Below are 72089 nucleotides of genomic sequence, written 5' to 3' on the forward strand. Positions count from 1 at the left end.
ACATACCATTCATTGATTACGAAAAAAGCATTTGACTCAGTTAGAACCTCGGCAGTGATGCAGCCATTGCGAATTCAGGGGGTAGACGAGCCATACGTGAAAGTGCTAGAAGATATATATAGTGGCTGCACAGCAACCATAGTTCTGCATAAAGAAAGTAACAAAATTCCCATAAGGAAAGGTGTTAGGCAAGGAGACACAATCTCCCCAGTACTATTCACAGCTTGCTTAGAGGAAGTATTCAGAGACTTAGAATAGGAGTAGTTAGGGATAAGGGTAGATGGAGAATACCTCAGTAATCTGCAATTTGCTGATGACATTGCCTTGCTAAGCAACTCGGGGGATGAACTGCAAATAATGATCAATGACCTAGACAGGAAAAGTAGAAAGGTAGGTTTGAAAATCAATATGCAGAAGACTAAGGTAATGTTCAACCGCCTCGGGAAGGAACAGCAGTTTACATTAGGTAGCGAAGTACTGGAAGTAGTAGGAGAATATGTTTACTTAGGACAGTTAGTAACCGCTGATCCAGACCATGAAAAGGAAATAACAAGAATAATAAGATTGATATGGAGCGCATTTGGCAAGCACTCGCAGATTATGACCAGCAGCTTACCGGTATCGCTCAAGAGGAAAGTATACAACAGTTGCATCTTACCTGTACTGGCCTATGGGGCTGAAACGTGGAGGCTAACCAAGAGGGTTCTACTCAAGTTGAGGGCAACCCAGAGGGCTAGGAACGAAAAATGGTAGGGATAACAATAAGAGATAGGAAGCGTGCAGAGTGCGTCAGAGAAATAACTCAAGTTACCGACATTCTAGTGGAAATTAAGAGGAAGAAATGGGCATGGGCAGGACATGTAGTGCGAAGAGAGGATAACCGATAATCACTTAGGGTAAGAAACTGGATTCTAAGGGAAGGAAAGCGTAGCAGAGGGCGGCAGAAAGTTAGGTGGGCGGATGAGTTTAAGAAGTTCGCAGGGGTCAAGTGGGTGCAGCCAGCACAGAAGCGGGTTAATTGGAGAAATATGGGAGAGGCCTTTGCCCTGCAGTGGGTGTAGTCAGGCGGATGATGACGATGAGGATGATGACCATTACGCCATTGTTCAGCTACTTGAAAGTGTCGTCATAAAAAAGTGTAATGTATCCAACTCATACTAATTTCAATCCGACCGGTTTGGTAACATCGTATTTCATATAGACTGGACAGTGATAAGCAATGAACAGTGTGTTGAAATTGCTTTTAAAAACTTATGTGATAACTAGAAATATTGTTACGTTAGACGGTGCATGCACTGATATGCGCATAAGAAGGAAAAAGAATCTCGGGAGCTTTGGCGATGACGACGACGTTCGAGCAGTGTCGGCTGGTGCCTGCAGGAAAGGCTTGTTGTAAAGCCTTGTCTCCCGTCTCCGCTCTCTGCAACCTCAAGCTGAACTACCCCCGTAACAACTTGGTGGCGGCGCTTCCGATCCCCTTGCCACAGCTCCACATATGTCCGCGCCAGAAACCTGGATTTGCGCAGTGGACTCCATCTTCCTGAGCTCACCCCATCGACTGCCACAGTAAGCACGGCATCCCAGGACGCATCACCCGCTACGCAACCTCTACCTGCCCCCATGGTCTTAACCAAAATCCGCCATACGCCTATTTTTACCGGCGAAGGCAAGACGGATGTTGAAGATTGGCTCGATGAATACAAAAGGTGCAGCAAGAAAAACTGGGAGGATGCTAGCCTAATGCTTGCCGACATCATCTTCTACCTAGAGGGAACGACGAAGACCTGGTTTACCAACCACGAACAGGAGATGCCTACTTGGAAAATCTGCAAACAAAAACTTCAGGACTTGTCCGGCAAGCCGATTGGGCGAGCTCTAGCAGCCAAAAAAAGGCCTGGCTACTCGTGCTCTATCGTCAACCGAATCATACCTCGCCTACATACAGGACGTCCTGGCCCTGTGTCGAAAGTGAACGACCTCCATGACCGACGATGATAAACTGATGATAGAACTTAGAGTATCGCTGATGATGCATTCAACATACTTCTCTGCAGTGACTGCTCTACGGTGGACTCAGTCCTGCAAGTTTGTCACCGTTTCGAACAGGGGAAGCAGCGCCGCATCGTCCGTCGGTTTGAGCGCCTTCCCAACACGGCGACTTTATCCTCAAGGGACAATCTGCCCACTTGGCAGCAGCCTTCAAGTCAGAATAACCTGACTACCATCGTCCGCAGGGAAATCGAGGCCTTGACGCCTGTTACACGTACATCACCTTCTCCAGAGGCAACAATAGCTATGATACAGGCTCTCGTCCGCCAAGAATTCGCGAATGTCGGCCTCATCTCCAATCCTATCATGCCACTCCCTGGAGCACAGCCAAGACCAGTGGTTCTTGCTGCTGCCACAAGCCCGCTCTACGCACCGCGCTACCCTACCTGCAATCCTGCGGAGAGGCGCACATCTGACGATAGGTCTATTTGCTAGTCTGCTGTCGGGCTGGCCATACGTCCCGCTATTGCCGTAGCCGCCCGGCTCACCCCTCTCGCCCCTTATACAGCCCTGTCCGCCATGACTACTATGCACCACGGCGCGTTTCTGTCACCCAAGCACAACTTCATACCGAGAACTTTGAGCATGCCTGTCGTCCTAGCTTTTCGCCATCGCCTCAAGCCCACCGTTCCCGAACATCTACTCCTCGCCGCAACTTGTCCCCAACGTACCAAGGTCCCTACTCGGGAAACAAGGCAACGCAGTGCCCGGCCGTGACGCTGTGTTACAAACCCATCTGTGTTTCGACCATCGCACCACGCCGCAACCTGATCAACTTCCTGTAGATAGAGTCCCTGTGCCCGCTCTCATTGACACAGAGCACATATTTCAATCCATATTTCGTCGTTCCGCCAGCGCCTCAAAAAAGTGCTTACGCCCTCTAACACCTCTACAGTTTGTGTTGCTGATGGCAACACTGCTACCATCATCGGAATGTGCACTGCGCGTGTTAGCATCGCTTGCCACTATGTCCCTGTGGTCTTCGCCGTCCTTACTACTTGTCCTCAAGACATCACTTCAGGCCTAGACTTTTTAACAGCCCATTCCGCTCTCATTGACTGTTCCTCCGGACTTGTGCGCCTAGCCCTGCCCCATTGTGTTCACGACCCTAGTGCTGACCATTCCCAGCCTCGTCTCCGCTCCAGTACATTTACTCGCCTACCTCCCGAGGCGGCAGTATACGTGCCCATGTCACCTTTTCCTTCTCTTCCTGACGGCGACTACGTTGTCAACCCTATCACCGACGTCACTCTACAGCGCAACATCGTCCTACCTCATATCATTATACACGTCGAGAGTTACTTCACCTACATTCCCGTACTCAACTTCAGCATGTCTTCGCAAGTTATCCCGGAGGGTATTTTCCTTGGCGAGCTGTCACCGTTGTCAAGCTTTACTATATCTGCAGTGCTGTCCGACAGTCACGCCGAGGTGCCTGCCCAACCTGTCCCGTCACATAGTCCCGAGGACCCTATCTCAGCCATGGTTGCCTCTGACCTGCGTCCCGAATATGTCAGTGCCCTTGCCGGCCTTTTGCGGTCATACAGCGACATTATTGATTTCGGTCACGAATCCCTGGGCCAAACGTCTGCCGTCACACATCGCAACGATACTGGAGATGCCCGCCCTATTCACCGCCGGCCTTACAAAGTTGCTCTTTCCGAACGCCGGATCGTTCAGGAAGAAGTGGAGAAAATGTTGGCCAGCAACATTATTGAGTCGTCGAGCAGCCCCTGGGCATCTCCGGTAGACAACAGCTGGAGGTTTTGCGTGGACTATCGAAACCTAAACAAGATAACAGAGACGTGTACCCTCTTGCAAGGATCGAAGACGCCCTCGACTGCCTGCATGGTGCCAAATACTTCTCTTCAATAGATCTCCGTTCTGGATAATGGCAGATCTCTGTTGACGAAAGGGATCGTGAAAAGACGGCTTTTGTGACCCCGGATGGCCTCTACCAATGCAAGGTGATGTCTTTCGGCTTATGTAATGCCCCGGTGACCTTCGAGCGCATGATGAATTCCTTACTACGCGGGTTCAAATGGACCACATGTCTGTGCTACCTCGATGATGTCATCGTATTTTCATCAACCTTTGAGGGCGACCTCGATCGTGTTTCGGCTATTCTTGGCGTCTTCCGACGAGCTGGCCTTCAGTTGAACTCCAAGAAGTGTAGCTTTGGTCACCGGGAACTCAAAGTCTTAGGGCATTTGGTCAGCACCCGTGGCATCCAGCCGGACCCCGACAAAATTCGCGCTGCAAGTCGTTTTTCTATACCGAAATCTCGCAGCGACGTGCGTAGCTTTTTCGGACTTTGCTCGTATTTCCAGCGATTTGTACGCCAATTAGCGGAAATCGCCCGTATACGTAGGCAGCTTCTGAAAAAAAAGGTCTCCTTTTCCTGAGGCCACGAACAATCGGCCGCTTTCGCCGCTCTTATTGGCCACCTCACCGCTCCGCCAGTGTTGGTGGCTCACTTTAATTCGTCAGTGCCCACAGAAGTACGCACCAGCGCAAGTGGTCATGGAATTGGCGCCGTTCTCGCACGACGTCAGCTTGGTTCCCCTCGCGTCATCGCCTATGCCCGCCGACTCCTCTCTGCGACCGAACAGAATTATTCCATAACTGAACGTGAGTGCTTAGCCCTAGTTTGAGCCAATACGAAGTTCCGCCCTCACTTGTATGGGCGGCCATTCACAGTAGTCACTGACCACCACGCATTGTGTTGGCTTTCTACACTCAAAAACCCTACTGGCCGCCTTGAACGTCGGGCCTTGATCCTTCAGGAGTACAATTTTTCAGTGGTCTGTAAGTCGGGCCAGTTGCATCGAGACGCCGACTGCCTGTCCCGTAATCCGGTCAACCCGCCAAGCCAACCTGAATGTGACAATGACGCTTGCGTGCTCTCTATTTCTGACTTTTCCAACATTCGCCGCGAGCAACGCCAGGACCCTCAGCTTCACGAAATTATCAATCGCCTCAGCGCCGATCGCCATGACCATTCCCTTCATTTGTTTGTGCTCCACGACGGAACCTTATACCGGCACAATATGCGATCTGACGGCCCCGACCTTCTACTAGTAGTCCCTCCGCACCTACGCACAGCCGTCCTTGAACAGCTTCACGACGTGCCCATAGCGGGTCATCTAGGCGTCTCTCGCACATACGACACTGGGGCGTCGGTTCATTTGGCCAGGCCTATACCGCGCAGTCCGCCGCTACGTGGCTGCTTGTGACCGCTGTCAACGCCTGAAAAAGTCATCAGTTTTACCAGCTGGACTTCTGCACCCAATCTACATCCCCATAGACCCATTTTCTCGAGTGGGTCTGGATCTTTTAGCGCATTTTTCACTGTTCGCATCGCGGAACAAATGGATTGCGGTGGCCACTGATGACACCACAGGCTACGCGGCCACACGAGCAATACCAACCAGTTGTGTAACTAATGTCGCTGCTCTCCCCCTCAACGACGTTATACTCGTCCATGGAGCTCCCCGCCAACTGCTCACCGACCGTGGCCGTTACTTTCTTGCGCGTATAGTCGACGAGATCGTATGGTTGGGCAACGTTCGTCATTATTTCACGACTGCCTACCATCCACAGACGAACGAACTTTCCGAACGCCTTAACCGGACACTGACTGACATGCTGTCATTGTACGTTTCTGATGCCCACTGCGACTGGGACGTAACGCTGCCATTTGTGATATTTGCATACAATTCGACCCGTCACGACACTACCGGCTACTCTCCCTTCTATCTTCTATACGGCCGTGAACTTCTGCTTTCTTTTGACAGCCTGCTTCCTTCTGTCGCCACTCCCAGCTCATAGGCTTGTGACGCCATAGAACGAGCTGATGCTGCCCGCGTTGTTGCTCGCCGCCGACTCGCAGCCTCCCAGCACTCCCAGAAATGTCGCTATGATTTCTGGCATCGCAACACCCAGTACTCTTGCGGGTCTCTCGTGCTGCTTTGGACCCCAGCTCGCCGCGTTGGCCTCTCAGAAAAACGTTTGCCCTGTTACACAGGACCCTACCATATTTTACAAGTGACTCTAGTGACATACGAAATTACGCCCTTGCGTCCCGCGTGCCATACCTCTACACCACGCACCGATACGGTACATATTGCACGTCTAAAGTTGTACTATCCGGCTACACAAATTACACTGCGGCGCGAATAGGGCGAGTAATAGGGCCAATGCCTTGACGACGGTACAAAAACATTGCTTTTTGCGTGGCAGCAGCTCAAGCTAATACTCCTAAGGCATCCTTTTGGCACTGCTTCCGTTTTCGTCTGGCAGGACCCCGCTCCGTCGTCCGTGTACATCCCGCCGGCCTGTGACGCTCACTGGCCGCCCTTCCCTCGCCGGCCCCCGGCGAAAAAAGCCACGAGCCTTGCTTCCGACACGCTTATCTACCTTCGGTTTCGCGCAAATAACATGCCGCCCCCGCTCCAGGCAGCTCGTGCATGCGTACTCGCGCTTCTCGGGCAAACACCAACACAAACAGGAAGAAGCGCTCGCGGTTTGAAACACTAAAAGGGGCTGTGGGGCCCCACAATTCCCTCTCTCAAGACGGGACACATCCCGAGGGATAACACAAAACAAACGCGGGATAAGCACGGAGCCGGTACTGCTGCTATTTGGGCGTACGCTTTGAGGTATCCGCCGAGTTTGGGTAGCTGAAGTCCCTGGTGGGTCAAGTGGTTCTATGTGGCATATAGACGGCCGTGGAAAGCTGGCAGATCAGCCACGTTGACTGGTCCGGTTTTTCGACAACCCTGCGGATGGCAAATACAGTACGAAAGCCGAGACACGCGCTTTGTTATCGTGTAAGGGCCAGTCCATTGTGGAGCGAGAGAAGCAGCAAACCCTTTTACGGCATCACTTGGTGCGTGCGGCGAAGGACTTTGTCGCCGACTGTGAACTCCAAAGGTCGCCTTCGCTTGTTATACTGGTTGCAGTGTTCCAGGCGAGCAAGATCCAAGTTCTCTCTTGCCTCCTTCAGAGCCTCGGCCAAGCGGCTGGATAGATCATGCGCGAATTTAGAATTGCTAAGCCACGGTAAATCCGAGCCCTTCACAGCATGCTCAATAGGGAACCTGAGCTCGCGACAAAGGAGAATGGCCGCTGCCATAAAGCCTGTTAACAGGTTAATCGTGGTTGCTGGGGCGAAGGCCATCTCCTGGATACGAGCGTCACCGTCCTTGTGCCGCTCTGTGAATGCCACCATCATATTCTTGAGATTTCGATTCACTCGTTCTGCAGTCATTGCTTGAGGGTGGTAGGTGGTAGTCTTTTTGTGCTGCCCGCCAAGAGATTTGGAGGTGTCACTGAATATCCTACCGGAGAAATACGCGGCATTATTAGTGATCACCTGAGCTGGGAAGCCAAAACGGTGAATGTTTCTGGTAGCTTTTCCCAAATTATCTTAGAGTCTAGCATACTCAGGGGATACAATTCAACCCATGGCGAGAAATAAGTGATTTCTAACAAGTAACGATTCCCGTCCACTGATTCTGGGTAGTCACCCTTTATGACAGAGGCTACGATTTCCCACGGGTATCGACTCCCCACTGGTTGTATGAGGCCAGGTGGTTTCGCTCCTCTCGGCTTCGCGGTATGGCAGGTATGACAAGTGCGGACGTATGTGAGGACATCCCTTCTCATGCGGGGCCCTGTTGAGACGCGACACAATTTGCCATATGTTTTCTTGCCATCGCTGTGGCCTGCGAGACGTGTATCGCGAAAGTACACTAGAAAATGCTTGCGGAGGCCCTTAGGAACGACCACACGAAATGCGGACTCACCCCTCCCGGTGTCCGCCGCAGGTATATGCCGCAGGAGCAAGCCATCTTCTGCTTCCACGTAGATGCCATAGCTTCCATTAGGCGCCCGGCTCCCAGTAGGTTTGGCGCTGTTCAGGGTTTGCCGTATCAGGTTGCACTGGTCATCTGAAAGCTGAGCGTCGGGCAGCTGTTGATGGGACACCAGTGTACCCCAGGTGTCTGCAGGAGCTGCCACAGCGTGGACCACGGAGTTCGCTCGTCCTCACCAGGAACTGGGGCTCGGGAAAAGGCATCGGCTACTTTGTTGAAAGTGCCTCTTCTGTATTCCACCCTGTAATTGTACTTTTGAAGAGCAAGTGAGCAGCGAGCTAAACGGCCAGCATTGTTTTGCAACCTTGGAAGCCGGATAGAGCCTGGTGGTCGGTCTGAATAGTGAATTCGGCTCCATCAAAATACATGTAAAATTTCTTTAGTGCAAATACAATCGCGACACATTCTTTCTCTGTAACACTATATCTCTTTTCCAGTCCCGTTAGTGTATGACTAGCAAACGCCAATGAGCAAAGGTTTTCTTGATACCCTTGAAGCAATACCGCGCCACTGCCGTACTCACTTGTATTTGTTTGTACTGTGAATGGCCGGTTAAGGTCTGGGAGCCGCAGACGTGCAGTATCTGTGATGGCTGCAGACACTGAATGGAATGATCCCTGCTCTGCTTCTGTCTATGACCACACTTCCGGAGGAGCTGATGCAGGGGTCGCTCTAGGCCAGCGCAGTTCGGGATGAAGTGGCGGTAGAATCTCACCATGCTCATGAAATGCTGGAGACATTTTATGTTGGCTGGTGGTGGGAGCTGCAGAATGATCTGAAATTTCTCTTCATCCGGGCGAACTGCGGCCTTTTCCAAAATGAAACCGAGAAGGTTGATTGCGTTTGTCACCAACTGAATCTTGCCGAGGTTAATGGTGATTCCCGCATTCTGCATTCGTTGAAGGCCATTGTTTAGATGAAGGAGACGCTCTTCTAACTTTCTGAGAACACTACTACGTCATCCATGTAGGCCATAGCGTAGTTAAATTTAGCGTCTCTCAGCATATTATCCATTACACGTTGAAAAGTAGCAGGTGAATTGCACAAATCGAAAGGCAATCGCACAATTTGAGCAGGCTCCGATGGGAAGTGAAAGCCGTTCTCTCAATGTCACAGTGCTCAATCGGGATTTGCAGAAAACCCCTACTGTAGTCAAACTTGTAAAAAACCTAGATGACCCAAGTGAGTAAATGAGTCCACTGACGGGAAAGGGTAAGAGTCTCGCACTGCCACAGCGTTGAGATGTCAATAATCGATACACAACCAGGCTGTGCCATCTTTCTTAGGCGCGAGAACAACAGGGAACGCCCAGGGGCTTTTGAGGGTCTCACAGCACCGGTAGCCACTATTTCGTCGCGGGCACCATCCAGAAGTGCTCTTTTGTGCACACTCAAGGGCCTTGGATCCAATGGCATCGGCTTGGCACCGTCCGTGTCGATCTTGTGACTTAGTACGTTGGCCTTCCCCTGAACCTCCGTGAACATTGCTGCAAAGGGCCTGAGTACTGAAAAGGGCCTGAGGACTTCAGAACAGTGAATATACCGCTTCCTGTGACATTGGACGAATAGCCGTTTGTATTGCCTTATTGTATTGCCTTATCATTCCGCACATTCAAAACTCGTAAAAAGAGCCATCTTCAACATGTGTTTTCAGAACTCCCACAGAAACTCGTGTACGCACAAGCTGAATGAAAGTTTTAATCAACAATCCACAAGGTTGACTAATGCTGGGTACCCTGCCGAGGTCCAGGTATCGGTTGCCGAGAAGCTTCTAAGAAAATTCAATGGTGATCACCAGTCTTCGTTGCTCGATGGAAGAAAACGTTTTGATGTAATGCCATATATGCACAGAATTTCCCATGATCTAAAGAGAATTGGACGAAGGGCAAACACGAGCGTCGTATTTTCGGCTCCGAAAAAACTCGCTTATTTGTTCAAGATTGGCAAAACGAACAGTAATGGAGTACGTGTTTGCACGACTCATCAAAAGCCTTTCGTACGTTACATTGAAGGAGTCATGTATCAGATACCTTTATCATGCGGTGGCCACTACATCGGATAGACAGGACGATGCCTAAATGGGCGATTAATGGAGCACGCACGTAGCGTCAAGAACGGGAAGGGTAGTTCACTTGTGGATCAGATTCTTTCTTGTAAATCGAGAACTTGAAAGCCATTTTTAAACAAGCTGCTGTGCTAGCAAGAAGTTTTAATATGACTACACGTGCAATAATTGAAGCAGAGAGGATAAATGCTTCCAGATAGACATTTGTTAGCACTCCGTCGATTTGTTTATGTGATGGAACTGTCTTTTCTCCGGCGATGATACTGTTAGCACTTGTGATATCTTGTCTTTGGCGTATAAATGTGCTGCATACGTGGAAAAATTATTTTGTTGGAAGTTAGCGCTCGTGTTGTTCGGTCTTACCGTGTTTCTTGTCTGTCTTGCGCTACAATATCGCTATATCAGTAGGTAGATAGTCTTGTTGAATCCAGAACTTGCCGTTTGTAAATATTGCGCTGTAAGATCTAGCTGCTTCACGAGGAACGATTGTTGTAAGGCACGTATTTTGCTTACTGACAATGATTGCCCGAGTCTTTTATTTGGGCACGAAATAGTATAGATACGCCGAACTCTAGTTGCAGTCCTCGCACGGATCGCTGAAGGGGGGGGGGGGATACATCAATGTGTAATCATGCACATCACACCTTTAAATTGTGCCTGCTGCAATTTTCATTCTGTGCCAGGAATAAGGCACAACAGTTTTCTTGTTTCAAGATCGCACTTTTTTTTATTAATCATCACCGATACTGACACCATATCATTCGATGCAGTTGAACCCTGGCTCTGAAATTTCAGAGCGCGGGTTTAGATAAACAGATTTTAGGTATGGCATCTCTCCTCCACGCTCTCACATTGTAAAGCCCCGATAATTTCCGCCCAACATTTATCAGTAGGACAATCGCGGCCACTTAACTATTTGCAGTGCTAGCAGTGTGAGCCCTTTAGATGTATTTTTCACGGAGGATATCGATGTTATTCGCTTGCAATTGCTAGTCGTTCGCTAGTCGTTATAAACAAGCAAGTATCGAAACGTGGCTGCAGATTTTTGTTTCGTTACAGATGCATTCAACGGCATCGTCCTTAAAGATTATAATTCGCGACACAACAGGCACCATTTTAGTTGCCAAAGTTTCTCATCATGAAGCTAGTTGAATCATTACTGTTCTTCAAAAGGGCTGTAGGTAAGTACAGCACGCGTTCAATGCGTTTAATGCGCGAGGTATTCCCAAATCCTACCTAAGGTTAGTATAGCAGGGAGGTCGTTTCATTTTGATGTGATATATTCACCCTCCACTAGCGATTCCTACGCGCAGCGACGTTATCCTCGATAATGCAGCGGCGGCGCGGCTCTTAGCCAAGTTGGCAGACCGCTGAGGGGTCAGGTTGCGCCTTTAACTCCAAGTTGTAACGAACAAAAAATCTGCAATAAAAGCATTATGCACGAAATAGAGAGCTCACAATGCTCCGAAGGCCGCAGCCACGGCACGACGAGCGGCGTGCTCCGTCCTCAGAGATCATCTCCGCGAACACTCGCGCGAGGGTGATCTCGGAGGCCATGGTCCTACTATACGCTTGCTCATTTTGAAACCAGGCGACGCTGGATGTCTGATTTTGAGAGCGTCCCCTGGACAGTGCAGGTAATTTCACGGCCGGTCTCGAGGGAGAGTGTGCTTCTCTTCTCTTATGGCCTCACCAATGGGGTCTGTTTCTACCTCCCGCCGCGCCTCGGTGGGGTCGCCACCGCCCAACTGTTGCGCCTCTGCTACCGCCGTTCACGCGCAAAGAAAACGAGCGCTCGCTCTTCGCTTCGCACGCGTCAGTTGCAATCCGCAAGTCCTGACATTTCACCCCTTATGGTTGTGGGCGATTCCTCTGCCCGAGGGATGCGCACGACAAGTACACAGTGGGCCGTATGACAAACATCTTTATTCTCACAGGGACCGTCGAAGTCGGTGCTAGGTCGTCGTCCGGGGGGCTCCGGGTCGTTTCCGTGGAGAGCGCCAGGAGCGAAGCAGGAACGAGGAGCCAGGGACCAAGAGAGGGCGAGACGGCGGCGCGTGCCTTCTTTTATAGCCCCCTCGCGCGGGACCGGTTATCCCCGAGCGAGCGGGGAGAGGGAAACGGGCACCGCGCAGGGAGCATTGGGAAGTGGCGCGGCCTTCGAATGCGCGGCGCGCACGGGCCTTACGAATACGTGGTGCAGGGCCCCACATCTTCCCCCCCCCTCAGCGTCCAACCCGGGCTACGCCAACAGCCAGGCCATGTCCATGTCCGAGCCCGGGTCGGCGTAAAATAGGGAGGCTTGTCGCCTGGCTCTGGCGGGATGCCCTCTCAGCTGGTTCGTTTGACGGGAGAAGCAGCAGGCATGGCGGGAGTGTTCCGACTGGTCCCTCTCCGGCAGCGGCCACATCCTCGGGGTCACAGCGCAGCTGGGCTCGGCCACGGATACGCCTGGCAGCGGCCCTGAGCTGCTGCTCTACATCGTTGACCCCTTTCCACGTGGCGCCGTGCTGGATGCACATTGCAGCAGGCGTTTTCGCCCCGGGCACACCTGGCTTCCTGAGGTCCGTACTCCAGGCCTGGGCAGCGGGCTCCAATCCAGACTCGTTGAAGACGGCCAGCATGGCCGCGCTGGTCACAATGATGGGCCACAAACCACTACAAACTATGGGGGTACCCCTTGTTTATGTGGCCCCTCCTGGAACCATGCGCTGGGTGCGGTTTCCCGCCCCAGCGAAGGTGGTTCATCTGGCTGCTGCAAAATCTTATCAGAATGCATTCTGAAAGAAGTAAAGACGTTAGACAAATTAGTGCACTACCTTGGCCTTAGGTTATAGCGTCGGTTGCGAACCGGGTTGCTACCTGTACGCCTTACTTTGAGGAAGATCGCTGCATCGCTTTGAGCTTCCCCCGCTTCGCAGTTATCGTCCTTGCGAAGGTGGTAAGCTTTCAAGTCTGCGACGTGCACCGGACCAGCGGTTTCACCGCTCGCCAACAACCGCAGCTGGTAGGTGAGTGGCGTAGTCCGTGCCGTAACTTCGAACGGTCCAACCCACTTGTGCGCTAGCGACGCGGCGAAACCACGCGCTGCGTTACTAAGCGGGTGCGTTCTTTTCAGTACCAAGTCGCCCGTGTTGAAAACGACGTGACGACGACCTTTGTTGTACTGATCCGTTTGCTCCATGCGCGCGACATCGAGGTTTTCACGAGCCGCGCGCTGCGCTGCCTCATGGCGCTCGCGGAGCTTTGCCGCGTACTGCGTAAGCGGAAGGGGCGCGGGCCCCGCCGCGTCAAGTAGGGCGTTCTCTAGCGGAAAAGCGATCTCTTTCCCAAAATTCAAGTAAGCAGGTGTCATACCCACCGACCTGTTCACGGTTGTTCTAGCGGCGAAAGCCAGTTCGGACAGCCGTGCGTCCCAATCTCTGTGCTGCTCGGTCGTCGCGACCAGCATACTCTTAACATTCCGATTCACTCTCTCGGTTATGTTGCTCTGAGCGTGGTAGGGACTCGTTTTCCTGTGGCGGATTTGAAGCGCCCGCCAGGAATCAACAAAGACTTTGCTTGTGAAATACGAGGCATTGTCTGTAATCAGGTCGGAAATTAAACCGAAACGAGTGAATGTCTCCAACAGTTTCTCCCAAATCCGTTCTGACACAAGCTTCCTAAGGGGGAAAACCTCAACCCACTTGGAATAGTGGTCCGTTATTACCAGGATATATTCGTGTCCGCGCGCGGAGCGAGGGAGGGGTCCCATGATATCGCACGCGACCAGTTGCCACGGATAGTTGCTAACTACCGGCTTCATCATGCCAGCGGGTTTCCCCGCCCGAGGCTTGGCTACCTGGCAAACAGGACATGTACGGGCGTAACCCAGCACATCCTTTCTCATACCTGGCCAGGTCGCGACACGGCATAACTTATCGTCTTACTGCCGCTGCCATGGCCTGCCAGCGCTGAGTCATGGAAGTACTGGAGGAATCGTTTCCGCAACTTCCTCGGGACCACGACTCGGAAGGGGGATGCAATCGCCTCTTCCTCATCAAGTTGGGGGATGTAGCGGAGCAGTAAGTCGTCATCGCACAGCAGATACGCGTCGAACTTGCCCTCAGCGTTCCCGGTGCAAGCTGCACTACTCGCAAGCTCTGTCAGCACCCGCTGGCATAGACCGTCTGCTTTCTGGGCCTCAATTAGCTCTTCCCTACTGACCGCTACTCCCCATGACAGATTTCTCTCTGCCTCGCTTCTTGGCAGGCGAGTAGGCGCCGCCACCAGCTGCTGCGCCTTCTCTCTCTCGCAGCACCGCGCGGCAACTCTGTCCGCCTCCTTTCTCTCTTTAACTACGCAGGGCGCGACACTCGCGTCCGCCCTCTCCTCCTCTCCACTAGCGCCGACGCCGCTTTCAGCAAAGCTGGTCTGCGCCTCTTCTGCGCTTCCGCCAGCCTTCAACGGTGCGCGCGATAACGCATCGGCCACCTTATTCATGCTGCGCCGGCGGTACTCAATGGCGTACGCGTAACGTTGCAACGTCAGCGCCCATCTCGCGAGTCTGCCTGCGGGGTTTTTCAGCCTCTTTAACCACGAAAGTGCCTGGTGATCTGTCTGCACGGTGAAAACCGCTCCGTCTAGGTACATGTCGAACTTTGACAATGCGAACATTATCACCAGGCATTCCTTTTCGGTCACGGAGTAATTCCGCTCCGCCGATGTGAGCGTGCGGCTAGCGAACGCGCCTCTGCCCGAGGGATGCGCACGACAAACACACACATAACCCAAAACAAAATAAAATACTGTACAAACACTACTATACTACACACCGTGTCATCTGCGCACACGATAGCCCTAAACTCAAAATGGCGTCGCGCCTAACATACAAAGGACCGGCCCGTCGTGTTGCCGTGCGCTGCCACGTTGGCAGAAAAATCGTCCACATGGGTGCTAATTCAACCCCACGTTGGGCGCCAGTTGTGGGCGATTCCTCTGCCCGAGGGATGCGCATGACAAGTACACAGTGGGCCGTATAACAAACATCTTTATTCTCACAGGGATCGTCGAAGTCGGTGCTAGGTCGTCGTCCGGGGGGCTCCGGGTCGTTTCCGTGGAGAGCGCCAGGAGCGAAGCAGGAACGAGGAGCCAGGGACCAAGAGAGGGCGATACGGCGGCGCGTGCCTTCTTTTATAGCCCCCTCGCGCGGGACCGGTTATCCCCGAGCGAGCGGGGAGAGGGAAACGGGCACCGCGCAGGGATCATTGGGAAGTGGCGCGGCCTTCGAATGCGCGGCGCGCACGGGCCTTACGAATACGTGGTGCAGGGCCCCACATGGTTTATACAATGACGGCTTAATCATCGTCTAAGATTTATCGTGTACGAGGAATACAATTGAGTCAACAATCTGCTCACGCGCGAGCACGCCTTCGTCAGTGCGACCGAGCACGGTCAAATGAAGCTTCGGGTACACTTCAACATTTTTGTCCTCTGAAGTATGTGCAAAAATAAATTTACCAGGCTATGCAGTGTGCTTTTGAAAGCTGTAAGAGGTGTAGCGCGACCTGACGCGAGTGCATGGCAAAATGTATATATATATGAAGGGGAAATGAGGGTGCTCGTTATAATACATGAAGGAAAGAAGCCAACGGTCAACGAGGCCAAGGAAAGCATTAGGGATTGTACTTTGTTGTATTTTCTTTTTATTTTTACTTTGAGAATAATATGAATTAGTAATGTAATCTGTTTAGGGGAAATATAGTTAAACACAAAGTAGAAGGAAAAACAACGTGCCGACGGTGAGAACCGAACCCATGACCTCCAAATATCGCGTGCTTGTGCTCTTCTAACTAAGCTACACCGACCGCTGTCACACCTGCTATTTTCTTGGGTATTAATGTTGTTTGTATACGAACCTTGAGAATGTTCACCAGCGCCATCCTCAACCATAGTGGTGGACGTGTTCTTTTCCTGTGTTTTCGTTTCGAGCAAAAGACGTATCGGCGAAAATTCATGACGCGTCTCAGATTCAGAGTAAGGAACAAAAATTTACGCTTAAAGTAAAATTTCAGGTGTCTAGTGGAATGGGTTGTTCTAGCTTCGTTCAGAACAAATCAGTCGGTTTAAAGACTGAAGAAGTATATGTAGCCTCGCGACTGAGGCACATGTATGACAGACGTAGTTGGCTTAATACATACATAAACATCTACTTTTAATCAAGGTAATGGGCATAAACAGTTATGCATAATGGAAAAGAGTTGCAAACAAAAATAATTGTCCTTCAAAGTTACACATTGTAGCGTGTGCGACAGCAGCCGCTAGGCGGCTGCTCATTGAAAGTCTCGTGCGCGGACTCGAAGAAGTGGCCCCGTGGCGTTCGAGAAGAAGCTGAAGTCGGGTGCTGTCACTCGGTGCTCTGGACCTGCTCTCCTGTGCCTGCTAGGTCAACTCCCTATTAAAAACCAACCTTCTGGTTACGGGCCTAAACGGCTACGTGACACTGGTGGAGGTGAGGCCTTGAACTACATGTCTCGGGACTCTCGCAGCCGCTCATCGAGGCGCAACCGGCTTCCGCTCGTGTCTACACCCGTTCATCGCTGCAGCCATCGCCTCCGGGGTCTGGCTTCGGAATTCGCTCCTCTACCTGAACCGACGCCGGGTGACCAGCATTTCGAGACTTCTGCAATGACCCAGGCAGGTCGGCATCAGTTGCTGCTTCAGCAGACTCGTACGCCCCCCAGTTTCCAAGGCGGTACTGGGGAAGATGTCGACGACTGGATCGACCAGTTCGAGCGAGTGGCGCAATTTATTCAGTGGAGCCAGGCTCAGAAGCTGCGCAATGTATATTTCGCGCTTGAAGACTGTGCTAAAACGTGGTATGAAAATAGGGAGGCCAGTCTTCAAAACTGGGATTCCTTTCGCCAGCAACTGTGGGAAACCATTGCCAGCCACGACCACCGTGATCATGCACGCCACCTCCTAGAAGCTCGTGTGCAACTACCTAACGAATGTGTGGCAATGTTCGCCGAGGATGTGACCCGTCTTTGCCGACGGGCTGATCCCGACATGACGGAATCAGCGAAGTAGCGCCACCTGATGCAGGGCGTAAAAGAACCTCTCTTCGCTGGTCTGGTTCGCAGTCCAACCTCAAACCGCCACGGACTTCATCAATGAAGCTACCCTCATTGAGCGAGCCCTGCAGCAACGATACCGGGCGCGGAGTCTGCCTGTGGTCAGCCCTTCAGCAGTGTGGCCACATCGAACGGGTCCACTGAAGATCACTTTCTGCGTGAGCTGATCCGCGAGGTAGTTCGTGAAGAGCTCCTCAAGTTCAACCTTGGATCGCCTAACCCGACTGCCGCGGTTGTCACCGAAGCCATGCGTGAAGAAATCCGTCAAACATTTTCACCGCCTGAGTCACTGTCGGATCCACGTTCTATGAACTAAGCAGCGGCTCTTCGTCGGCCTGCGGTGCCTCCTGCGCAACAGCTTCGTTTCGAAGCACAGCCGCCGCCCACTCTGCAGCCACCGTTCTATCAACCTTCCTACCAGCCGCCATCCTAACAGAGCCCCGTCATGCAGCAACCGGTTCGGAAGGCAGACGTCTGGAGAACTCCTCGCCAACGGCCGCTGTGCTACCACTGCGGAGAACCCGGCCACTTATACCGTCGTTGTTCATACCGTGAGCTCGGTCTTCGGGGTTTTGCTCGTGATTCCCCGCGTCCCTGGGTCGGCGAACGCTCTCCAGAAATCGAAGAATATCTAGCAACCCGTGCAACCTCTTCGTGCGACAGTACACAGTCTTCTCCCGTGCGCTACTCGGCACACGGCCGCCATGAGTTTAATGATGTGCCGAGGCACCGGTCGCCAAGCCCACACCGGGGCAACTGAAGGCGGCGACCTCAGGGAGGCAGGTTGCTGACGAACGGAATCGATGTCCTGAAGACCCTCCCGTGATGACTCAGCGCGATTCTGTGACTACGATGCCTCCGCCGCCGCATGAATCTAAAGCTCCCAATCAACCTCAAGACGATCACGTTGTTAGCGTTCCGAGAACAGAAACGTCCGTGTTAGCGTGACGTTTCCGTTCTCGTCGACGGACTCCCAGTAACCGCTTTGTTAGACACCGGAGCAGACTTCTCAGTAATACGCAAGAATTTTGCAGATCGGCTTTCCAAGGTGAAAACTGAATGGCTGGGGCCGCACATTCGTACTGCTGGCGGTCACCTTACGACGCCAATCGGACGATGCACTGCCCGAGTAACCATCGCCGATTCAGCCTTTGTAACCAGTTTTGTTATCCTGCCGCACTGCTGCAAGGACCTTATACTCGGCGTGGAGTTTTTACGTGAGCATGGGGCCATTATTAATTACTGTCACGTTTTCGACGCCTGCAACGATGACCGCTGACTCCGAACGACGCAACGCACCTTTACGCATCGTTGACGCGGATGTATCCATGCCGCCACGTTCTTCTGCTCTCGTCACAGTCAGGTGCGACGACCAGTCCTGTGCTGCCGGCGTTGCCGAACAGAACACAGAGCTTCTGTTACATCATGGAGTCTGTGTTGCACGCGGTATAGTTCATCTGAGTAATGGTCTAGCTCACGTGCTGATTAGGAACTTCGGGAACGGACGGCAACGCATCGCTAAAGGCACCATGGTAGCCTATATTTGAAGGTGTCGCAGAAGCAGCCCACGACTGCTTTGCTCTTGAGACCAACACGTCTGCCAGCCAAACGCCCAACTTCGACCCTGATGTGAATCTCGCTCTATCACCGGCAGAGAAGGATAGACTCGTCAGGCTACTCTTTCAGTTTCAAGGCTGCTTCTCATCCGCCTCCGCAGTTAAACAGACGCCATTGACCAAGCACCGCATAATAACCGACGAACGCACCCGACCAGTCCGACAGAACCCCTACCGAGTGTCACCGCGATAACGCGAAGTCATTGCTCAACAGGTAGACGAGAGGTTAAATGACGGTGTCATACAGCCATCGAGGAGTCCCTGGGCTTCGCCTGTTGTCCTCGTTAAGAAGAAAGACGGAAGTTTAAGGTTCTGTGTGGACTACCGTAAGCTCAATCAGGTCACAAAAAAGACGTTACCCGCTGCCACGCATTGATGACTCATTAAACCGGCTGCGCCACGCGCGCTACTTTTCGTCGCTTGATCGTAAGAGCGGTTACTCTATTACCACAGGTTTATTGAAAACGTTTCACGCATTGCCGCTCCGTTGACACGTCTCACCCGGGATGATATCACCTTCACCTGGACGGACGAACAGCAAAAGGCATTCGACGAGTTACGGCACCGCTTGCAGACAACACCTGTGCTTGCCTATTTCGATGCGAATGCCGAGACGCTGGTCCACACAGATGCCAGCAACACAGGTCTAGGCGCTGCACTCATCCAGTGGCAAGACGGTGCCGAGCGAGTTATCGCATACGCCAGCAGGACTTTGTCCCGTGCCGAATCGAACTATTCCACCACCGAAAAAGAATGTCTGGCTATTGTATGGGCGGTGATGAAATTTCGACCGTATCTTTATGGCCGGCACTTTCGTGTTGTGAGTGACCACCATTCTCTGTGCTGGTTAAAGAACTTGCGAGACCCCTCCGGACGCCTTGCACGATGGAGTTTACGGCTACAGGAGTTCGACATGACCATCGTGTATAAATCTGGACGTCAGCACAACGACGCCGACTGCTTGTCCCGTTCACCTGTCGAGGCTGCGCGGGGAGACGAAGAACCAGACTTCCCCCTTATCGCAGCCGTCGACGCGCTCACAATTTCGCAGCAGCAACGTGACGACCCGGCTCTCGCACCACTTCTCGATTTTCTGGAAGCGCGCACTACAGAAGTTCCCCGTCTCTTCGCCAGAACGCATTCATCGTTTTGCATGCGAAACAATGTTTTATACAAGATCAACTTCGCTCCGACGGGAAGAGATTACCTCCTTGTCGTACCAGAATCTCTTCGCGAAGAAATCTTACAGGCATGTCATGACGAGCCCACCGCGGGTCTCCTGGGGTATGTTCGAACTCTGGCCCGAATTAAGAAGAGTTATTACTGGCCAAACGTTGCGGCCGCAGTTCGACATTACGTGAGAACATGCCATGATTGCCAGCGACGGAAAACACCACCTGTGAAACCGGCCGGTTTACTGCAGCCTGCTCAAGTGCAAAGATACCCATTCGAACAAGTTGGCATGGATCTGTTGGGTCCTTTTCCAATTTCTGATTCGGGCAAGAGGTGGAGACTTGTCGCTACAGATTACCTCACGCGTTACGCTGAAACGAAGGCTCTCCAGTGCGGTACAGCAGTCGAGGCAGCGAAAGTTTTCATCGAACGCATCGTCCTGAGGTACGGCGCCCCGACAGGTATAATAACGGTCCGAGGCACTTCTTTCACTGCCAAGCTAATGGAATCTGTCATGCAGCTAAGCGGCACTACCCATCGCAGGTCAACCGCCTACCATCCACAAACTAATGGCTTGACAGAACGTCTGAACAAAACTCGCCGATGTGGATGTTGAGCATCGGTCTTGGGATGACGTCCTGCCGTACGTCACGTCTGCGTACAACACGGCGCAGCAGGAAACAACGCAAATGACGCCGTTCCCCTTATTGTATGGCCACGAAGTTTTGACAATACTCGAAGCCATGTGGCCCCACGACGGCCGTGACCTCAAAGTTGGCGCCGAGGAGTTCCCTCAACGCGCAGAAGCGCGACAGCTGGCGAGGGCACGCATCCGGAACCAGCAAGGTCGAGACGCCCAGCGTTACGATCACCACCACCGTGTAGTGACTTTCGAACCGGGCGACAGAGTGTGGCTCTGAACTCCGATTCGACGTCGGGGACTATCCGAAAAACTTCTGAAGCAGTACTTTGGCCCATACAAAGTGCTCCGTCAGCTGAGCGACGTCACGTACGAAGTGCTTCCGGACGGCTTTTCTTCTACTCGTCGGCAGCAGAAATCCGAGGTTGTCCATGTCATGCGCATGAAGCCGTACTTTTCGCGACAAAATTAGCGCACGGCCTACGGCATGATTCTTGCTTTATTTTTTTCTCTCTGCTTTCGGATTCATCAAGTTGACATTTATTTTTTTTAGAGAGGGGGTAATGTAGCGTGTGCAACAGCAGCCGCTAGGCGGCTCCTCATCGAGAGTCTCGTGCGCGGACTCGAAGAAGTGCCCCGTGGCGTTCGAGAAGAAGCTGAAGTCGGCTGCTGTCACTCGGTGCTCTGGACCTGCTCTCCTGTGCCTGCTAGGTCAACCCCCTATTAAACACCAACCTTCTGGTTACGGGCCTAAACGGCTACGTGACAATATTGTACAACATAATCATCAATTTATCAAACGCGTGACCTGCGCCAAGAAAATTCGTTTCAGTATCTTCCTGGACGGTTTCTGCCTGAGCTGGCCTGTAGTTCCTGTCCGTTACTCTCTTGGCATAATTGACAAGAAGGATTCTGAGAAAGTTTTCATATATAAAAGAAGCGGACCTTATAGGCAACTCAGCAATGGCGAATCTTGAATAGTGCTGATTGAATCAGGATTTGAAGTACTTCGAGAACATCTGTGGGTGATACATGCACGAGAGCTTTTATCTAGTGGACTGCATTATCCGAAACCAAAGTTCGTTGACCTATCGAGCAAGTTAAAAAAAAACCTTGCTCAATAGGGCCCCGAACTTTGGATTCGGATAATGCAGTCCACTAGAATTCTTATCCTCGTAGAAAAGTGTACATGGGGCTGCTTCTTTCGCTTGTTTCATGAAAGATAGCGCAAGCGTCACACCCGAAGTCAGTGATTAACCTATCAATGTATCCAGCGACGTAAGCTAAACAAGAATATGTGACAGTGGGTAATGAGATTACAGGAGATGCCACAACAATTCATTAATTTCCTCGGTTACTGATTGCGGCAGAGCAGAAATGATTTCTTCGGCATCGACGCAAGCTGACTTGATATTTGCTCTGAGATGAAACGTCCGTTTTTCACAGCGTGGTCAAGTGCCGCTGTTACGGCCCTCGCGTCTAGCATGTTCTCTCCGCACATTAGCCTTACTTTCCCGAGGGGAACCTCAATGGGGTCGCTATATATTGAGTTTTCCTGGTGAGGACTGAGCCGACACTTTTTTGCCACTTGTACAGTAGACTTCGTGGGGAACAGCATTTGTTGAAATGTTTCTTCAGTGAACGTTTCCTTCTTTAAGGCTTTAGTATCGCCTGCGTCATTTATTGGCCTCTTTTTACCGCTTCCAGCAGAAATGATGTCATGAATATCAAAATATTTTTTATTGTTTTCATAATATGCATAACATCATGTGAGAAATTTATTAAAACAAGTTTATTTGCAAAATTAAAATAATGTTTATTAGTAAAATGCATTTGCGAATATATAAATTATATTAACATTGAAAACTCAACATTACAGCATTTAATTTGGCTTTTATACTAATACTGTATACCACGCAAGCGTTTTGCAACTTTTCAGGAAATTATTTTTATCTTCGGTGCTACATTGATGGTCTTGTATCAAGCTCTGAAAGACGGTTTTGCTGTTGCAGATGAGTTGCTGTCATGTTAGCCTTGAAGAAGCTTCGACATGGCCACTGCTCATTCAGTTTTTTATTCCTTTCTTGTACAGGCTGGGGAAAAATTCTGATTAAAATGGTCAAAAGTAGCGACCATGCCGCAATGTATGTCATAAGCTTGTCGAATGTTTGCTGAGCGACAGTTTTTTTTTTATATAAAGACTCCGTTCAGATGTGTAGTACGCTCACGACATGCCGCTGCAGCATCTACCATCTTTGTTCTTTCATTTCGGGGCTGCACTCTTGAAGAAACCCGCGGGCGACAGCGCGAAACCAGACAGAAGCCAACCACTTCCGCTGAAGCAGATGCAGAGCGAACCGTGAGCAGGTCGCGCCCCTTGCGGTGGCGGAGAGCGTAACTCTAGGAGAAACGCCCTCATTGCACCAGCGGCGATTGACAAGGCCGCAAGAAAGAGCGCGCGCTCTCCCTCGAGACCGGCCGTGTACGCGGTTATCTTATTGACACAGTTCAAATTGAAAGTTTGCCGACCTTTTATCTCAGCCAGTATCCGTTGGTGTGCACATGGTTCAATTTTAGGACTACTGCTTTCTTAATATACGTTAACGATTTGCCAAGGGGTCAAGGGGTCAAGTGGATGCAGCTAGCACGGAACCGGCTTATTTGGAGAAATATGGGAGAGGTCTTCGCCCTGCAGTGGGTATAGTCAGGCTGATGATGATGATTATGACCAAGTTTTTTTTCACCAAATCTAACTGCATCCAATACGCCGATGACACCACATTATATACTAGTGACAGAAACATAAATGATCTGATCACAACATTGAATGCTGAACATGCAATTCTAGTTCATTGGTGTCAAGATACTCCGGTTGGAATTAATCCCCAATAAACACATTTCATGGTTTTTCATTCACATAATAAACAATCGTTTATTATTGCTTCACTTTATTTAGATAACGACATAATTCCACTTTCTAAATGCACTACATTTCTTAGCATCCTACTAGACGAACATTTAAAATTTAACATGCACACTGAATCATTATGCAGCCACACATTCTTCGGGTACTTTATTTCGCATTTGTTTACAATCACTCTATATCATCCAGGGGAACTACATTTCTCACTCATGTCAAGCATCCGTCATTTACAAAACTCTGCAGTTCGGTTAACTTACCTTTTCCTCGTCCACTGCCTAAGATGCCCCTATATATGAGATCTTAATATCCTCCCTTTATTGAGTCCACTCCACCTAAGATTAGCCACACTTATATAGAGTGCTCGTAATGGTTACATTGTCATCACTGCCCTCCCGTCATCTTTCCTCATAAACAGTAATTTGACTAGATTTTCCCAAAGCGACAATTTGCTACTTCCCAGAGTTAACACTAATTATTGCAAAAAACCCTCCTGTTTTCAGCTAAACCTCTTTGGAATTCACTACCCTCACATGTTAAAACAGTTCGGTCGTACAGGCTTTTCAATAATATTATTAAAACATTTTTATTAGCAAAGTTATAACCACACGGTAATGTTTTTCTTTTTTAATGTATCGCTCTTGTTGTTCATGGATTTTGACATATTTTAAGGCTCAATTTCTGCCATATTTGTGAATTTGTTTCAAGCATTTTGTTGTAGGTAGTCCCCCTGACAGCTTCACTTCGGGACCTCCTTCTGTACCATATAAACCACACTAATTTGTGTAATACACTTCTGACAATAAAAAACCAGAAAAACTGAAACCTGAAACTATTCCTAGCTTCTTTCATCATCATGCTCTTAGTGCCTTAGTATTTTGTTTAAACTGTGGGTTGCGGTATCAAATAAAAAAAAAATATGCCTTTATGCAAAAATGAGCACATTTTTATAAGAGTTTGAGAGCAACTGACTATAGCTCTCAAACTCCAGTGCTCGAATACACTTCCTCTACAGCGAGCCAGTCCAAGAAACTGTACCATCATTGCCATATTCAGTAGCTGACTACTCCCACAGCTCCACACTGCCCACAGGAGTCTGAGGAGTTCTTGGAGAGTCCCGGAACTGAAGCGTTTGGCCTGTCGAGGACAACTTGCTATAGACTGCAAAGTCTACCCTTTGTGATATCAAGTACGTTACGTGTAAAAAACCTGCTTCTTCTCGTCGGTAGATGGAAAGGCCCGGGTTAGTGTTGCGTTGGATGCTGGAGCCGATGCGGGTTCCAGCGTCGTACGTCGCGGCGCCGGACGACTCGGTTAGAGGAGTACTCGACCGAGCATACGATGAATCCTTGCCTGATGAAGGCCGGGAAGGCTTCGTGATGAGGGACAAGGACGTCAAAATCGCCGACGCAAGACGACTAGGCAAGTCAAGAACTCTCCGGATAACATTCAAAGGGAAGAAGATTCCAAGACACGTCTACTATTGGAACACAGTACTTCAAGCCGAAAGCATTAATGCCTCATCGTTGTCGACAGAATTGTCAGCAGAGGGGTCACGCTTTCAAGAGTTAAAAATAAATTAATAAACCTCGTCTCCACCGGGAATTGAACCTTCATTCCTTGGATCCCTAGCGCAGCGCTTTACCAACTGCTCCATGCCCCGGACCGTGAAGCGCTCTTCATAATTCCCCTTGTCTACCATGAGGATGATAACGGGATTCCGCGAGTGACAGATACAGCGCCTTTGCTTTCCTCTGAACAAAATATTGAACGCTAGTGAAGTTTGATGTTTTTGATCAAATGTTGATTGCGTTCGACAAAGGGCGCGTGATGTACCGTCACGACAGGTGATGTCTCCATGCGATTCATGCATATACGAAGCTGACCCCGCCGGGCGTCCAATCCAGGCGCGCGTGCGGCGCCTCCTCGAACGCCGCACCACACAGCAAACAGAAGCAGACCCATATGTCTAGGAGGCGTTAGTACAGCAGGCTTCAACGGCGTTTGAAATTGATTTACAGGATAGAGAAGGCGCAGTATCTGTCACAATTCTCCGCGGCCACATGTACCATGCCGTAAAGGTTGGTTGGTTTGTGGGGTTCAACGTCCCAAAGCAACTCAGGCTATGAGAGACGCCGTAGTGGAGGACTCCGGAAACTTAGACCGCCTGGGGTTCTTTAACGTGCCATGACATCGCACAGCACACGTGCTCCTTGATTTTCGCCTCCATCGAATAGCGGCCGCCGGCCATGCCGTAAAGGGAGGGCTGAAGATGGGAGTGAAAGAAGAGAGGGATATAGAGGTGGAGTATATGGAGAGCTACGATCCACCGCGCTATAAAGAATTTCGTCTCACCGCACTTTAGTGGTTCAAAGTGTCCTCTAGAAGTTTTGCGCATTCCCATACAGAGAACAAGTGGAAACTTGCTACAACTGTCGCAAGGTCGGGCACAGGGCTGACATATGCTACCAACGAAAGGCAAACTTATGCTGCCGCTGTGACCATGACCACCCGGTTCCTCCAGAAGAGGAACCTTTAACATGCATTCCAGACTGCATAGTGTATCATGGGGCGCCTCATACTGGGAGTCACAACTATAAGCATCTTATTATGGTCCGGAAACAAACGAACGAGCAAAATGATAACCCGGGGCGACGCCCGCGGAACATTAACCAAGGGGCAGAAAGAGGTCCTCGAGCCGGACGAGACGCGACAGAAAGCCCCGAGACCAATCCAGTCCTTTCCCGCTTCTACCGAACAAGGACAGGGGCAGGAGCAACAGCAAAGAAAGAAGCTCGATCCGCAGAAGCGGAGACAAGCTCAAGAATTAGATGAGCTGGCCTTATACGGCTTTCGATATTAGCAATAGTGAAAAAAAAGAACTACGGAAGCAAATAGAGGCAGCAATGATAAAATTGCCCAACAAGAAAATTAGATGACAGAGCTCCGATAATTAATTAAGAATACTAGGGCACTAGAACACCCAATAAGAAAGGAGACGTGAGCCTCGGCACAGGTGTCGCTGGCAGGGGTGGTAGCGATAGAAACGGGCGCTAGAGCCCCGATGAAAAGGCCACCTCCCCCGAGCGAAGAGAAAAGTAAACGAGTAGCAAAAGCCTGAGAAACTGATATGCCGCAGCCCACGCAAGCCCCGAACAAACTCGGGACTGATGCAAATGCACTCGCAGAAAGGGTGGACTACATGGCGGTTAAAGTAGACACCCTCTGGTCTAGGGTGGACACACTGACGAAAAAATTGTTGTGGCTGTATGAAGAAGAAAAAGAAAATGCACGGGCCTGCTACTGGCTCTCTAGCTGAGCCACCTCCGCTGCCTTGTGCGGACCGAAGAGAGAAAGTAGAGAAAAAAGAAAAAGAAGAGGGAGAGAAAGACGCGCGCCGCAACAGCCGTCATCCACCACCTACGCGGTGGCGGGTGCAATGATGACCTACAACTATTAAAAATTTAGTGGGAGGTTAGCCCCCGCCGCAAGCGGCGTTGACCTACCAGTTCCAGCCCCGTAGGACCAGGAACTGCCACCCTTCACCCATAAAAAAAAGAAGAAAAAGTTACGAGGGACTTTATCGACTAAAGTAGAGAAAGGGAAAAGCTTGAGTGCCGCATTCTGCTACGCAACTGTGACGAGTTTCAAGAATGTTCCAAGCATTGCCTACACAAGGTCCAGAAACGTATAAGTTCAGTTCAATAATTAGTCCCCAACTAGTCAGTAATTGAATTCATTGGTCAGAAATGATTGTTGATCGTTAGTCACTGGCAATTGACAATTAGTTAATAATTATTTATAAGGTACCTAATGACTGACTAGTCAGGTATCATATTGTCACGACTCGAGCCACATGGATCCGTGAACAGATATACGAAGGGGAAAATGAGGGTGCTCGTTATAATACATGAATGAACGAAGCCAACAGTCGGCGAGGCCAAGGAAAGCATTGGCGACTGCACTTTGTCTTTTGTTTTTCAATTTGTACTTCGATAAATAAATAAATTAGTAATGTAATCTGTTTAGAGGAAAGAGAATTAAACACAAAGTAGAAGAAAAAACAACGTACCGATGGTGGGAACCGAACCCACGACCTCCGAATATCGCGTCCGGTGCTCTTCCAACTGAGCTACATCGACCGCTGTCCCCCCTGCTACTTTCTTGGGTATTATTGTTGTCTGTATACGAACCTTGAGAGTGTTCACCAGCGCCCCCCTCAGCCAAGGCGGTGGACATGGAACCTCCTGCGTTACCGCCAGCGTCAAGTAGAACGTGATCAAGAGCGAGGGCGAAAGCTGTGCTGGAACCCTCTTACGCTACCTATGGCTTCAAGGCTGCCAGAACCGAGACCCCCGGAAGCTACATGCGTATAAATGAAAGGCAAAATGAGGGTGCTCGATATAATACATGAAGGCAAGAAGCCAACAGTCGGCGAGGTCAAGGAAAGCATTGGGAATTGCACTTTGTCTTTTTTTTTATATTTACTTCGATAATAACATAAATTAGTAATGAAATCTGTTTAGGGGAAAGAGAATTAAACACAAAGTAGAAGAAAAAACAACGTACCGATGGTGGGAACCGAACCCACGACCTCCGAATTTCGCGTCCGGTGCCCTTTCAACTGAGCTACATCGGCCGCTGTCCCCCCTGCTACTTTCTTGGGTATTATTGTTGTCTGTATACGAACCTTGAGGGTGTTCACCAGCGCCACCCTGGTGAAAACTCAAGGTTCTGAAGGGGGGGGAGGTGGTGGTGGTGAAAGTGGAGTATTGTGAATATCATAAAAATTAAGTTGAAAGGTGCTTGCCAGCTCCGGCATCTATCTGCTATCAAATAACCAGAAGCACCTGAAATGGGGTAAGGCGGTGTTGACTGGGCGACTGAAAGGGATAGTGATCGAGGAACAGAAAAAGGAAATCAAGGAGGTGAGCGAAAGAAAGAAAAGAGCAGGATAGAATAAAAAAAAGTAAAATAAGGGTATATGCACTATTATAGCCTCCATTATACAGGAGGCTATGACACTATAATACAAGTAACAGTAGTTGTTTGAGACCCACCCAAAATATATTAGTTTATTTTTGCACTCATCACAGTGGGTGGGCTTAAAAATAGTGCTGCGTAATAAAGGACTGCGGAAAAATTTCGATCACCTGGGCTCTTTAACTGCTTTAACGTGCATAGACATACCATCGCACACGGAAGTCTAAGTTTCGGCTCTATCGAAACGCAGCCGCCGGTGGTCGGAATGTTTTTCTCAATTCCGGCTTACCTTTACGGCGACGTCTTTTCGACCGACCGAACTCAATCCGGGCGGGCGGTATCACGCATCCAGACGCACTCGCTGAAGCCCCTCAGTCCTTCGCCGATATTAGCAATTTTCACAGAGAGACACCACGCCTCTTTCTGCCTCCTTAACCCGACCTCGACCGAGCACAAGCCACCCTGCTCCGCAGATTACAGACACAATCAGTTCTTAGTCACTCCAGGCTATCACTAACTACTAACGGGGAATACGACCCCACATGTTCAAATTGTAATAACGGAGAACCCACCACGAAGACGCACATCCTCTGGGGGTGCGAAAATAACCCGCCCCCAAGGGCCCTCCGGCCAGCTCCCTCTGCGGAAAGCTGGCACCAACTCCTTACCAAGACAGACAGAACATTCAACTTGCACTTATTTCGTGGTCCCAGGATGTCGCCTCCACCTGGGGGCAACACAGGACCCACCTGCCCTAAGTCATGACATCTGGCGCAAAAAAAGTTGTTTCTCAAGCCCCCGCCTTGAGGATCAGCGTAGTCTGGTCAGCCGGACTCGGGAGATGGATCGGGTCCACAGCTTCCTGGACTGAGGAGGCTGCCCACCTAGGGCTGAATATTTCACGGCTGCTGAGGTGGCGCTGCGAGTGGCCGCCGAGTGCGGACACAGTTTTCATGGGCTCTGTGAATTTTCGCCACTTGTCGCGGAAATTGACCAGCTACCCACAAGATTCTTCGTCGGGGAACGAAGAAAGGTACAAGGACCACGCGGAGTGACCTGTTTCGGCAAGTGAACCTTGTTTCCCGCCGATTTTTTGGTTTCTCGTTTTCACGGACCACGTCGATAAGCTAACCCTAGAGAGCCGCCATTACCGAGCTGCCGCGGCGAACGCTGCGGCAGAGTCACTGACGCCGCACATCTACGGCACGGCGCGGCGCGGGAAGTAGGGCAGACTCTAAGGAAGATGGAGATCGTTGACGAAGAGAATATAAGCCCCGAGGATATGATACAAGGCTCATGGCTCACCGTGAGGAAGTCGAAGGCGCTAGCACTCCAGATCGCGGAGGCGCGGACAGACGAAGGAAAATGCGACACGAAGCAAACATCTACGACGAAGGAAGGCAGACGCTTAGCACGCCAATCAATAGAGACGCTGCGTACGCATTTGCCGCCGTGCACGTACAAAATGATTCTGCGGCCGAGAGGCGGCCTAACAAAATTGCTACAGGGTGGAGAAGTGACCGCGATAGACGCGGTGAAGATGGCGGCAGGACTCGATCCCTCCAAAAATAAGGACGACGTCGTTGTACTCAACCACAAGCAAAACTCGATTATGGTTGGCACCAGCCAAAAAATGAAGATGGCAAAGTATTCAAAAAATACCTACATCCCCTGCGGAGAAACTCGCATCGACACATTTGCTTACTTAGCGTCTCCTGAAAATTGTGGGAAAGGAGTAATACATGACATACCTCTATACCACTCCGTGGAATACATCTTGGATATGTTGGATTGCCTCAACAATCCTCGAGTAGTTGGAGCCCGGAGGCTTGGAAAAGACTCCAAGACGGTGCTTATACTCTTCGAGCAAGCGGAGGTGCCCCGATGGATCTTCTATGGAGGCATGCCTCTGAAGTGCCAACTTTATCGCAAGAAATATGAAGTTTGAATCGTGCGGGAGACTTGGACACCGTTCAGATGTCTGCCCGGACCCCTACAACATAAGATGCAGGGGGTGCGGCATGGAGCGCCCACCACAGGAGCATCGCTGTGAGCCAAAGTGCATGCTGTGTGGGAAAGACCATATTCTCGGAGACAAGAAGTGCAAGGAAATGTAACGCACCCTGCATCACGTTAAGAAGAAGGCATGGGACAAGCTGACTCAACAGCAACAGCAGCAACATCAACAGCCGCAAGCTCAAGACCAACCCCCGACGGGTCGGCGCAGCAGATCAAAGAGCAAGCAAGGGCGAGAGTTCAAGGCCAGGGACGAATCCTTTCCCCGGCTAGACGGCAACAAGACGGAAATGGTGGAATGTTCCAGCTCACGGGACCCGGCGGACGCCTGGCGGCGGAGCGGCAGCCAGGAGCAGCAGGGGGTGAGTCTCGCAGATATGGTCTCCCAGAAGGAATTGGCAAAACTAAGAGATGAAAATAGACAGCTTAGAAGCATGCTACAAAATCTTAATGGGGTAGTAGATTCCCTTCGAGGTCAAATTCAAAATCTGAGGTCAAACTAACCACCTCCCGCAGCCGAGACGGGCGCTCTAACCACTAGGCCCATTACGCAGAACGCTAAGAGGATAGCATGAACACTGACACGGCAAGCCCTCCACCTGTAAAACGGAAGGTACGCGAGGATCCCTCCGAGGAAACGTCAGTAGAAGAAAGGGTGACCCGAATTGAGGGGGCGCTAGATTCGACTGCCGCCTCCCTAAATCAAACCACCTCCCAACTCCAGACGCTTGTGGGGGCAGTGCAAAAACAAGCTGAGGAGTCTCAAGTACTCCGGAACGAGCTGCTAGGCATCAACGCCTGGCAGCAGAACATCGAACAGACCCTTGCGAATAAACATGGCACGCAAGGCTAAGTATTAGATATGGCAGTGGAACTGTCGCGGATTCCGAAGGAAACGGCCGGTGCTGCAGCAGTTCCTCACAACGATAGAACATGCGCCTCTCGCATTATCACTTCAGGAAACCGGGGGCCCGGCTAAACTTTCGGCATACCAAGCATTCCACAGCGATAAGGGGGAGCGGGCGGCAGTGACAACTTTAGTTAAAAGAAATATGGCAGCAGTACAACACGACCTCGCATCGCCAGAGATAGAAAATGTTTTTGTGGAGATTATCCTGGGAACCAGTCCTAGGGCCAATATCTTCCTCCTCAATATTTGCAGCTCACCGAGGCAGCGCAAGGCCAGATTCAGGACTTTGCTCCGAAAAGCAGAGCAAGTCAGCGGGGAACATCAGTTAGTGATTATGGGAGATTTCAATGCAAGACACCCTGCGTGGGAATACTGTACGCCTTGCCCTAAAGGGAGGCAGTTGTGGGAGGATATACAAGACCTAGGGTGCACTATACATACAGATCCTACCTGTCCGACACGAATTGGGAACAGCGTTAGCGTCGATACATCCCCCGACCTCACACTGTCTAGGCGCACCCTCAGTCCCCAGTGGAACAACACGGACATGAACTTCGGTAGCGATCACTACATAATCGCGCTTAAACGTGGGGGTGGCCCCTGCTCCAAACGTCGTGCAAAGCCGGCGATAGTGGAATGGGACAAATTTCGGGACAACAGGACAGGCGACAATGAAGGCAAAATAACCGACCTCGACACGTGGGTTGCACAACTAAAGTCCGACGTCAAGGCAGCAACTAAATATCTCGATGACGCTAACGCTCCGGATTTAGTGGATAGTCGTCTTCTCCGCATGTGGGAGGCAAAGGAACGAATGGAAGGGAGACTTAAGGGGCAGCGGTGGAATCGTAACTTAAGGCGCAAGATAGCTCGGCATAATAAGGCAATTGAAGATGACGCTTTCAAGCTATGCGAGCAAAACTGGGGGGATCGATGCAAACACATGGAGAATAATATGAGCATGCCTAAGACCTGGGGACTTCTTCGTCACCTTCTGGACCCTGAGAGCTCGAAAGCTCAAGTAGGTACTAACCTCATGAAGATTAGACACTCCTTTCCAAGAGATGACGAGAAGTTCTTTTGACAGTTGCAAGACTTGTATGTTGGCGATACAAGCAGGATGCCCCATCCAGATTACTTAGGGGACGCCAATGATGAGCTTGATGCCCCTATTAGCACGGCAGAAGTAAGCGCAGAGATTCTTCGGCTTAGAACCAACACAGCACCGGGCCCAGATGGTATCACTAATAAAATACTGCGAAACCTAGATGACCAATCGGTAGCCGCACTAACTCAGGTTACGCAGGAGTGCTGGGAGAAAGGGGAAATACCTCAGCAGTGGAAAACGGCTGACATTATTCTCATAACCAAGCCTGGTAAGCCACTTCGGATAGACAATTTACGGCCAGTATCGCTAACATCATGCTTGGGAAAGCTACTAGAGCATGTTATCCTAACCAGGCGCACCAAATATATTGATAGACACGACCTTTTCCCGCGGGAAATGATAGGCTTCCGCTCTCATCTCTCGACTCAGGACCTCATGGTCCAGTTGGAACATGACATTATCCGGTCCAAGAGTAAAGATGCGAAGGCCATCCTTGGCCTCGATCTAAAAAAGGCATTTGATAATATATCGCACCAGGGAGTCATGGACGGCCTATCAGCATTGAATGTAGGGACAAAAACGTATAACTATATCAAAAACGTTTTGAGTGGGCGTAGTGCCCGCTTTAAATTCCGCGATAGCACATCATCACTTTTACTTCTGGGCAGTAGGGGTACTCCTCAGGGCTCGGTAATCTCGCCTCTTCTCTTCAACGTAGCAATGGCAAAATTACCAGAACAACTAAGACGTTACCCTCATTTAAATTTTAGTATTTATGCTGACGACATTACACTATGGATCATCCGGGGTAGCGATGCCGTAATTGAACACACGCTACAAGAGGCTGTGGACACGATCGTGCGGTTTGTAGCAGAACGTGGACTTGCATGCTCGCCGGAAAAATCAGAATTCTTCATTTACAATCCACGGTGCCTGCGGAACGAGCGTAAAGTGGATATACAGATTTCGGTACAAGGACATCAAGTTCCCCAGGTATCGCAGGTCCGTATATTAGGTCCCCTTCTTCAAGATAATGGCTACAACGGAGAAACTATTAAGAGGCTTGAGCGGCATGTATCTCAAACAGTTAGCCTGATCCGCCGAGTTTCGAGTAAAGGCAAACGAGTAAAGGAAAAAAATCTTCTGCGCATAATCCAGGCATTTATCATTAGTCGAATCAGCTATTCTACGCCATACTTACCCCTTAAAGCAGCAGAACGACAGAAATTAGAGAGCCTCATCCGCACAAGTAATAAAAGAGCCCTTGGACTCCCGCGCTGTACTTCCACCGCTAGCCTCCTGCAACTGGGTATCCATAACACATGGGATGAGATCGCGGAAGCGGTGCGCACTTCACAGGTAGAACGGCTCCGCCTAACCGCCGCAGGTAGATCTATTCTAGAAAAACAAGGCATCGACACTTGGGGAGGCGCTCAGACAAAATCTTAAATAGACATGGCTGTACGGGACAGGCTATGGATACCTCCGCTGCCAAAAAACATGCATCCCGAACACCATACGGAGCGTCGGGAAAAATGAGCTCAAATGCTCAGTAAGAAATTTAGCCGCTTGCCGCCGGAGGAAGTAGCCTTTGCAGATGCTGCCGGAGGGGCAAGCCCCTTTATGGTTGCAGCGGTATCGAATATTCGAATATTACAGCAATTACCAATCTCGTGAACTATACAGCTGATTTGGACTCCAGCGCACACTGGCGTTCCCGGCAACGAATACGCCCATGCCATGGCTCGAGGGCTCTATGACCGAGCCGGCGGCAGAGAGGGGTGGCTTGGAGCGGGGAGCATAGAGTGTGCCAAATCTTACACAGAAATTCTGCAGCATTAGAGACTCAGTAGATGGGTGGCTGCTGCGCCAGCCCCTACACTAAATTGCAGGCAGGCCGTCGCCTGGCGTCGCCTTCAGATTGGGACATTCCCACAGCCGCTCCTGGTGAGCCATCTGCTCCCAGGAGAAAGATCTGAATTCTGTGCAAACTGTGACTCGAGAGGGACCCTCAAACACATCCTCTGGGACTGCCCCTTTTCTCCCGGGAGGGGTCTAAATCTGACGCCGCAACTCTGGGAGACCATGCTGCGCTGCTCGGACCCTGGGCTCCAGCTAGCCGCGATCCAGCTAGCCTGGGACGCCGGCGGCCAACAACGTCTGCCGGCCTGCGTCTGAGGCGGGGCACCCGCCATCCATCCCAAGCGACAGATGGCCGGAGCCTCTTCATCCGCTGGAATAAATAAAACGTTCTGCTCCCTCTCTCTCTTCATGGCTGCTCATATTAAATATTCGTCTCTCTCTCTCTCTCTCTCTCTATACGCTCCGCGTAAAAGGCGACCGTCAGTTCTCGACTTGTTATATGTATATTTCTCTTTAAATCATAGTATCCCGAGAAATAGTTATGTTTGGTTGCCCCAACCTCCAGGATCAATAAGGAGTTTGAAATCGAAGGTGTTTTTGTCAGTGATGCAATGCAGTGATTAATATTCAACGAACATTTTAAGTCAGTGTTTAATGACGACAAAAGTATAGTTCGAAAATTTGGAGCTTCACTCCCGCCTCCGAATGACATTGTAATTATTGATCATGGTCTTTTAAACATGTTACTTCACCTTGATATAGAGAAATTACCTGGACCAGGCAACATACCTGATGCCTTTTTGAAAATATATGCACAATGAAGGTCTATGTATTTATTCGTTATATTTAAAGGTCCTAAACGAAGGTCAAATTCCGAAAGACTGGGGGAAGGCTAGAGCGAAACCGTTTCATAAAGTGGAGAAAAGTGATTAATCAAGAACTACCACTCTATTTCATTGGAGGGCCAAATTCTAAAGGTAAAGTTCAGCTACTTTGGTCATCTGATGAGAAGAGAGGAGTCGCTGGAGAAAGATTTGATGTTGGGAAAGGTTGAGGGTCACCGGAGAAGGGGTAGACAGCGAACGCGATGGTTAGATGGCATCCTCGAGGCACTGCAGATGAAGTTATGGGATGTTAGGAATATAGTGAGAGCCCGGAAAGCGTGGCGTGATATGGTACATAGTGTCACGAAGAGTCGAACACCACTGAACGACTGAACTGAACTGAACTGAACTATTTCACTCACATCGACTGCTTGTACACTACTTGAACACATATAGCACAATCATATATCAAACTTTCTTGAAGCTAATAATTTTTTACTAAGTATCAGTATGGATTCAGGAGGGGTAACTCAACTTGTACGCAATTAGCAAAACTAAACATGACCATACAACCATGAAACTCAGATTGATGCCATTTTATGGACTTCTCGAAAGCTTTTGATAAGATTACTCACGAAAGGTTAATTTATAAATTGGACACACTACTGCATAACGAAATATTAGTAAAATGAATTTCAGCCTACCTTACAAATACAGAACAATTCGTTGATTTTAACGATCATTCTTCTGAGAGGCTTACAGTTCACTCTGGTGTTCCTCAGAGCTCTGCTCTTGGGCTTCTGTTGCTTCTAATATGTATCAATGATATTGTCGCTAACAGTCTTGTGAAAATTAGATTTTACGCTTATGATTGTGCTATTTATACAGAAGTAAGAAATGTCTCCGATCAACTACCACTTACTAGTGCGTTGCAAACTGTTTTCGCGTGGTGTGAAGCATGACAAATGTCCATTAACTTTAAACAAACTGTACAAATGAGAATCACTTATACATAAAAAGTCCTACCCTTCGATTACTGTATTAACGGCATGGCACTGACAGAAGTACAGAATATAAATATCTAGGGCTCTGGGCCACCAACAATCTTAGTTTGAATAAACATATTGACTTCATAACATGTAGCGCTTTTCGTAAACTCTTTTTCTTGAGACGGGCATTGTGGTTGTCTACCCCATCTGTACGCCTACTTGCTTACAAATGTACTGTTCTGCCTACCTTAGATTATGCCGCTATCATTTGGGACCCGTTCACAGGAAGCAACATGAACAAATTATAGAAGGTTCAAAAGGCCCCGCTTATGTGGCGCAGTGGTTACGGCGCTCGTCTACTGTGCCCAAGGAAGCGGGATCGAATCCCGGCCTCGGCTGCTGCGTTTCGACGGAGGCGAAATGGAGTGGCGTCCGTGTGCTGTGCGATGTCAGTGCACGTTCAAGAACCCCAGGTGGTCGAAATTTCCGGAATCCTCCACTACGGCGTGTCTCATAGCCTGAGTCGCTATGGGACGTTAAACCCCACAAACCAACCAGAAGGTTCAAAAGAGGGTGGCAGGATACCTATATAACTGTTATCGACGTACGTCAGTAACACATCTTTTAGTTCAAGCCAGCCTTCCAACAATAACTGAGCGATGTCATTGCGCACGACTTAAATCTACGTAGAAATTTGTTAAAAGACACTACAGAACGGAACTCACCGATTTTATTGCTTTTTCGTTCGGATATGCAAAGCGACGACACCAGATAACTTTAACTCGTTTTGCGTTTGAATTTCCGCTTTAAATACTCATCCCTTCCGGCACCTATAGAGGACGGGAGGGCTGGCTGCTTCTGGCCATACAGGGCTGGGACTGGTAGGTGACCGCTGCCTAACTGAGGCGAGGGCTAGCCTGCCAACGGATTTGTATCTGTTGTAGGCCGTCATTGCACCCGACATCGCATCGGTGGTGGACGATGACTGTTGCGACGCGCGTCCTTTTCTCCCTCTTCTTTTTCTTTCTTCTCTATTTTCCTTTCTGTCCGCAGGAGCCCCGCCGGGGTGGTGCAGTGGTAAGACGTCCGACTACTGTGCCGGAGTACCCGGGTTCGAACCCGACCTCGGCGGCTGCGTTTCGATGGAGGCGAAACGAAGAGGCGTCTGTGTGCTGTGCGATGTCAGCGCACGTTGAAAACCCCCAGGTGGTCGAAATTACTCCGTAACCCTCCACTGCGGCTCCTCTTTCTCTCTTTCACCTTCCTCCCTTCCCTTACGGCGCGGTTCAGGTGTCCACAGAAAACAAGTGAGACAGTTACCGCGCATTTCTATTCCTATAAATCAATCAGACAGCGGATGTGGCTCAGCTACAGAGCCAGTAGCAGGCCCGTGCATTTTCTTTTCCTTCTTCTGTACAGTCGCAACAACAACCAACTATTTCCGATTAGAATAACCTCACTAACAATGAAATAGTAGCAGTAATAACTTTATTAGAACAAAGGAGTTTGGGGCATGCATGTCCCTGGGCCCCCGCATGGCCCCGCTACACGCAAACGTTCATGTTCCAATGATTCATGACGTCGGCAGCCCAGTCTGTGGCGATCTTCTGCCAAACCGGTTTCTCAGAGTGCAGGAGGGTCTCCCAACCCTCCCAGGTAATCAAGCGCTCCAGAGCCCGCGGGGGAACAGAATGTGAGCGAGGGTGGTGGTGGGGTTATTGCAAAGGGTGCAGGAGGGATCGGTGAGGGTGTGGTGGTAGCGAGACGTATTATAAGGGGACGTGAGGATGCGTTTCTGGAGTCGTCGCCAGAGCGCCTGGTGGTAGTTATCTAGAGACGGATGAGAGGGGGGTATAGAAGTTGCTCGACCCGATAAGCCTGCGTTAGCTCACTGGAGTGGATGCGATCATGCGTGAATCCTGGATCGCAGGTCGCCGGCGCCCGGTTTAAAGAACCTCAGGCAAACGCATTGGCGGCCTCATTACCGGGATTCCCGGCGAGCGCAGGCACGCATATCAACTCCACAAGGCAAGCGAGCTCAGTATGCTGAACGCAGAAACGTGAACTGTACTACGCGCAAAAGTTACCATCGCAGTTTTAGAGTTAGAAATTATGTAGCGTGCTTCCGTGTGTGCAAGCGCGTTGGGGATGGCTGCTTCCTCGGTTGCCTCCGAGGAGGTGGCCGAGGAGAGGGGGAGCGTAGGAAGGAGGAGGAGGAAAAAACTTTATTTGCAGAAGAATTCGAGGCACGCAGGCCTCCTGGGTCTCCGCACGACCCCACTGACGATCTAAACGTTCATATTATGTTTATCCATGACGTATGCGGCCCGGCTGACGACGATCTTCTGCCTGGCCGGGTCCGCTGATCACAGGGAGGTCTCCCAGTTCTCCCAGGTTCGGAGAGGCACCGGCCCGGCGGGGGCAGGAGACGCAGGGCACGATAAAAGAATGTGGGTAAGAGTGGCCTTGGGGTGGGAGCACAAAGTGCATATGGGGAATACCGGCTTAAATTTAGAAAGTAGAGCTGGTGTTGGTAGAGTTCGTGTCTGCAGAAGACGCCAGATTGACTGCTCTCTGATAGTGAGGGATCGGTGGGGTGACGGATAGATGAGGCGCTCAGCGCGGGAGTTTGCGGTGAACTCAGCAAACGAGTGCATACGATCCTTCGAGAAATCCCCCATGAGGTCCGCCTGTGCCCGGTTTCTAGACCCTCGGGCTAAGGAGTCGGCAGCCTTGTTGCCGGGATTTCCCGAGTGCGCAGGCACCCAGATGAGCTCAATCCGTCGGGGGAGGTGGGAGGTGGGCATGTGCAGCAAGCGGTGCGCCTGAGGATGAACCCGGCCACTGGCATAATTTAGAATGGCAGCTTTTGAATCACCGAGTATATAACTGGCATCGGTGTATGCCAGAGCAATAGCTATAGCGGTCTCCACGGCTTCTTCAGGGGTCGTGCCTGAAGGAAGCTCAATAGTTAAGGGGGAAATGTGGGGGTTGTGGACAACTGCAGTGGCTCCGCTCTCATCGCAGGCGGCATCTACCCAAACGGCATCGGGCTCATTCCCGTACCATTTGTGGAGCGCTGCCGCGCGCGCCTTCCTGCGACCTTGGTCATAGTGGGGGTGCATGTTCCGCGGTAATGGTTTGACATAGATTGAAGTGTAAATGTGGCTAGGGAGTGTTAATAGGGATGAATTGTTTGCAGGAATAGTGGTGCCTAGCTTAATGAGTATATGTCGTCCGGTAGTTGTAGCAGCTAATCTGAGGTATTGTGCTTGTAAATGGGCCTCTCGAAGTTCATGTATTGTATTATGGACTCCAAGTTCGAGTAGTCTCTCGTTACTAGTGCTTTGCGGTAATTTAAGTGCTGCCTTTGTTGCTTGCCGAATTAATGAGTCTATTTGCTGGACCTCACTGCATGATAGTTTGAGGTATGGTGTAGCATAAAGAATTCTGCTGAGGGTATACGCGTGCACTACTCGAAGTGTGTCCGCCTCTCGAAGCCCATGTGTGCGTCCTGTCACCCTTTTTGTGATTTGTGTGGTGTTTGCAACGGCCTCTTCGAGCCGCCTAATTGTGTCGACGTTCTTTCCATCCTGTTGCAGGTATAGTCCCAGAATGCGGATGGTATGAACGTGTGGTACTTGTCTTCCCTGAATTCGAGTTTTTATGGGGCTTTGGTAGGTCCGTCCTTTAGGGGGTATGATTAGTAATTCTGATTTTTCTGGGGAGCACTCTAATCCGATATTTGCGGTAAGCTTGGCTATCGTGTCTGCTGCTGTTTGTAGCGTGTCTTCGATTTCACCGTCTGATCCGTGTGTTGTCCAGAGTGTGATGTCATCGGCGTATATGGTGTGACCGAGGTGAGGGATTTTCTGTAGTTCTGCGGTTAAGGGGATAAGGGTAATGTTTAACAGAAACGGGGAAAGAACGGAGCCTTGCGGCGTCCCCACGTTGGCAAGCGTGTACGGTGAGGTATGGAGATTGTCGATGTGAAGTGTGGCTGTCCTGTGCTGAAGGAAGGCTCTTATGTAGTTGTAAACCCTAGGACCAGTTTGAATGTTCGTGAGTGCCTGTAGGATTGCTGTGTGTTGTACATTATCAAACGCTTTTTTGAGATCTATTGCTAGTACTGCCTTAGTATGCGATGGTATATGTGGGTCAAGCACTGCTGACGTTAGCTGCAGCATAGCGTCCTGCGTAGATAGACGGGGCCTGAAACCGACCATTGAGTGCGGGTATTGGTCCGTGTCATCCATGTATGCAGTTAGCCGAGCTAGTATAACCTGTTCAAAAGAGTTTTCCTAAGTTTGAGGTGAGCGATATTGGGCGCATATTCGCTGAGGAAATTGGCTTATTGGGTTTTGGTATGAGAATTACTTTCCCGTGTGTCCATTCTGCCGGGAGTGTCCCTTCTTCCCAGTGTTTGTTATAGAGGTCCGTTAGTTGGTCCAATGATTTATCATCTAGATTTCTTAGCGCCGCATTTGAAACCTGATCTTCGCCTGACGTTGTGTTCTTGAGCTTGTGAAGTGCTGCCCGTATTTCTGATGTCGTTATTGCAGCATCTAATATATCATTTGGTCCTCCTGCATAGGAGGGAAGGGATTGTGGTTGACCCGGGGTGGTGTGCATATGCTTTAGAGTAGCTAGTAGGGCATCTGTGTCATCTCTGTGTTGATGGGTTAGTCTAGCTATTATGTTTCGTGTATATGCCTTGCTCTGGGTTGGGTCCAGAAGGTGCCGAAGTAGGTGCCATGCACGCTTTGTGGTGAGATTTCCTTTTAGCCCTTCACATATTTGTGTCCAGTTCTGCTGAAACAATTGCGCTCCATAGTCTTCAATTTGGGTGGCCAGATCATTAATCTTCTGCTTAAGTTTGCGGTTGTGCTTCTGTGTGGCATACCGTTTATTTAAACTACGGTGGGCCTCAAGTAAATGCGCCATTCTGGCATCTAACGTTGGCACATCTTCGTTTGTATCAATAATCTGCGTATTGTTTTCCTGGTCCTGAAGTAGTTGTCGCACCCATTGCCTTAATTCTATGTTGTCTTCATCAGGGGTGTTTTGTCGTTGTTTTCGAAAATTTTCCCAGTTCACCAAACGATGCTTATATGTCTTTGGCGTGCACTGTGGTCCCTCAGGGGTTAGGGCGATGATATAATGATCGCTGCCTAATGTGTGTCCGGTTCGTTCCAATTTCAGGTGCGGGATGTGTCTGCCGAGCGTGAGATCTGGGCTGGTATCCATAATACCAACTGTACCCTGTCCGGTGGGCATTTCAAAATCATTATGTACGGATAGCTGTGACTGCTGTATCTGATTGGACAGAACCTCTCCTCTGCTGTTTGTACGGCTGTATCCCCAATCAGCGTGTGCGAAGTTTAGGTCCCCCGCTATTAATAAAGGTGTTTTCTTGGCTTCCTTTGCTATTGTCCTAATTAGATTCGCACAACGAGATGCGGGGCTACTAGGAGGGTTGTATATATTGGAGACTATTAATGATTCTTTAGTAACATCATTCGGTATAATTTCTACGGTAATGTGTGCTACCTCGTGTGTATAGTCGTGTATTGTGTGTCTGAGTGTGCGTCTGATGTAGGTTGTAACCACGGGCTTGTCCACGCTAGGTGCATGGTATGCTGTATATCCTGGTATGTTGAGTGCTATACGAGTTTCTTGTAGAAGTATAAGGTCTGGGGGTGACGAGTTGCTAGTAATGAGTTGCACTAGAGGATCCCTCTTTCGCTTAATGCTCCGGCAGTTCCAATGGCAGATTATTAGTGGGTTGTTGTTGCCCTTAAGAATTGGAGGATGAGCTGCCATCATGCTGCACTTGGGGTGCTACGGAGCGGGGGTATTGGTGGTTGGATAGAGGGATAGCTTGGTGGGTGGATAGAGGGATGGCTTGGGAAGAGAGAAGTGGGGGATTGTTGGAGAGGGAGTGAGGATGAGCTGCCATCATGCTGCACTTGGGGTGGTACGGAGGGAGGTATTGGTAGTTGGATATAGGGATGGCTTGGGAAGAGAGAAGTGGGGGATGGTTGGATGGGGAGTGTAGCCAATTTGGCGTCAACTACGTTCATTATGCGGGTAATTGCCCCCTCTACCATCGTTTCTACTTTAACAGTTAGATGGTCACAGAATGTGTTTAGCCGCGCCTCTAGCTGGGCCGTTAGGGTTTGGAATCGTTCTTTCATTTTTTGCGGGAAGAGTTCGAATTTTGCTTGAAATTTCGCGTCTAAGCGGGCTTCTAGTTCAGCTAGAGGATCGGTGTCGCTGTTTGACTCTATGCGTTTCTTTTTTGGCGGGGGGGGGGGTAGCAGGAGGGGATGGAGTTTGGGTGGTTAGGGGGGTCGTGGAAGGAGGAACATTTGAGTTGGTATCTGGGTGCAATGACGGAGATAAGGTCGAGGATGAGTGGGAGAGGTGTTGCTGTAGGCGTCTTACCTCCTCCCTGAGCCGGGCCATCTCCTCCGCCTGACGGTCTGGAGTGCGGGCGACCCTTTCTGCCCACGTGATTCCCATGCGCTTCTCGTCAGTTGTGTCGTCTTGACGCGTCCGTCGTGAAGAGCGCTCTCTGGAAGCGCTTCCGCTGCTGCGAGGCTGTCCAACGGAATCTCTGTGCCGGAGCCGTGTCACTCGTTGCTTCGCCTTGCACCATCCTGTTCCCGTTAAGTGTTCACCACCGCACAGTATACACTGGGGATGCAGAGTCCCTCATGGTCCGCTCCATGGTCGACGCCACATCTTGGGCATTTTGATTGCTTCGGATGCGGGCAAACATCGTAGCGATGACCCGGTTGCCGGCAGTTGGTGCAGCCCTCTGGCCTTGAACGGTATGGTGTAGACAGGTGTACACCGCCAAAGTAAATTAGTTTCCGGGGAAGTGGGCCTTGTGCGAAAGTCACTAGAATAGACTTAGTGCGTCCCATACGACGAGCGGCTACAATGTCCGCATCTGGGTTTCGTCTTTGGAGATCTTGAACGATTTCTTGGTCTGCTTCGTTCCAAGAGGCATTCGTAATGACGCCTCGGACAGCGTCTGATGCTGGCGCTATGTACGCAGTGACTGCGTACTCCTTGCAGGCGTGCGTTATAATCTTCACCTGCGCCAGTTGAAGTGCGGCCTCTTTGCTTGTTGTGGCCATCGTGCAAGTGTTGTTAATTGGATGGATGCGTAACTGGACATGATCTCCCAGTGGTGTGTTGGCTGCTGCACAAATACTTCGGAGCAGTTGCTGTGGCTGCACTGTGGGGAGATATAACCCTCCTTGTGAGCGGAAAATGACCTTGTATGCTTGATGAGGCAGTGGCGCTACTTGTCTGTTGCGGCGTTCAACAATCCTTGTGGCGCGCAACTGCGTTCCGTTGGGTTTTTACGTCGGTCTCCACGCGGACGCTGACGACGACGCGGGTCCCGCGTCGTCTGCTTGGTTGCGTGATGTTTCTTTTTTCTGGTAGGTACTGAGCACGTTAGTCCATTCTGAAGGATTAAAGTCTCCCTCTTTGAGGGTCTGACCCTCAACTTACACTTGCATTGTGCACGGTGGTACGGTGGCAATCCAAAGCGCTAGGCTTAGCGCGGCGGCAGTGCCGCTTGAGTCGCTTTCGGACGGTTCTCGATATTTTGGCTGGAGATAGGGGAACAAAAATTGGTGGGAGTAACCCACTCACCTTCTGCTCGCAGTGGTGCAGTTTCACGTCTGTACCTGGTCCCTTAATTCTGTAGCGGGCAAGGTTTCGCGGAGCCGTGCTGAGGTGCGTCCGCACTTCTTGGCCCCGTAGCGGCCTTTTTCGAGCGTAGGAAGAGGTTGCAGGAAGGAATTGGTGACGCCCAATACCGCTCCCTCATTCGTGCAAGCGGCGTCCACCCATGCGGCGTCTGTTTCGAAGCCGTAGTATTTGTGAAGCGGCTCTACTTGGGCTCGGCGGCGTTGCTCGTGATACTGAGGGTGCATGTTGCGAGGGAGAGGCTTGATGAGAAGATCTCGGTGGAGGGGGCGATGTATGGGAAGGAGGGTAGCGTCATTCGCTGGGACACGAATGTCTAAAGTCTCCAGGATATGGCGACCGGTGGAGGTCTTTGTTTGACGCAAGTATTGGGCTTGGCGATGGGCCTTCACAAGGTCCCCAACTGTGTTGTGAAGGCTCAACTGTAGGAGTTCTGTGGAAGTGTTGATTGGGAGGTGTAGGGCAGTATTGAACGATTTGCGCAACATGACCTCCAAGACGTCATTTTCCTTCCTGTTGAACTAACATCAGATAGGAGACTGTGTTTAAGAAACAGCTGAGGACGAAGGCGTGAATGAGGCGGCGTAGGTCGTTCTCCTTCATGCCTCTGTGGTGGCTTGAAACTCGACGGATGAGGTGCGATATCACGCCTATCACCTGCTTTAGTTTCTAGAAAGTTAAGGTGTTCTGCCAGCATTCAGGATATCAAGTCCCATGAACTGGAGCCTAACACCTCTGGGACGTGAAGGCCTTTGAGGTCGATGACAATTAGTGTGGTGTGGCATCAAAGGGTCGTGGGGCGAAGTATAAGTAGCTCAGACTTCTGTAGGGATCATGAGAGTCTGAACCTGTGGGCGTGTTCTTTTGTGAGTGATGCAGCGCTTTGTAAGGCGCTCTCTATGTTACCTTTACTACCGTAGGTAGTCTATAGTGTGATGTTGTCCGAATAAGGGGTGTGTCTAAAATGAGGTATCGTGAAGAGTTTCCCGGCGAGGGGAATGAGGGTGGCGTTGAATAGGAAAAGAGAAAGGACGTATTCCTGTGGAGTATCGACGCTCTTGAGGCTGTAGGGTGGGGAGGCAAGGGTTTCAATATGAGCTCCGCCATGCGGTCCGTTAAAAAAGCCTTAATGTGAGTGTACATCCGCACACCTGTGTTCAGGGGGAAGAGAGGGTAGTCATGATCGACGCAACCAAAAGCTTTGGACAGATCCAAAGCCAGGACAGCCTTTGCGTGGCCCGGAATGACCGGGTCGAAGATGTCGTGAGTGAGCTGCAGCATGGTGGCCTGCGCGGAGAGCTGGAGGCAGAAGCCTACTAATGGCAGAAGCCGTCATGTCAAGTTGTCCGCCATGTGAAGTGCCCATCTCGCAAGTGCAAAGTGCTCGAAAATTTTCCCGAGACATAAAGTCAGCGATATTGGGCGCATGTTTTCTAAATTAAAAGGCTTGTTCGGTTATGGTGTAAATATTACTGTATGGTTGTGATCTGTATGGTTGTGATCAGCCGGGTAATGCGTTAGACATCGGCCATAAGTGATTCTACCCACTCTTCGATGTCCGTGATAGGTGTGTTTGGGCCATCCTTCAGTAATGCGCGGATGGCGCCCCAGTTTATAAGTTTGTGGGTGATGTGTGTGTGGCGACGTTGTTTAAAGGGGAGCGAGATGTTAATAATGGGTAGTGATCGATTCTCAGTGTGTGTTGTGTTCTTGTGTAGATGATGTCACTGAGAAAGTGGCTGAACGTCGGATCTGGACTGGTCTCCATGCTGACGCTGGTGCCGATCCGCGTGGGTGTGTGGAAATTGTGTCTAGTGAGGCGCAAATACTCGACTAGAGACGAGAGGCATCGACCACAGCCCGTAGTAAAGCAGTACCCCTAGGTGGTGTGCTGGCAGTTGAAGTCGCCTCCGATGAGGAGAGGGTGCCTGCCAGCGAGTCGGTGGAGGTCTCGCACGAGTCTCCAGGGAAGACATTTTAATGGGATAGGGGGTGATATATTTTCGCAATGAAGGTAGAGGGTACTGTATGTGCGTGATGCATTAGTTCCATGATTACGTAGGGTGACTTTGATGTAGCTGAAATCATCTCCAAACAAACATCGCCGCCCCAGCCTCACTAAGAGGATTCACGTGACAAGGAACTCGAGGAAGAGGTAAGCCGCCTTTCCTCCCTAACCGACTTGGTAACTCCGTGACAAGGGACACCTGTCCGGACCTCACCTTTACTTATAACATCCAACATGCAGACTGGGTCAACACCGAGGAAACCCTCGGCAGCGACCACTGCATTATCAATACCACAATCAGAACTCGTCCACTCTCTAAACCCACACACACAAGCCCGTCTCCCAGATTGGACGAAATTCAGACAAAATTTCGACAACACAACATCCATTACAGAGCAAGGGTACACCTCATGGTGCCAGCATTTGGTTTCACACCTTCGCTCCACCGAAACTCAGATTCAGCTTTCAGAGGTGGTATCGGATGTGGACAACCACCTACTCCACCTCTGGGAAGCTCGGCACTCCCTCGTCCGCCGATGGCGCCGGCAGAAACATAACAGAAACCTTAAAGCTCGAATTGCCGAGCTCACCCAGCGAGGGGCTGAGTATGCGGTCCAGCTCGCCGACTCTAACTGGGTGGATAGGTGCAACACGGCAGCGCGTCAAATGTCCAGCCGAAACACATGGCGCCTCTTTCGCGCCCTCATTGATCCAACTCAGACCCGTAGAGAAACACAAAATCATCTTCAGCGTGTAATCCACACCTTCTCTGCTAATACTACACAACTCGCGCACAAACTCAGGGACCGATATTTGTGCAACATACAGGACACCCGTGGGCAGGCGTACTCTTATGCAGGCTCTGAGAACGCTGAGCTTGATCAGCCGTTTAAGCTCCACGACTTACGGGCAGCCCTGGGCAAAATGAAACGTGGTACTGCACCTGGTCGGGACAAAATCACTGTTAAATTACTAGCTAACCTTCCCGACTCAGCTTATACCACTTTATTGGACTACATCAATGCAATATGGCGAGGAGATACGCCACTCCCCATTGATTGGAAAACCGCTGTGGTCACATTCATACCAAAGGCCGGCAAAGCAATAAACACGGACAACCTTCGCCCCATCTCTCTTACCTCTTGTGTGGGCAAACTTATGGAGACGATGGTGCGGGACCGGTTGTCTGAGTACCTTGAGACACAACATGTCTTCGCGGACACCATGTACGGATTTCGCCCACACAGATCCGCACAGGATGTCTTGCTTCAACTACATCGTGAAGTTCGTGACCCCCTCGAGTGCCCTCATAACGACAGGGTCGTACTCGCCCTGGACCTTAAGGGGGCTTTCGACAATGTAACGCATGATATTATTCTCACTCATTTAAGTCAAACCAACTGTGGCCACCGTGCCTTCCAATATATCCGCCAATTCCTCACAGAACGCCAAGCTTACATCCGCATTCAGGATAACGAACACGGCCCCTTCCCCCTAGGTACCAGGGGAACGCCGCAAGGCGCAGTGCTTTCTCCCCTGCTATTCAATTTGGCCATGATGCGCCTGCCGGCCCAGCTGGGTGCTGTCGAGGGCGTGCAGCATGCTCTGTACGCCGACGACATCACCCTGTGGGCTACACAGGGCTCACTTGGAGACATTGAGGCCAGCCTGCAGCAGGCGGCGACTATAGTAGAGCGCTATGCTAGCCGCTGCGGCCTTCAATGCTCCCCACAGAAATCGGAATTTGTGCACATCCGCCCCTCTCCAAAATGCACTACTAAAATTCAACTTACTCTTCAATCAGGTCCAATTCCAGAAACACAAGAAGTCCGAGTACTAGGACTCTTCATTCACCAACACCGCAAGCCAGACACCACATTGGCTAAACTCCGCAAGGTGGGGGACCAGGTGGGCCGCATGGTCCGCCGGGTTTCCAATAAACGCGGGGGGTTACGAAGCAAGGATGCCTTGCGGCTGGCAAACGCCTTCGTAACCAGTCGAATCCTTTATTCGACTCCATATCTCCACCTGCGGAAGCAAGATGAGGATGCCCTCGAGGTCATTCTCCGCAAAATCTATAAGCGGGCCCTCGATATTCCGGTGACTACCTCAAACCAGCACCTCATGGCACTGGGAATGGTGAACACCTTCAGGGAATTGAGGGAAGCGCACCTCACAAATCAATATACGCGTTTGTCGCAGACGCAGTCGGGCCGCCGCCTTCTTGCCCGGCTCCACATCAAACATACGACACTTATGGAAGAACGGGCACGCATTCCAGTGCTGTGGAGATGCGCCCTCCGCGTACGCCCTCTTCCCGCTAAAATGGCACGCGAAGACCATGATGGCAGACGCCTGGCGCGGGCGGAAGCCCTGGCACGCCATTATGGTTCTAAACCCGACGTTTTTTATGTGGACGCCTCTGGCCCGCACCATGGGGGGTGGTACACGGCCGCAGTCGTCCACGAGGCGAAAACAGTCAACGGTCTTAGCTTCAGGGCCCGCAACATAACTCATGCGGAGGAGGTCGCCATAGCATTGGCTGCTTCCCACTCTGACTCGAAATATATAATTTCCGACTCGCGAGGGGCCTGTCGGAATGTCGAACAGGGCTGGACCCCTTATCTAGCCTACCGAATACTTCAAAATAGCTCCTACATTGGGGACCCCGCTACCCGATATATTATTTGGGCTCCTGCTCATCAGGGGCTGGCTGGAAACGAGGCTGCCGACGCCGCCGCCCGCGAGCTCTCTCTCCGGGAAGTTTCCTCCTCCTCCCCCTCCGACCAGGACGCTGATCCTAATCCGGCTTATACATTCAAAGATATCGTAAATTACTACCAATCTAGCCACAGCCTTTACCCCCGCCCATGTAAAGGCCTTTCAAAGGCGGATGAGCGGCTCTTACTCCGCCTCTATACAAACACACTGCTGTGCCCGGCAGCTCTAAAACACTTCGACCCTGCTTTCTCTGGCAGCTGCCCGCACAGTGGGGTGGTGTCTTCGGACATCTACCACATGGTGCGGGCCTGCCCCTCAAATCCGGCTATCCCCCCTCACTCCAGCCCAACCCGGGAGGACTGGGAGGCGACCCTGCTCGGCTGCTCCGACCTGAAGGCCCAACGGGCCTTAGTCGGGCGAGCCCGAGCGGCGGCAAACGCCACTGGGGTCCCGAACTAGGGGCCTCCACCTAGTGTTTGTGAGGGTTGGCCCCTTCAGGGTCAGCTCACGCATAACCTCCTGTATTTGTCCTATATAAATGTTTTCTACCACCACCACCATACAGACTCTACACCAGCCCTCCTCATCCACCCTCCTTTCCCAACTCGTAGTTCCCACCTTCTCTCTAACATCCCCAGCGACACAACCACCTCCTGTGCATCAAACCCCCTCCCCCTCACACATGATGACCTTGAGCAAGTTGAGGCAAAATTTGAAGCAAAGATAAAAGCTTAGAAGCCCGGAGAGATTCCAAAATCGACTCCCTTTTTACCCAACTCGAGAACAAAATCGACTCGATATTTTAACGCCTGCTTCATACGCTCGGCATGAGAATGACCAACATAGACACCCGCATTCAAATCTTAGAGCACGCGCAAACAGTTATCCTGGGCCCGTATTCTGAGTTTGCGTCGCTATCGCACGTGACTTCGAGTCATATGATTGGCCGAAACGCCGGATCCGGGTGGTGCCACTATGTAACCGGAACAGGAAGAGCGTCATGTTCCAGCGTTTTCGCCAATCGGATAACTCGAGGTCGGGGAGATAGCGACACTTTCGATAACAACACAAACTCGAAATACGGGCCCTGAAGCACATCAATCTCCAACAACCTCCTGTTCACCCCTCGCAACCATCACCCCCTTCAACGCCTGCCGTACCTGACCTCCAATCGCTCCACTATGGCGGCGCTGCCACGTAATTTTTCCATTCTCCAGTGGAATCGCCACGGCTTCAAGGAAAAGCGTGTGCCTTTCCGATTACTGGTTCCCAATCTCACCTCGCCACCCCAAATCCTCATTCTCCAGGGTACGGCCACTAAGGCATCACTGTCCAGTTTTATGCCCTACCATTCAGATGCCACGGAAAAACCTAGGGTGTCCACTCTTGTAAACTGTTTAATCCCCCACCAAACACGCACTAACAATGAAGTTGTTGCTGTTGTGGCTGTAGGAAGAAGGAAAAGAAGATGCAGGGGCCTGCTACTGGCTCTGTAGCTGAGCCACCTCTGCCTCGTGCGGACAGAAGAGAGAAAATAGAGAAGGAAGAAAAAGAAGAGGGAGAGGACGGCCGCCGCAACAGCCGTTGTCCATCACCGAAGCGGTGGTGAGTGGGATGACGGCCTACAACAGATAGACATTCGGTGGCAGGCTAGCCCCCACCATAAGCGGCGGTGACCTACCTGTCCCAGCCCCATCAGGGCCAGAATCAGCCACCCTCCCTCGTCTCCACATTAAGTGCTGCAGCCGTCGCACAAGTTGTTTTCGCAACATATCACCTAGTTTCTTTTTTATGGCATTTGTTATTTCACTGCTGTGTTGTATAGGTTTTGTTGTTGTATTCCTAATGTTGCAGAAGAGCTTCAACTTGCACTGTTATTGTTATTTATTTTTGCTCATTTGTTAAACTGCTTAGTTTGTATCGCAACTGTGCCAAAATATCAACAGCGAGATTGCAGTATCAGTAGATAAATGAAATAGAATATCTAACAGGGCAGATGTGTAGGCCAGTTGGTGAGCCATAAGGAAAATAAAACCGCAGCAGGCACAGGATGGAGGGTGGAGACAGCACAGGGCCGTCCTGTGACTGCTGTTTTATTTTCCTTATACAATATCTACTTCTTTGATCTTATTGTTACAGGCTTTATTGTGTATGAATTCAAATTCAGAGAGATGCGCCTCTTGTCTGGCCAATGGGTGTTATCGCCACGTGGTGGCGGTAAGGCCGTTGGCAAGAATTGAACAGACTTGTATTTCGCTCAAGTAAACGTTTAGAGCGCAGCTATTTGGCGCTCGTTCCTGCGTTTCGCGGCGCAACAGTTGTCCGGCGTAAGCAGCTCCGCAGCCAAAAAAGAATGGGTGCCATAAAATAGGTTGGTTGGTTTGTGGGGTTTAACGTCCCAAAGCGACTCAGGCTATGAGAGACGCCGTAGTGGAGGACTTCGAAAATTTAGACCACCTGGGGTTCTTTAACGTACACTGACATCGCACAGCACACGGGCGCCTTGCTTTTCGCCTCCATCGAAAAGCGGCCGCCGGGATTCGATCCCGCGTCCTTGGGAACAGTAGTCGAGCGCCGTAACCACTGCGCCACCCCGGCGAAATATAGAGCGTGAAAGAAAGAAATGCATGACTTTTTCGGCGCTGTAAAGGAGGAACTAGTAACTAAATAGTAAATAGTAACATCGCCGGCGTCGCCGTTGTGATCGTAACATGCTCCGCAGCCAAAAAAGAATGGCCCCATGGGTTAGAGTGTCAAGGAAAGGTTGGCATGGCTTTGTCAGCGCTGTAAAAGAGGAACTAGTTAGTACATCGGAAAAAAAAACGGCACCATAGGATAGAGCGTCAAGGAAAGGTGTGCAAGAGACGAAATTGGCAGTGTGGTTTATTGTTTGTATAAACCAGCGCGATGTAGGGTTTTTTTGCGCAAACAACTCCTAAAAAACCTAAACGCTACAAAACCCCTACATCAAGATGAACTATACCAACTCCCCCAGCAGGAAGTTTTAATGAAACCAGCACGAAGACACGGGAAGGAGTAAAAGAAAAAGGCACACACGGCGCTAATGTGGTTTATTTAAGCAATTAATTAGAGCGAATAACAATAACAATTGGTTCACAGAAAATAATAGGCGCAGTGTCTGTCACACTGCTTCTGTGGACACCTTAACAGTGCCGCGAAGGGACGAAGATGGGAGTGAAAGCGGAAACAATGAAAGAGGTGCCGTAGTTGGGGGTTCCCTAGTAATTTCGACCACTTCGGGACCTTTACTGTGCACTGACACCACACAGCACATGGATGCCTCTTCGCTTCGCATCCATTGAAATCTACAGTCAGTCAAGTGGGTCCCACCGCGGTGGTGGAGTGGTAAGATGCCCGACTACTGTGCCGTAGTACTCGGTTTCGATCCCGAACGCCGGCTGCGTTTCGATGGAGGCGAAACGAAGTGGCGTCTGTTTGCTGTGCGATGTCAGCGTCCGTTTGCTGTGCCATCTCAGTGCACGTTAAAGATACGAAGAGCAGCCATTGGTTGATGGTTGCTCCTGGCCCTACGGGGCTGGGACTGGGAGTGGTGGTGACAAACTTTGTTAAGGTGAGCTTTAGTTGAAATATCCTAGTGATGATATTGCTCTTAGATGCGTGTCGTGGCCGGCAGGTGATGCTTCCCGGCGGCATCCAAAGCCCAGCCCACCAGCTGCTGTTGGGCAGCCGGGTCAAAACTGAACACCGCAGCCTCCCATCTCTCGAGGTCTGTTAGTTACCAATTGGCTGGTGGAAGATGCTGTTGGCAAGAATAAAGAATGTGAGCAAATCCGCTTTGGGGGCACCACAAAGGATGCATTCCGGCGCGAACAGTCCCGGGTGAGCAACGGCTAAGTAGGCAGAGGAGAGGAAGGTGCGGGATTGTAGCTGGCGCCACGTCATGCAATTTAATGAGACTTGTGTGGACGGGGATAGGCAAAATGTTGTTCACGGTAGTGCATAGCGATCTCGTGGTAACCGACCATACGATCTCGAGCATCTTCCTAGGTATCGGCGGCTCCTGCTCGGATGACAAAACCTCTAGCTAAAGAATGAGCCAACTCGCTACCTTGGTGGCCGGCGTGGGCCGGAAGCCAGAGAAGCTGAATAGATCGGATAGGGACGGGAGACCGGCTAAGAAGCCGGAACAGGGGTTCGAAGATACGGCCTTTCGTAAAGTTTCGTACCGCTGTCTTTGAATCAGTGAAAATGAGGGTTGCCGATGTAGTAGCGATTCTTAAGGCTACTGCGCCTCTTACGCTTCTGCAGAAGTGGAAGCGATGACAGTAGCCGCTGTAAGAGGAGTGGAGGAGTTTGACACTAACGCCAAGGCAAAGGTGGAAGAAGTGTAACAGGCAGCATCAACGTAGACGGTCTCCGGCTCTGTGCCGTAGTGTTTGTGAAGGGCTGCAGCCCTAGTTGCACGACGAGCCGCGTGATGTTCGGGGTGCGTGTTCTCGGGGAGGGGTGATTGGTGAGAAGGTCTCGTGTGCGGCGTTGGAGGGAGAATGTGTGGGAGTAATATCCAGGGCGATGTAGGCCAATAGCATCAAGATTATGACGGACAGCTAGGGTGGAGTAAAGCCGATCAAGTTGGGCAGATCGGTGAGCCTCGGTGAGTTCGGCGAGGGTATTGTGTATTGTGCAAAAAAGGACAAAGCGCTAATGACACATTCACATGAAAGAAGACACGGACAAGGGTATTGTGTACACCGATTTTAAGAAGGCGCTCATTCGACCTGTGGCGGGGAAGATTGAGCGCGGTCCTGTACGCCTGACGAATAAGGCAGTTGACCTTGTTCTCCTCTACTCGAGAGAGGAAAAGATAGGGTAATGATTAGACTACTCGACTCAGGACGAAAGCCTCGATCAGGCGACGAAGGTCGTGTTCCCGCATGCCATGGTGTTTATTAGCGATTCGTCTAATTAGGCGGACTGTTTGCTGAACGGTAATAGTGAGCTTGGTGAGCGGAGCAGTGTTCTTGACATTGTTCCGGAGAATCATCCCCAGGATGCGCACTCTCTCCACCTCAGGGTGCGGACAGCACCAATGGTGACCTCGATGCTAGGCGGGGGAGTTTTGTCTATCCTTCCGTGATGCGGGTGAAGGATAAAAAATTCAAATTTGGTAGGTGAGCATGCAAGACCGACCTTATGAGTATGAGAGGCCACCACGTCAACGCCAGCTTGCAGTGTCTCTTCAACGGTACCCACATTACCTGTGGAGGTCCATAGAGTGCGAGAGGGCGAGAATGGCTGACAGACCCTTTGCCATGGGGATGAGAGTAATTAATATTTAACAGAAGCGGAGAGAGCACAGATCCTTGAGGGGTACCTCAGTTTTCAATGGTGAAAACGGGAACAGCGACAGCAAGGGTGTTTTCAGCTGTGCGCTGACAAAAAAAGGTTGAAATGTACTGATGGATATGATGGCCGATGTGTGACAGAGCGTCCGAAATGGCCGAATAGAGTACATTGTTGAATGTCTTTTCCAGGTCGAGGGCGAGCACGACGCGCGTCCGCTTCTTGTTGCGGGGGTGAAGGATGTCTTCTCTGTGCTGGAGCATGATACTGTTACTGAGCGGTATTCGCTGGTCGTGGTGACGAAAAAAAAGTGCGACAGACTCCCAGAAGAAGAAGAGGCATCTTCAGTGGTGTGGACAGCTGCCGTACTGTGAATATTTCCCGTAACATCTCTTGGTGGAGGTGAATCTTTCGATCCCCCTCACAAGCTGGATCTCCGCAGCGGCCGACGCATCGCCACCACTACTATGACTACTGACGCCACTACATCTACTGCCGCCGCACCTGCTGTCGTCATGGCCCATCCCCGTAACCCTGGAACCTTCTGTGGGATCGACGACGTTGATGTCGACGACTGGCTGGCCCTATACGAACAAGTCTGCAAGCACAACAGGTCGGATCCCACACTTATGCTCGCTAATATGATCTTTTACTTGACTGGGACAGCGCGGGTGTGGTTTGAGACCCATGAAGAGGACTTCACATCTTGGGATATTTGTAAGCAGAAGCTCCACGACCTCTTCGGAAAGCCCATTGGCCGTCACCTTGCCGCCAAAAAGGCGCTCGCTTCTCGCGCGCAAACGTCCACAGAGTCTTGCATCACTTATATACAGGACGTCTTATCCCTGTGCCGCAAAGTCGACCACGCCATGCCTGAGGAGGATAAAGTCGGCCGCATAGTAAAATGCATTGCCGACGATGCTTTCAACCTCCTTTTATGCAGGGATTGTTCCACCGTGGACTCTGTGCTACAAGTGTGCCGACGTTTCGAACAAGCGAAACAGAGGCGCATATTTCATCGTTTCGACCGGCTACCGAACCCGGCTGCCAGCTTCACCTGTGTTGATCTTCCGACTCCTCGACCGCCAACTAATGACACTACTTTGACCCGCATCATCCGCCAAGAGGTCGAGGCAATGACTCCTGCAGCTTCACTCTCGCATATCCCCGACAACACCTTGGCTACAATATCACTCGTTCAGGCTGTTGTTCGCCAAGAGGTTGCGAATATGGGTCTCCCTTCTATCTGCCGCACTGACACCGTGGATTCAGGACCTGTCCCTCCAGTGATTGCAGCTGCCTCACCCACCGCCGGTTTCACGCCCCGATATCGGTACCGCAATCCGAATGCGTGGCGTACCCATGACAATCGCCCCATCTGCTTTACTTGTTCCCGCGTTGGCCACATTTCCCACACTGCCGTAGCTGTTGGTACACGCCATCTCGTCAATTCACCTACGTGGACCGCCGCGGAGACTGCCCCTCGCTATTCCTCACCTCGCCCCGACCAGACCACTGTGGACCCCGGTGTCCCTGTTCGTGCTGCCAGCCGTTCACCATCCCCACAGACCCGACGCTCGCGTTATCCTCTTCCTCGCCGCAGTTTGTCCCCATCCTATTTCAGCCACATACCGGAAAACTAGCCAACGCAGCTCCCGGAGGTGACACTGCATTTGTGACCCGGACTGAAAAACTTCTGCTAGCCCCTTCCCTACGAAATAATCGCATCGACATGATGGTGTTCCCGTTTGTGCTCCCATTGATACCGGCGCCCAACTGTCCGTTCTCAGCTCCTCATTTCGCCATCACCTCAAAAAAGTCCTTACTCCAGCCGTCTCGCCCACAGTTCGCGTCGCCAATGGAAGCCCTGTTGCCGTGTTTGGCATGCGCACAGCGCGAGTTACCATTAGTGGTCGTCATGCTCCAGTGTTGTTCACCGTCCTCCAAGAATGCCGCCACGACGTTATCCTTGGCATTGATTTTTGAACAGCCCACTCTGCCCTCATTGACTGCTCTACCGGCCTACTACGCTTGGACCTTCCGCTCTGCTCTGAAGACCCGTCTTGCTCACCCCGTCTTCGATCAGCACAGTTCTGCCACCTTCCTCCTGAAGCTGCCATCTACATCCCTATGTCGCCATTCCCACCCGTCCCAGACGGCGACTATCTCCCGTGTCCCATTACTGACGTCATCGTGCAGCGGCACGTCACCCTTCCTTATCTGATTGTGCATATCTCCCAGAGCCGTACCACTCTCCCGGTCCTTAACTTCAGCTTGCCAACTCAAGTTCTGCCCGAGGGAATTTCACTAGCAGAGCTGTCGCCGAGGATCGATTGTGCCATTTCAGCTCTGACTACCGATAATCGAAATGCCGTTCCTATAACCCCTCCCTCGTCCTCTCCATCGCGACCTGATCCTGTTAAAAGTATGATTGTAGCTGATCTCCAGCCTGAATTCGCCGCAGAGTTAAAACAGCTTTTGCTCACCTACAGTGATCTTTTTGACTTCGGTACCCGCCCATTGGGTCAAACCAGAGTTGTTAGTCACTGCATTGACTCCGGTGACGCCAGTCCGATTCACAGGCGGCCCTATCGTGTTTCGCTTGCCGAGCGACGCGTCATCCAAACAGAGGTCGACAAAATGTTGGCGAACGACCTAATTGTGCCTTCCAGTATACCCTGGGCATCCCCTGTTGTGTTGGTCAAAAAGAAAGATAACAGATGGAGATGCTGCATTGACTATCATCATTTAAATAAGATAACCAGAAAAGATGTGTATCCTCTTCCGCGTATTGACGACGCGCTTGATACTGCCACCTGGTGTCTCCATGTTCTTGCTGCACCTGGAAGAGGACACTGAAGTTGACTCGCGTGCTGTGCGCCGAACGTTTGCCTGCTGGTACAGCCTCGTCTTGTCGTCTGTCACGTCTAGCCCTGTTGTCCGTGACATATTTAGGTGGAGGTGCTGGGTGTCGATCCCAGTATATGTCCCGCACTCCTCCGCATACCCAGGATTCAGGTCCTGTGCCAATTGACACGCCTGTTCACCGCGCTAGCCGGAGGAACCTAGGCCTACCACCTGAGCACGGGCCGTTGGAATTCACCACCGCAGCCGCCCCTCGACCTGTCATGCAAACGCCAACGTATTACACTTTCCAGAACCCACGACTTCCTAAGGTCTTCCACGGCTGTCAGACGGAAGACGTCGAAGACTGGCTTACCCAGTTTGAACGCGTCGCCGCATTTAATCAGTGGGACGACGCCGCAAAGCTCAGGAACGTCTTCTTCAGCCTGGAAGATGGCGCTCGTACATGGTACGAGAATCGCGAAGGCGCCCTAACATCGTGGCGCGAGTTCTGCCGCTGCATCCTGGACACCTACACCAGCCCGGATCGCCGAGAGCGAGCGGAAAGGGCTTTACGCTCTCGCATACATATGCCGAACGAGACCATAACCATGTACGTGGAGGACATGACTAGGCTGTTCCGATGATCTGACCCGGCCATGCCCGAAGAGAAAAAGGTACGCCATCTCATGCACGGCGTTAAGGAACAACTGTTCGCTGGGCTCGTGCGCAATCCGCCGAGCACAGTTGCAGAGTTTCTTTCGGAGGCAGTCACGATGAAAAGGATGCTCCAGCAGCGGTCTACGACCTACGACAGGCCGGTACTCGCCGCTTCGCTCACGGAGCCGCATTCGGCCTTCGGGGCTAGTCCGGATCTTCTTCGCGACATCATCCGCTCCATTTTGCGTGAAGAGCTCCAGACGCTCTTCGGTGCTCCCCAGCCGACGATCGGCTCTATCGCTAGTATTGTCCGAGAAGAGCTCCAACAAGCATTTCGGCCTTCGGTACCATCCGCTAACCCGCCATCCTTTTCCACCGAGCCCTGTCGGCCAACCTATGCGGACATCTTGCGACGTTCCCCAACCGATTCCACACAATTACCGCCACCCGACCAAGGCTCGCTGTATTCAGCCTACCCCGAGCTGTACATCGACAACCGCTGACCACCCCACCGAAAGGCAGACCTGTGGCGTGCCCCAAATCGGCAGCGCCTGTGCTTCCACTGCGGAGAACCTGGCCACTTGTATCGACAGTGCCCATATCAACAACTGGGACTGAAGGGTTTCCCCATCGACATGCGTAGCCCTCCTTTAGACCAACGACCCCGGGATATTGAGGACTACGTAGCCCACCAGCGCATGGCGCCAACTTCTAGACGACAGTCACGATCTCCGTCTCCACGCCGACTATCCTCGCAGCCCAGCTCCTCCTGGATGGCGCAGCGACGGCCGTCTAGTCCGAGCCGGGAAAACTAAAGACAGCGACCTCAGGGGGCGAGGCCGCTTCAAATCGATGCGACGAAGACCCCCCGACAACGCCACCTGTGAGCGACCGCGACTTGACGGCCCCGACGACAGTTCGTACACGTGAAGATAGACTCTCGCTGGATATATCCGTGGTCCTCGACGGCTATAAGGTTAGCGCATTGGTAGACACTGGTGCTGATTTTTCGATTTTAAGCGGGAAGCTAGCGGTGCTTCTAAAAAAAGTGATGACGCCATGGTCTGGCACGCAGATTCGAACCGCTGGCGGGCATGTCGTAACTCCGAGCGGTCAGTGCACGGCGAGAGTCCAAATTCGTAACTCCGCGTTTGTTGTAAGCTGCCTTGTAATACCTGACTGCTCCCGCGACTGTATCCTTGGTGTAGATTTTCTTCGGGAGTATGGGGCCATTATCGATTTCCGGAAGCGTACCGTGACCTTTTCGACTGAGAAAGCGGATGATACTGACACCGCAGACCGTCAAAGCCACGCCCCTCTTCGAATTTCCGCCGAGAGCGTTTCTATTCCGCCACGTTCCAGTGTTTTTGTGACCGTTAACTGCGATGAACTGCGTGACGGAACGGCAGTCGCTGAAGGAAACCAGTCCCTTTTGCTCACCCACGGCATCACCTCGGCGCGGAGTCTCATCCATCTCCGTAACGGCCGATCTGAGCTCCTGGTGACTAACTTCACGAACGAGCCCCGCCATCTTTTCCGCGCTACCGCTATCGCATTCGCCGACGCCTTAGCGGACGTTTCTGAATGTTTTACGTTCGGAGAAGTTGAAAATGTGCACCCATCCCTTGATCGTCTGGATATTAGTACAGATCTCTCGGAAACACAGCAGCACGACCTACGTTCTCTCCTTTTAAAATACAGTGCTTGTTTCGCGACATCATCGAAAATTCGGCAGACGCCTCTTGTGAAGCACCGTATAATTACTCCCGACGATGCCCGCCCTATACACCAGCAGCCGTACCGCATCTGAACGAGGGAACGTGAAGCGATTCACACACAGGTTCAGGAGATGCTTCGTAATGGTGTCATCCAACCCTCCAACAGTCCGTGGTCGTCCCCTGTCGTGCTTGTGAAAAAAAAGGATGGCACCCTTCGCTTCTGTGTTGACTATCGAAAGTTGAACGACATCACTAAAAAAGACGTTTACCCGCTGCCCCGCATCGACGATTCGCTCGACAAGCTTCGTCGCGCCCAGTACTTCTCCTCCATTGACTTGAAGAGCGGGTACTGGCAGATTGAGGTTGATGAGCGGGACCGCGAAAAAACAGCTTTTGTTACCCCAGATGGACTGTATGAGTTTAAAGTGCTGGCATTCGGCCTATGTTCAGCGCCGGCTACTTTTAATCACATGATGGACACCGTTCTCGCCGGCCTCAAATGGCAAATCTGTTTAGTTTATCTCGACGACGTTGTCGTGTTCTCTGAAAGCTTTGGAGAACACATTGAACGCCTTCGAGCAGTATTAGATGGCCTCCGGTCAGCTGACTTGACGCTCAAGCCCGAAAAGTGCCACTAGTTGAAGTTTCTTGGACATCTTGTGAGTGCCGCAGGCGTTAGGCCAGACCCCGACAAAACTGCCGCTGTCGCAAAATTTCCCGTTCCTACCACGAAGAGGAGTTTAAAACGTTTCCTGGGTTTGTGTGAGTACTACCGCCGCTTCATCGCCGACTTTTCCAAGATAGCCGCACCCCTGACCCGCCTCACGCGGGATGATACACAGTTCGTGTGGGCCGCCGAGCAAAAGGAGGCTTTTGCGGAGCTACGCAGACGACTGCAAACTACTCCTGTTCTTGCGCACTTTGATGAAGACGCTACCACCGAAATCCACACCGACGCCAGCAACATCGGCCTTGGCGCTGTACTCATTCAACACCAAGCTGGCGTGGAAAGGGTCATTGCGTATGCCAGCCGCACGCTCTCCCGCGCTGAAAGAAATTATTCCACTACGGAAAAGGAATGCCTCGCAGTTGTGTGGGCAACTATGAAATTTAGGCCTTACCTCTATGGCCGCGCGTTTAAAGTCATTACTGACCACCATTCTCTGTGCTGGCTGGCCAATCTCCGTGATCCATCGGGGCGCCTAGCACGATGGAGCCTTCGCCTTCAAGAATTTGATTACTCCATTGTGTACAAATCTGGTCAGAAGCACGAAGATGCTGAAGCGCTCTCGCGGGCACCCGTCGGATTTGTCGATAACGCCACGGATGACAGAAGTTTTCTTGGACTACTGAATGCCTCAGATATAATGACCCGACCGCGAGCTGACCCAGACCTTCGACCTGTCATTGACCATCTGGAGGGTCGCGCTGCTGACGTCCCCCGCCAGTTTGGAAGGCACCTTTCTGCATTCGGTCTTCGGAATGGCGTTTTATTCAAGAAAAACTCCAGCACTGTTGATCGAGCGCACCTCCTTGTCGTGCCGGCCGACCTTCGCGACGACATCCTTTTTGCTTGCCACGATGAGCCCACCTCCCGCCACTTGGGCTTTGCACGCACACTCGCTCGAGTTCGTCAAGCCTATTATTAGCCTAAACTTTCTGACGCCGTCTACATCGCACTTTATGCTACTGAGCCCTGCACCCCCACATCGTTCCAGCTGGAGGCAGCATCTGACGCACCTAACCTGGACGACACATGGCTGTCGCCTGAAGAGCTACACACAGCCCTAAGACAGATGAAGCCAAACAGAAGCCCGGGTATGGATGGACTCCCGCTAGCTTTTTACATAAAGTTTTGGCCGTCGCTAAACACCGCTTTCACCAACTTAGCAAACGACGCCCTAGTGCGAGGGGAACTAACTCCAAGTATGAACGAAGGCCTCATCACACTCCTGTGCAAGGACACCTGCAGGAGCAGCGACCTTAAATCTTGGAGGCCAATAACCCTTCCAAATACGGACTACAAGGCAATTGCCAAATGTCTCTCCTTACACCTGACGCCTGCTCAATCGTCAATAGTAGGCCCGCACCAGGCTTGTTGTGTCCCAGGCCGCTCGGTAGAACTCCATGGCGTGGCTCTGAGAGACCTTTTGACATGGATGGAATCGCGCAGCCTCAATGGCTTTCTTTGCTCCCTGGACCAAGAGAAGGCATTCGAACGCCTGAGTCACGAGTACCTGTTTAGGACACTTGAGCTCGCGAGCATTCCCGTACAATACATAAATATGTGCAAGGCGCTTTATGCCGCACCACAAGCAGCAGTCATTGTACAGGGGCGCATATCAATGCTATTCCCCGTGGAAAGGGGTGTCCGACAAGGTTGCCCCCTCTCCCCGTTGCTCTATGTCATAGCGATTGAACCCCTCCTGCAAAAGATTGTTAGAGATAGCGGCATCCAAAAAACACCATTGCCAGCGGGCCCTCCCTGCACTCCAGTGTTCGCCTACGCGGATGACGTTTCTGTGGTGAAGCCAGACAAAACATCAGTGGAGAGACTACTTGAATTAACTACGGAGTACTGCCAAGCGAGTGGAGCTCGCCTCAATCACAAGAAGTCCTCTGGTAGGGCCTTGAACACGACCCCCTCCCCTACCGCTATCCAATCGATCTCTGTTACTCGCGAGACACGAATCCTCGGATATTTTTTCGATTCGGCTTGGCCAGCGCCTAGAAATTGGAATAGGGCTGAAGAGCAACTAAGCATCAAAACCCACAATCTTGGTGCTCTAAAATGTCCCCTGACTGCGCAGGCCACCATCATCAAGACAACACTGATTTCTACCCAGAGCTTGGCGGCCAGCATTCTTGACATCCCCCCAGACAAGAAAAAACAGCTCCAGAAATATATATACCGCTTTTTGTGGCAGGGGGCCCCCGATAAGTTAAAGCGAGCCATTGTCTGCCTGCCCAGATTCAAAGGTGGCCTGGGGCTGCCCAATCTGGATATTGTCGCAAGGGCTCTCTACATCAAATGGACATTCAGAGCCGTCGAATGCGATATGCCGCTAACAAAAACGATGGCTTCGTACTATCTGTCGACACGGCTGCGAACATTCACTGAGAAGGCCCTACACCACAACACCCTGCATGCAGGCTCACCCCTATCATTTTACCGAACCGCAGCCACAGACTTAGAGTGCCTGAAAGCAAACTCGTCTGACGTTGACACACGAACCATACACCTGAAAGATATTATCAATATGATCACCCCTCCGCTTCCTGCCCGCCTATCAAGCTACATGCTATGTGCAGAAAGACCCAGCTGGCAGTACATAACCGCCCACTTCCTCGATGCACACCGAGCCTCCCTGATGTGGAGGTTCGCAAGAGGCATCTTACCAATCAGAAGGCGTGCCTTCGTCCCTGCGACGTCAGGAATGATTGACCTGTGTCCCTTCTGCTTGGCCTGAGAGACAGCGGAGCACATCTTTCTTGACTGCCTAATTCCCGCAGCACTCCTAGAGTGTCTGAGAGATATGTTCGGCCTCCCCGGGATCCCATACCCCACCGTGCGCTACTTCAACCCGCTTCCAAAGGAAGGGCGCAAGCAGTTCGGCTTGACACTGGCAGAGGTCAACTATCAGGTGCTGTTGGCCCGCTGCAAAGCGGCCTACTCGAACAAGACTCCGAGCCTCCATGAAGTCAAGGCCAAAATCAGAAAAGAGCTATGGTTCCACCTAGAGCGAGAGAGAGACGCCACTTAGGGAGAAAGTTTTTTGAAGAATGGAGACACCCCATGGTGATCTTCAAAGAAGAAAACGGAAAACTCGAAGTGAGATATTAGAAGACTTGCTCGCGTCAGGCTTCGACCCACCGGGGTGGTGCGGACGTGGTGCATATGCACTGCGACCCCGCCCCGGTGGGAACAGGCCGGATTGCATGAGCCCCTTGGCTGGAAAAAGCCCGCTCCCCGAAACAAAAAAACCCCCAAACCTTATGGTGCGGGAGGCCTTGCCTGGGGTAGCCGTAGGATGATGATGTCGCAGGTTGAGGTCTGTACCCTGACAGGAGGATCGCACCTAGTGCATCCTTCCTTCCATCTGACAAGGCAAACGTGTTGGGTGGAATGTGGGTCGGCCCATAATATTGTAGCGTTGGGAAAAAATTTATCTCATGTTACTGAGTGTCGCATACAAACAAAAAATAGTGCTTAATGTTTCACACTTGATGCTTATTAGAACTTTGGCAGCCCCGAAAATGTCAGATTCAACCCATGACGGCAGCACGTGGGTCAGCCCGAAACGGACTGTCTTTCGCGAATCCTGCGCCTGTAAAATTCAGGTATTGCAGGGATTAATCGACATAAAAATTAAAACCTTGATCAATGGGATGGCACTGCCTGCACAAACATGGGACCCAATACTTATTCTGGTGTGCTGCCCACATTCATCTACCTGGGATGAATGCGGGCAACCCTATTTAGGCTGCCACACTGATACAGATTGGGACCGATCGCGGCAAAACTGGGCTGCCCTCATGGGCTCCACGCGGGCCCCCGCGTCATAGCCTACTTTGTGCTACTTGGGATCAGAAGGAGTAGTAAAATTTGTTTCCTGAAGACAGAAGACATCACAGTTTGTTCTGACAGCCAAATCTACTATTTCTGTCTGTTTTCGCCTATTACGAAACCACTGAGCGTTTAAAGAAAGAATGTTCAGTCCTAATGCCATATCGGGTGTTGAATTTGGAACGCCACTAAGGCAGATGCGCGTCCTGAGATGGCTCCACGAAAGTGCTTTGCACTCACATTAGGCGGAGTTTCCCGGCCCTCCTGAAGAAGGCCGGGACTTCTTGGGAGGGTGTTCCTCCGTGCGACCTTCTTGTGCTTCATCCGATTCTGGGGTCGGCGATGAAAAGGCGCTGAACACTGCGCCCGAAAGTGATCTGAGGAGCCACATCGCCGGCAAACACGCTGCATACCTTTATAGTCAAAGGTTACGCGATGCCCAGCGACGCGTAAATAGTTGGGTACTGCTGACGACATAGACATCATTCGCACACACCGTGTCCCAGCGAGAACACCCTTACGGGAGCTCATCTGGCCCACAGTTACCATGCTGGCTCAGGACCTGGACGAGCGCTTCATTTGAAACGTAAGACGGCAGGAAAAGGCAGGCCACCGTGGTAACTTGAGGCCCAACAGGGACGATTGGTACACGCTCGCTGCCGATGACGAGGCAGCCGCCGTCAACAATTAGAGATGGATGCCGTGCTCCTCACTGTAACTTGAAAAGACTTGGCGCCCATACCTGGACGCAGTAAACTTCGGGTAAACCCACTATCGAGGCCACAGCGCCGACGACCGTCTCGGGACTGGTCCCCGCACGGACGACTATGTCAAAGACCAGAGTCTTCGAAGGATTCCACGGCGTTGAAGGCGCCATGGTAACAAAACCTTGGGACGCCCCTAACGTGAAACACGCAGGGACTCCCGCCACTATCAACCATCAGCGAAATGCCCGGCGTGGCTACGAGCCACGCTACGCTGTTGTTGTGGCTGTAGGAAGAAGGAAAAGAAAATGCACGGGCCTGCTACTGGCTCTGTAGCTGAGCCACCTCCGCTGCCTCGTGCAGACAGACGAGAAAATAGAGAAGAAAGAAAGAAAAAGAAGAGGGAGAGAAAGACGCGCGCTGCAACAACGGCCGTCGTCCACCACCGAAACGGTGGCGGGTGCAATGACGGCCTACAACAGATAAAAATTCTCTGGTGGTGGTGGTGGTAAGAACATTTATTTACACAAGGGCCAGGAGGTATGTTTGGATCGGCCCATAAGGGACCGATCCTTACAAGCACTAGGTGGAGGTCCCTAGTTGGGGACCCCAGTGGCGGTTGCCGCCGCTCGGGCGCGTCCGACTAAGGCTTGTTGGGCCTGTAAGTCGTGGCAGCCGAGCAGGACCGCCTCCCAGTTCTCCCGGGTTGGGTTGGGGATGGGGGGAATAGCCGGGTTGGAGGGGCAGGCCCACACCATGTGATAGATGTCAGAAGACACCGCTCCACAGTGTGTGCAGCTGCCACTAAAGGAGGGGTCAAAATGTTTTAGGGCTGCCGGGCACAGCAATGTATTGGTGAAAAGGCGGAGAAGAAGCCGCTCATCCGCCTTTTTGAGACCTTTGCATGGGCTGGGATAAAGGCGATGACAATTTTGATAGTACGTCGTGATATCTTTGAAGGTGTAGGCCGGATTAAAATCGGGTTCCTGATCGGGTAGGGAGGAGAAAACAGCCCGGTGAGAGAGCGCGCGGGCGGCTGCGTCTGCTGCCTCGTTTCCTGCCAAACCCTGATGAGCAGGGGCCCATATAAGGTAGCGGTGTGCGGGGTCCGTATCCCGTATGCAGTTTAAGTAAATTTTATAGGCTAGTAAGGGAGTCCAGCCTTGTCTGACGTTCCGACAGGCTCCTCGCGAGTCGGTAATTATGTATTTTGAGTCGGAATGAGAGGCCGCGAGAGCAATCGCCACCTCTTCTGCGTGTGTTGTACTTTGGGCTCTGAAGGTGAGACCGTTAACCGTTTTGCTGTTGTGAACTACAGCGGCCGTGTACCATCCCCCGTGGTGAGGGCCGGAGGCGTCCACGTAGTATACACCTGTTTTATTGCCATAATGTCGGGCTAGGGCTTCCGCTCGTGCCAAGCGCCGACCATTATGATCTTCGTGTGACATATTCGCTGGCAGAGGTCGCACGCAGAGGGCGCGTCTCCAGAATTCTGGGGTGCGAAACCTGTCTTCCATGAGTGTGGTGTGTTGGATATGGAGTCGAGCAAGAAGGCGGCGACCCGACTCCGTTTGCGACAAACGCGTGTACTGATTTGTAAGGTGCGCCTCCCGGAGCTCCCGAAAAGTATTCACCACCCCAAGGGCCATAAGGCAGCTGTTTGAAGTAGTGATGGGGAGGTCCAGGGCACGCTTGACAATTTTGCGAAGGATAACCTCAAGGGCATCCTCCTCTTGTTTCCGTAGGTGGAGATAAGGTGTCGAATATAGAATCCGACTAGTCACGAAGGCGTTTGCCAGCCGCAAGGCATCCTTACTTCGCAACCCCCCGCGTTTGTTTGAAACCCGGCGGACCATGCGGCCCACCTGGTCCCCCACCTTACGTAGTTTGGCCAATGTAGTGTCTGACCGTCTGTGTTTGTGTATGTAGAGTCCGAGTACCCGTATCTCGTCAGCTTCGTGTATGGGACCACTGTCTAAAGAAAGAGTGATTTGAGTTGTGCACTTTCGCGAGGGGCGGAGGTGCACAAATTCTGATTTTTGTGGTGAACACTGAAGACCACAGCGGCGGGCGTAGCTGTCTACTATCGTCGCCGCTGTTTGCAGGCTGGTTTCAATGTCCCCGATACTGCCATGCGTGGCCCACAGGGTGATGTCATCGGCATACAGGGCGTGCTGCACACCAGTGACACCATCGAGCTGGGCAGGCAGGTGCATCATAGCCAAATTGAAGAGCAGCGGGGAAAGTACTGCGCCTTGGGGGGTTCCCCGCGTGCCGAGTAGGTAAGGACCATGCTCATTATCTTGGATGCGAATGTAGGACTGACGATCCGTGAGAAATTGCTTGATGTATTGGAATGTGTTGAGACCACAGTCGGTCTGGCTTAGGTGGGTGAGTATAATCTCGTGTGTTACATTATCAAATGCCCCTTTGAGATCTAAGGCGAGTACTACCCGGTCATTATGGGAGCATTCGAGTGGGTCAAGGACTTCCCGATTGAGTTGCAGGAGGACATCTTGAGCGGATCTGTGTGGGCGGAATCCGAACATGGTGCCTGCGAATACATGTTTTTGTTCAAGATATTCAGATAGCCGGTCCCGCACCATCGTCTCCATTAGTTTGCCCACACAGGAGGTGAGAGAGATGGGACGGAGGTTATCTGTGTCAATTGGTTTCCCTGATTTAGGAATAAAGGTTACCAGAGCCGTTTTCCAGTCGCTTGGCAGGGGGGCGTCCCCGCGCCAAATCGCATTGATGTAGTCAAGGAGGGACTGGTATGCCGAGTCGGGCAGGTTCGTCAAAAGTTTGACGGTTACCTTATCCCTTCCTGGGGCAGTGCCCCGTTTCATTTTGGCAAGAGCCGCCCGCAGATCATGGAGTTGGAAAAGTTGATCCAGCTCTGTGTTCTCTCTGCCTGCATAAGAGTATGATGATCCACGGGGGTCTTGGGCTGTACACAGATACTGGTCCCGGAGTTTCTGTGCCAGTTGAGTAGTGTTGCCAGAGAAAGCATGCATGGCTCTCTGCAAATGTTTCTGTGTTTCGGTTCGTGTTTGGGTTGGGTCGATGAGGGCTCGAAAGAGGCTCCATGTGTTGCGGCTAGACATTTGTCGCGCGGCCGTGTTGCATCTATCCACCCAGTTGGAGTCGGCGAGATGGGCCGCGTACTCAGCCGCTTTCTGGGTGAGCTCGGCAATTCGAGCTTTAAGCTTTCTGTTGTGTTTCTGGCGTCGCCAACGGCGGACGAGGCTGCGACGGGCTTCCCAGAGGTGTAGGAGGTGGTTATCCACGTCCGTAACCGCCTCTGAGAGCTGGATATGTGTTTCATGCGAGCGAAGGTGTGTCAGCAGCTGTTGGGACCATGCTGAGTAGCCCTGCTCGGAAATGGGTGTGTTATCAAGTGAGTCAAAATTTTGTCTGAATTTCGTCCAATCTGGGATACGGGCTTGTGTTGTGGGACGTTTGAGCGGGCGTGTGTGTATTGTAATGTTAAGGATGCAGTGGTCACTACCGAGGGTTTCCTCGGTGTTGAGCCAGTCTGCGTGTCTTATGTTGCGAGTGAAGGTTAAGTCCGGACACGTATCCCGTGTCACGGAGTTTCCTAACCGTGTTGGGCAGACCGGGTCAGTGTGGAGGGTGAGGCCCAACGTGGACGCAAGTTCCGCCAACTTACGTCCACGCGACTCCTCCTTGCGATACCCCCACAGCTGACTGGGAGCGTTAAAGTCGCCCACGATCAGGAGGGGATCGCGACCCGCTACTCTTAGCGCGCGGCTGAAGAGGTCCGCGAATGTCACTCGCTTGAGTTTGGGAGGGCAGTACACGTTGAGTACATGCAATGGCGGGTCCCTGCGGCGGAGAGGTAGAATTGTCACCATTACATAGGAATAACCTAGTTGGAGGCTAGCCCCAGCCGCAAGCAGCGGTGACCTACCCGCCCCAGCCCCATCAGGGGAAACAGAGAGTCGACTTGGTAGCCCATCTTTGCCTCACTTATGACGTCACACCATGGATGGAATGGATGGAATATAGGAGCGTCCCCTTTAAACGGGGTGGTACCAGTAGCTATCATGCTCATTTTTCTCCATATATCTTCATTATTGATTTAGAATGGTTAACTAAACCATCATTCTATTAATTAAATTTTGCTCCTACATTACTAACATTATGTCACTTCACTGCTTTTAAGCCACCAATCTTCCAGCCGTTTTTTGCTAGTTTCCCCCGCCGGTTTATTAACCCGGCCACTGCTATCTCTAAACCCCAGAGCTTCAAGAACAGTGATTGCGCCTGCATCAACTTCAGGATGGATACCATTGCATTCGAGTATAATATGGTCAATCGTTTCACTGGAGTTTCCACATACAGCACATGCGTCATCTCCGTTGTTAAACTTCTTTTTGTAGCTGCGTGTTCTAAGGCACCCTGATCTAGCTTCAAAAAGTAGGGCACTGCCTCTTGAGTTATCAAAGAAATCTTCCTTCCTGATCTGCATTTTCCACTTTCGGTATAATTCCACACTGTTTTTTTTCCATCGAATTTATCCAATTTTTACGTTCTGTGTTTTTCACCTGTTGCTTAATGCTCTTTATTTCTCCGTCTTTGTTACTAGCATACTTACTAGTTAGTTTCCTAGTTCTTTTTCTCCATTGTGAGTCAACGCTTTTTAGGTACAGGTATTTAAGTACTTTAGCTGCCCATCTGTTACTGTCCAAATTCCTCAGGCGTTCCTCATATAATATTTTACTCTGAGCTTCCCGTACTTCGAAAGATGCCCAGCCCATATCTCCCTGTACCGCCTCAGTTGTAGTTTTTCCGTGGGCACCTAGTGCTAATCGTCCAACGGATCTCTGATTTGTTTCTAATGTCGACTGTACCTCTGATTTTAGGCACAAAACCGCATTTCCGAAAGTAAGTCCGGGCACCATAATTCCTTTCCAAATACCCCTCAATACCTCATACCTATTGTATCCCCACAATGCCTTATGCTTTATTATCCCGGCATTCCTTCGCCCTTTGGCCTTAAGTGATTGCTCATGCTTTCCAATGTATGCCAATCCTTCGTTTACCCATACCCCCAAATATTTATATTCTGCTACTCTAGGTATTTCAAGGCCTCGAATTTTAAGACCCTGATCAGTTGAGCCGTTGAAAATCATCCGACCCGACTTAACTGCGCTGAAACTGAAGCCTAGAGCGTCCCCTTCGTCTCCGCAATACTTAACTAGAGTTTGCAATTCTTCCAGACTCTCAGCTAGCAGCACAATATCGTCTGCATACATCAAACCGGGGAGGCGCTGCTCTACCGCCTTTCCACCTAATCTGTATGACAGGTTAAAACCTAGGTTACTGTCTTGTATCCTCCGTTCCAGGTTTATCATATTGTAGCATGCGTTGACGACAAAGAAGCGCAGAAGTGTGAGAGGAAGAAGAAGTGTGCTAACCTCGAGCCTGAACTCTGACGCTGTTCGTAGAACCTTTGCCACGCCTTGGACCTCGGACGCAACTGTAAGGGTCGCTGGTTACGCGACATCTGGTGGAGCTGCCGGGTACGATTTTCATGAGCCGGACGCCCCCTACAAGCCCAGGACGCACCCCTAAGGTGGAGACCCCAGTACACCAGAGCAGCCGCCGACTGCAAGGTCTGCCTCCCGAGTGTGGTCCTCTCCCTGACCACAGACCAACAAGGAGCGTTTCTGTCAGCGCGATGATTCCCCCGGTATCAACAACTCCTGTCCTGCTCCACCACCAGTGGGATCCACCACATTTCCACGGCCTGCCCCATGAGGACGCTGAAGACTGGCTGGAGCAGTTCGACCGGGTGGCTGCCTTCAACGCCTGGAACACTGACTCGAAGCTTCGCCATGTCTACTTCGCACTGGAGGATTCTGCGAGGACATGGTTCGAAAATCAAGAAGCCGGACTCCGAACGTGCGACACATTCAAGGCAGAATTCTTGCGTATGTTTACCAACACGCTTCGCAAGGAAAAAGCGCAACTGCTTTTAAATAGCCGTATATAGCATCCGAATGAAACCGTTACGGCCTACGCCGAAGAGATGAAGCGACTCTTTCGACGCGCGGACCCAACCATGTCGGAAGAGAAAAAAGTGCGCCTTTTGATGCAAGGTGTTAAAGAGCAGTTATTTCCAGGCCTGGTGCGAAGTCCACCAACAACTGTCGCCGAATTCGTAAGTGAGGCGTCTACCATCGAGAAGGCACTTGACATGCGCGCCCGGCAATACCAGCGCACTACAGTGTCTATGAACGCCGCGAGTGCAGGTGAAGCCATACAGTTTTCGTCAGAATCGTTGCGTGATACGATCCGGGCGATAGTCCGGGAAGAGGTGGCCAAATACCTGCGGATTCCTCCACAGCCACAATTTGCCACAGTTTCCGATATCATCCGTGAGGAAGTACAACAGGCGCTGGGTGTTCCCGCACCCGTCACCGTGCCCGCACCCGTCACCGGGCCCGCACCCGTCGCCACGCCTGAACCCGTCGTAGCTACACCGCTGCCCCAGACCCTGAGCTACGCCGCGGTCACCAGCCGCTACCTGCCGCCTTCGACAGCATCCTACGAGCCTCGCGCACCGGTCGCCCATGTGTCTTCACGGCCGAGCGTACGCCGCCGAAGGACCGATATCTGGCGAACGCCCGATCACCAACCGTTGTGCTACCATTGCGGCGAAGCTGGACACCTGTGTCGCCGCTGCCCCTACAGGGAACTCGGCCTCCGTGGGTTTTCTTTTGATGCCCGCCGTCCGTTGCCTGGCCAGCAGCCACGCGAAATCGCAGAATACATTTCGCGTTCCAACACAGGCCCAAGCCGCCTCCGATCGCCGTCGCCTCGCCGTTACAGCTCTCCTGGACGCCAGGAGCAACTCCAAAGTCCCCATAGGGGAAACTAGATGCAGCAGCCTCTGGAGGTGCGGCTGCTACAGTGCGAAAATTTCAAGATCCTCCACAGACCCACGACAGTTCTTCACTGCAAACTACAGTTCGTTACTTACGGCCACCAGCAGAATCGACGCCGCTACGAAATTCCACTGATCCTCAACGTAACCACGACGCCGACATTCGCCCCACCACTCCTTCAGAGCATCGAAGTCGAGACCGAACCCCACGAAGCTGTCGCCGCCCGACACAACAAACTGCCGACCTGCAGATCTCCGTTGATGGCATAGACGTCACTGCTCTAGTCGACACTGGCGCTGATTATTCAATTCTAAGTGCACACTTCGCCGAAGCTCTCAGAAAGGTCACAACATCATGGGGTGGCCCGCAAATACGCACAGCTGGCGGACATTTAATTATGCCCACGGGAGTGTGCACGTCGAGGATCACTGTACAAGGGCAAACCTTTCTGGCGACGTTCATCGTATTGGCTCAGTGTTCCCGTGACGTCATCCTCGGTATGGACTTTTTAACCGAAAATGGCGCCATTATCGATCTGCAGAATAAGTCCGTAAGATTTTCAGTTGAGAATGCTATCGAATCCAACAGCATGCTCCCCGCTGCACTCCACATTATTGATGACCATGTTAGTGTGCCCCCACGTTCAAACATCATGGTCTCCGTGGGTTCCCTCCCAATGCAAGATACAGAAGGTGTCGTCGAGACAAAACAGAAACTGCTTATTGAAAGAGGCATCGCCATTGCCAGG

Source organism: Amblyomma maculatum, chromosome 2 (genome assembly GCF_055883805.1).
Source record: "Amblyomma maculatum isolate TAMU_Amacu chromosome 2, ASM5588380v1, whole genome shotgun sequence".
NCBI lineage: Eukaryota > Metazoa > Arthropoda > Arachnida > Ixodida > Ixodidae > Amblyomma > Amblyomma maculatum.